Genomic DNA, 72,089 nt, shown 5'->3' with positions numbered 1-72,089 from the left:
GGAAAAATCAGAAAATGGCTAAAGGGGTAAGAAAAAGGAGAAAGAAACTAGAATAAAAAGAAGAAAACAAGAAACCGGAAGGAGGTGTGTGATGTCGGCAGCGTTTATGACTGAACTGTGGAGTGATACGTATTTTTATTCTTTATATATTATTATCTTTATAAATAATGCACACTATTATTATAAAAGTAAATAATGAATTCTAGACAGGATTGCTTACGACCCATTTACCAAATATAATGGGTGCTTTGTGTTTCATCCCTTGTCCTTTGGCATATGAATATTTAACTTTTACGTTATGAAAAAATTTAAAATAGAAATTTGCATTCTCCTTCCTTTTTATTTAGCGTGAAACATGACCTTTGTTTTCCCATAAGTTTCCTTTCTCTGTAGAAGGAACAGCTAAAAATAGCATCTCAAGGGTCTCTCACTTGTTTCCAATTATTTCCTTTTCACTTTGCCCTACAAAAGGAGCTACAGTAACATCCTTTACAGCTTTAGCTTCTCGTATCCTTCACACCTAATTTTACAGTGACTTGATATTATTTACTTAGAAATACCGATGACCATTATTTTTTAAAGAACACAGTGCGCGGATGTGCTAGAGCTGGGAAGAACGAGCTACGGAGAAGCTGGGAATAACGAAAATAAACTAGAGTTGATTAGTTGCCCATCTGCAAATGGTGCCATGGCAAATCCACGATCAGTCAACACCGAGACGGCGTAAACCCCAGAACAGACGGCGCCCAGGCAGGTGCAACAAAGACAGGTGGGGCCGGAGCCTGAGCAGAACGACAGAGCAGTGCAGGGGCGGCGCGCAGAGAGCCCAGCACCGAGCCTGGTGCTCGCGACACCCGGAGCGAACACGGTCTTCACGCTCGGGTGCACGTGCTGGGTAAAGGTGGAAAAATATTGCTCAGCTCTATCAACAAAGGTTCATGTGATCCACAGCATCATTTTAACTGCTCGTTTCACGTTCTGAAACACAGCAGAGAGAGAGAGAAACTGATGCTCTTATTTTCCTACTAAGGGCCACGTAATTGGTTCTTTCAGTTTCATGATTTTATTTATTACCAATTTTATTCTTACGATACTGGTGTTCTGATCACTATTCTTTACAACAAACAAGGCCACCGGGGTTAAACAACAGCTAATGAGCTACAGGCTTGAGCTTTAAAATTAGCTTTTAATTGCAACAACCAGTGCCTGGAAGCGCATGAAGTGAGACGCTTCCTCGGGCCCTGGGGAGGACAGGTCACAGCTCCCCAGGAAGGAAGCGCTTCCAGGAGCGTGACAAGGCTTCGCGTGTGCATCTCACAGCCTCTCTCAGCGCCCGAGGCTCATGACGGACATGCATGGGGCACGTTCATCCTTAAAGTGCCAGTAAAGCCTCCTCATTCCTGGAGGTGCGTCTCCACTCCCACCACTGAGATGGTGACAGGAAAGAGATTTTCACCATCAACAAGGGGCAATTTGTTCATAGAAGCCAGTAATCCTATACATAGGCAGAGCCGTGTGCACCTAAATTAGATCCAAACTCTTCTCCGAGGGCCAGGGTAGATAAGTTCTTGGGCCTCATGCAGTAGGAAGATTCGAGAACCCTCTTCCCTGAGTTATTTTTAAAAATTGCCAAAACATTGAGAAGAACTCGGTATTTAGATGAAAATAAATTGAATGCAGAAGATGGACAGAAGAGACCTGGCCCCCTCTCACGTTTCACAGGGAGGGAAGCACTCACACTTTCCAACACCATCAATCCCTAAAAGCCAGAAGCCTCGAGGTGCTCCAGGTACCCATCAAACCTCTCAAGCCCGGAACCGCGTCTTCCTCACAAAATACGGGAAGTCATGGTAGGAGCAGCTATAAACAGTGAGAGGCCAGTGGGACTCGAGGCCAGAGGCGTAAAGTCCAGGCCTCACTCAGAAGCACGGAAAGGCCTGTCCTGCCGCGGGCTCACAGCACACCAGGGTGTCCTTGGGGCGGCCGCTGACGCTGGACCCTCCAGCATCCATCATAGTCCCAGGGACCGCGGTGAACTAGACAGAGCTTGTCATTTACTGAATGTCGGATCCTCATAAAATGGCGCTGGAATAAACAAAACTAGCATTTTAGCACCGGGGTTCCTAAGAGTTTCACCATGATGCGCCCACAGTTAGAGGCAGCACAGGCATGGGGTGACGCCTTGCTCCTGTGTGGGCACACACTTTTCCCTTGAGAGAGGGGAGGCACAGACTTGTTTCTTTAAAATGAGAAATTAGGGCCTCTCTGTGATGACAGGGGTTGAATCTCAGCACGATGAAGCTATCCACAGCTGCTGCAGCACGAGTTCGATCCCCGGCCAGAAGGGTGACCCACATGGCGCAGCAGACCTGTCCTGACTCACCCGCTGCTCCCCTCAGCAGTGGATTTCAGTGGATCCTCCTGTTTTGCTCCCCACTCTGTTTCTAGTGAATCCTCTCACCACTCCCCTGCACCTCTGGCCTGTACCCCAGCTCTCGTATGCATAAATAAATCTTCATAAATAAATCTTTAAATAAAACTAACAATCATTCATACATATACACAAATTTTTAGTATGAATGACCCCTCAACAGAATACTTTTCTATACTAGGATAGATATGCAGGCTATGATGTTGGAGACTAACTCAGGTGGAGGGTTAGGATGCACAAAACATCTGGAGAAGGCTGCCAGCCGCTCATGTCAGGAGGAGAGCGGTGCCTCAGCCAAGGTCACGGGCATCACCAAGGGCTGGTGCTGGCAGGCACTGGCCTGCTGCCCAAGGCAAATTGACTCGGTTGGCCGTTGTGGTTGGCTGGCCCACAGCACTAATGTTTTACAGGGTGATGGAGTTAAAAGGATGAGGAAACTATTAAAGCTGTTAAACATGGACTTAATGTTTATATCCACTATTAGAGAGAGAAACACCTTAGGACCTGGAATCTTACATTAGCTTTAATCTTTGTTGTTACCTACCCCTGCGAGTATCTAATTGGAATCAGTTCATTCACAAATGAACTAAATTTATGCACATTCTTTAACAAGCTGAGACACAGTCACTAAGTTCTTCCAGATAATGCATATTCCTAGGTACAATGGGTGATGAAACAATGTGAGATAGAGCGATGAAGCACTGGTTACAGTGTCAGCAGCGCAGATGAGAAATGCTGGAAATACCACAATATAGAAACACGACATAAAAGGAAAAAACGTGCATACAAGTGACTTTTACTTTCCAAATCTATGTGGATTTAAATTCAGGTAGCAAGAATTCAGAAAACAAAATTAGTAAGAAAATATTCATAATAGTGAAATGTTAAAAGTGTTAACGGTATATTTAAAAATGTAAACATATTTCATAAACAGGGATTTCATTGCGTTCATATCCAGATATGAATGCTTGCACGTGTGCTAGTTAAATACTTTCAACAACAAGTGTGGAGAATTTCAGTACCAAGTGGCATGTGAGTGTGAGTGTGAGTGTGTGTGTGTGTGTGTGTGTGTGTTGTGGACAGAGAGAGAAAGAGAGAATTTTTTAGCATTGCTCGATCAAGAAACTAAATCAACGTCTCAAAACCAAATCCTAACCCTATTCCCTCCACCTCTAGATCCCTTTTCTCTCTGTTGGGCTCATCCTCGGGAAGACACGCTCCCCTCATATAGACAAGTTAGCAGGTGAATTAAAGAAGTCCAGATTGACATTTTCACAATTCCACTTCACGAATGACCGGAGCGACCCCGTGTGCGAGAGTCCTCTTCCACTCTTGCCTTAGATTTGCTCTGCTTGGGTCTTTCACCCACCGCTGGGGTGAGCGCCCGGAGCTGGGGAAGTAAGGTGCTTATGGCCAGACCGGAACCACGGAAGCCCTCGGGAACCGGAGCCACATGAGAATGAAGGTGCCCTCAGCTGACATTAAATTTTAGAGCCTTGAATGCCACAAAGAGGAGCCGTGAGTTTCACTGCATGTTTTTGTAACAGGGTGGTCCCCAGGAAAGGGGGAAGTTCCAGGTTCCCTGCCCCACCCAAGGGAGGGTGGAGCTGAGCAGGAAGAGGAGAAGCTGCAGAAGAGACTGAGGAAGGAAGCAGGATGGAGCCAGGAGACTTGGAGGAGGCCCACGGAGCCTAGAGACACGTGAAGAAACTGCGCTTGTCTTTTGGTCGTGGACGGGGTGACACAGATGTGGGTGAGACCCATGGGGAGGTGACAATGGCAGCTTTTATCTTGATGTTGATGTTGCTCTTTTCCTTCCGGGCTTGTCTGGTTGTTTCTGGCCCTTTTCTGTGGGTCCCCACTGGAAGATGCTTTAGACTTGTGGCAGGCTTTGGGGCCTTGCTCTGGGCCAATCCCATATGGATGGACTTTTACCCACGAGGGGACGGGTAACTTTGGGTGCTTCATTTAGAAACTAGACTCTTTGTCTTACCTGTATTGTTTCCTAGTTTTATTAAAGTTCCTTCCCATTAAAGTCTTATATGTTTTGTGTTGATGCGGCGGATGGCAGAACCCATTTAGAATAGGAAGGTTTGCGGGGCTTGGGCTGCCCCTCGCCCTGCCCTATAACATTTTATGGCTTTCAGGAAGAAAACCAGGATTAGATTAAACAGTGGGTGAAAAGAGTGAATCAAGTAGCAACTGCAGATGAACCACGGTGGAACTCTTGGGTGCTCTCTGGCGCTTTTTGCCCCCCCTCACAAATTGAAAAAATGGGAAATTATGGGGAATAGACTCTGCACAAAAGGACATCAATGACATATCACTCCTGAGCAGGCTAAGCCAAAGTTTATGCGATAAGTCAGTCTGGAATGAAAGAGTAAACCAGCTTTTCTTACTTGGCTTGATTTAAAGTCCGCCAGGAGAAATGATGTATCTTTTTCCCAGTGGCAATAAATCAAATAGTTTTAATGGGATAAAAGAGGGGAAGAGAGAAGATTCAGAAGAATCAAATAGTTACTTATCAAAATGTAAACTGAAGCAAAATGCCTGCAAATTCTCACTTCTTTCCCGGCCTTCATTCTGCGCTGTCAGCCTGAAAAGCAAGTGAACACACAGAGCCAATCCGTGGCATTAAAAATGGCCCCAGAACTGATGGGGAGGTGGAGTGACACAGTAAATCCCAAAGAAACCCAGAGCTTGTACACTTGGCGGAAAAGGCTTAGAGGCAAGTTGGGTGGAGCCTCCAGGCCGAAGGGGGCGGCTCTCCCTGAGGCGCTGATCACCTGGAGATCAGGAATATATTCAATGCCTGAGGTCAATGCAGGAGGAGAAGCTGCCCTCGGGCAAAGATTAACAGCTCGACTGCTTATTGCGGATTTCCAGCATCCTGTCAAGGGAACTTGAAGAATCCTTGTGCTTCCTCCCTGATTTGCTGAAAGCACCAGCACTTGTCCCGGCCCTGCCTGGCCTCTGTCCAGGCTGAGGCGCCCCGCACCCCACCCCCCAAACTGTCTTCTGCCTGGATGGGGCATCAGGCTTTTTATTCTGATGGGGAAAAGGCTTTTTATTCAAACTTCTGCTGCATGGGGATTTGGATCATAGACTCAAATATTTTGCTAATCATTCATGAAAATATTATTTATTTCTGCTACACTGTTGAGTCTAACTTCCAGACAACCGACTGACCATAATCACAACCGTGGAAGCCCAAAGAACATCACCGCAGCGACCATAAGAAAACCAGGAAACCCAAGAGCCAGCGCGGGTGCAGCGTCCCCCACAGGCAGCAGGTGGAGCGGGTCAGTGGAGTTTGGGGGCAAAAGACGAGGGGTGAATGGAAGTGAAGAACAGGCATGTTCATAGAAAATATGCTTTTAGGAGTTTGGTTTTAAATAAATTTTGAGCGGGAGAGGGACATGGATCCAGGACAACTCCGTTTGCTCCTAGTGCTGTTCTGTCATTAGTTTTCACCTGTCCTCCGGCAGGTGGGATAAGAGTCTTTTTGCATTCAGATGGGAATGAGACCGCAGAGAAAGGCAAGACTCAGAAGAGAGAGGTATGGGGAAGAAAGCCTTCAAGGTCTGCAGCAGGTGGTGGGGGAAAAAAGCAAACTCCAGAATAGGAAGCGTGGAGACCTTCTGGAGGAAAGATATGGAAGGGAATCCAGGATATCTCCCCCATTACATGAAAGGAAAGTTGATTATCTGAGTGTGAGTTGTGGGGATTAGGGGGAACAGGGAGTGGAAGACAAGCATCTTTAAAAGGCACAATCAACATAACTAAAATTAGACAGCCAAGGTTGTGCTGCTGTCCCTTAATGATGGAAAAATATAAACAAACAACAGGCATTAGAAATACAAAGATAGTTGAAGGACGTCACTGGAGTAGTTTTGTACAGTTCTTCACTGTTCTGTGTGCAGTCAGCTTCCTCCTGATTATCACCTCCTCTGAGAAGCCCACCCTGATTTTCTGAACTGGGTTAGATATTTCTGCTCTGGGCCACCTTAGGGCTCTCTCTTCATCTGCCGAAGTCCTAATAGATAAACTCAAATTCCACACCCACTTGTCTGTTCCTGTGACTTACACATCTTTTTTCTGTAGGACCAAGCCAGTATTTCTAAGGGAGAGTAATATGCTAATAATAGAGCAACAACAAATAAACAGATAAATAAAGGGAAGGAATGAGGAACTTTGAAGATCATGTCCCAATTTTTCCATATCACCTTGCAAAATCATATACAAGTCATAGATTTTCAATATACTGCTATAATAAGTTGTATATAGAGGGCCTCCACTGGTGGTTCAGCGGTTGAGCTCTGGGCTGTGAAGCTGCCTGCAGCCTCTGCAACTCCAATTCGATCCCCAGCCACCGGAGGAGGGTCCCACAAGGTGCCCAGACCTCTCCTGCCGCACCCGCTGCTCCCCTCAGCAGTGTACTTCGTCAGTCTGCCTGTTCTGCTCCCCACTCTGGCTCTGGTGAATTCTCTCACCCTCCCACGCTTCTTACTGTATCCAGTGCTTGTATAAATAAACAAATAAATATTTTTTTTAAAAATTATATATACATATTAAAATAGCAGTGGGACTCTAGCCCACATTATATTTTATACCTATGCATCATGTACTATTACTTTGCACATTGTATTCTAATCACAGTATGCATTTTAAAAATACCTTCTTATTTTACAAACTTTCTTCTTAAGTGTTTCCTAATTCTCACTGAAAACCAAAGTCAATTATGTGTAACTCATTTCATTAACTTGGCAATGAAAATGAAGTGAATAAACAGTCAGCAGAAAAAATAAATATGCTATAAAAGAGGATTTAAAGCATATATTTTGTACAAAGTAAATAAAATAAGCTGCATGAAAAGCAAGATATCTGCAAATTTCATTGATGCCTTAAGTTAAATTATGAGCTCATTATTCATAGCAAACAGATGGCACATATATATGTGTATATATATATAATGACATATAATCACAAGAGTCCAAACTGTGAAAATATTATAATTCTAGCTTAATGGCAGGGATTAATGACCATCACATATAAGGCTTTTAGCACAGTTAAGCATAAACAAATAGCCAAGGTAAGGGGAGCTTCCTTGGAGTTATTCAGTCAGTTATTCATTTGAAACGGGGATCCTATACTTCCAAAATATAAACGATGTAAAACAATGTTAACTTAATAAAAAATTGAAGAAAGTAAATTCATCTATATTCCCACATAAATTTATGAAAGACACATTTTCATGTTGATAGCTCTTTATTAAGTGACATTCAAAAGCCAAAATTGAAAACTCATACTATCTTTTCCTCCCAAAGGTAACTCTCGCTGACCATGAATGGTGGCTTCTTGGTACAGGAGTTACCATGATGTAAAAGGCACAACTTGTCAGACCAAATTGAATGGGACCCTCTGATGTCACTGGCAAAAACAAAAGCAGGTGGATTCATGCGGATGGAAAGAAAGCACCAAGAACAGACATCTGGGAGGTGATTCCACCATGGGGAACCCCAGGGAATCAAATAAAAATGAGCATCTGTGAAGGCAGGACTGATGTGAAGGGTCTCAGGTCAGTTCCCTGTGGAATCCTGCAGGTTGAGATAGACCATTCCCAGCCTACTCTCTGCAGCCCCCAGAACGTGCTCCCACTTGGTCACCCAGACAGAGTGCACACCAAGTAGCGTAAGCGGCGCCCTGGGAAGGACCCTCTGGGTGGGCAGTGGAGCTGTTGAGAGGAAAGGGAGCCTGGAGCACATCTTCCCGCACAGGCCCAGCCTCCAGAAACCAGGTCCTTCCAGGGGACAGTCTCCCGCTCACACCAGTAAGCAGACGACGCGCCTCTACTCCTCGTCCCAAGAAGTGGACATAAATGATGTTCACGATTAATGAGTATTTGAAGCATAGAATTAAAAGATACTGATGAACCAGAAGGACAATTAACAAGAAGAAACAGATACAACAGACAGAAAAGGGCTGAAAATTCTAATTAGATCTTCAGCAAGATCAAGACAGACTGTCCACCTAAAACAGAGCAGACCCTCGTGAGAATGAAAGAGTTCTGAGAAGTAGAAATAGGTGGTGAACTTTTGTTGGTGATCTCAACCTCTGACGTATATGGCCGATCTCAGCAGAAACTATCAGGAAAGTGATAGAAAAGACAGAAGTGATTCTTCCTGAAAGCACAGAGGAGCAGCTGAGGCAGCCAGGCCTTGAGGGGCCAGTACTGGAGAAAACTGAAGTGGAACCCGACTTTCTACAGAGCTTTGTTTGCCCTTGGGGACACGCTCCCCTTTGGAGGCAAGGCCAAGCAATGGGAAACCAGGAGCATCTAGGCGGCAAGAACCACTACAGCCACCAAATGCTGCCAAGCACTGAGGGGAGGAGACAAAAACTGGAGCTCAGAGATGTGGAGGTGACGGGGCTTGTCACAGAGGAGGGGATGCCCAGAAGCGACCCCGTCACTTGGCACACAGCCGCATCTGAGGCTTTTGCTTATTTTCAAACTGTACAGAGCGAGATGTTAAGAATTCATGCAGAACATGGCTGAAAATCACAGGGACTCTATGGCTGGCCCGTAGCACTGAACACAGAAACTGTCGTCCAGCCTCCAGCGCGGAGGAGAAGCTCGTGAGATCTCCACGCTCGCATCGGGAATGCCTAGAAGACGAGCCCCTCGGAGCAGAAGGAAGACTTGTAAAAACTGCCCAGGGACTTAGACCCTCCCCAGTTGCTGACTGGATTCTGGTAATTTATTGATCTGCTCCCTGCCAGTGGCAGAGTGAATCCTTTCTGGAGAAAGAGAAAGATCATCCACGGTGTCTATAATTTTTATAGCCAATAGCTGGCATTTAATGAAAAATGACCACTAACTCCCTGGGTGATGAATGCATACATGGATGAATGAATGAATGAATAAGGGCAGTGGGGAGAGAGAACATAATTAGAAACAAAAGCGATATAGATAGATGTTACAGTTATCAGACTTTAATTAAAATAGCTGTCATTGCTTCAAGTAAATAAATGCAAATTAAAGGAATTCGCTAAGAATCAGATCCTATATAAAAAGATACAATTGGAAACTGTAGAAATTAAAACCAAAATAACAGTAATTAAGTACTTAATAGATGAGTTTACCTGAAGATGGGATAAGAGAACTGAAAATAAGTCTTCAGGAAAGTTCCAGACTTGACATGAAAAGCAAACTAGATGGGTGATAGCTAAGAGAACGAGAGGTAGGGGATATGTTGAATACACTCATTCGAAGACATACATGCAATCTGAGTCTCGGAGGAGGCAGAGTAAAAAAAAAAAATGGCATCACTGTCAATCAAGACAACGGTGGTCGTGATTTTTTTTCAAAACTGATGAAATATATCAACCCAAAGATTGAAAAACTGGTAGGAGCCCAAGCAGAATAAACAGAAAGTAAGAAAATCAAGACAGACCAGACCATTATTTTAACAGTGATTAAAATTAAAGAAGCATTCTTGAATGAAACAAGGGAAAAACCCAATTAGTATCACTTCAGAAGCAACTGTAAAACAAAGAACTGGTGTTTTAAAATAAAAAAAAAGGAAGCCAGAAGACAAGGAAAGAGCATCTTTTTTTTTTTTTTTTAATAGAGCATTTATTATTTATTTATTTGTTTGTTTGTTTACACATGCACTGGGTACAGTCAGAAGCGCGGGAGGGTGAGAGGATTCACCAGAGCCAGAGCGGGGAGCAGAGCAGGCAGAAGACTGAAGGACACTGCTGAGGGGAGCAGCGGGCGGCAGGAGAGGTCTGCGCGCCATGTGGGACCCTCCTCCGGTGGCGGGAGCAGCCGGGGATCGAACCGGCGCCGCAGAGGCTGCGGGCAGCTTCGCAACCCAGCGCTCAACCGCTGCGCCACTGGGGAGGCCCAAGAAAGAGCATCTTTAACTGAAATGAAATACTCGTAAACCCAAAAAGTCATATTCGGTAAAACATTTCCTGGCAAACAAATACAACTGCAACTTTCCTTCATCAATCCTATTCTAAAGGACAAAAAGTATTTTGAACAAAAGAAAGTATTCCATACAAAAAAAAAAAAAAAAGGAAATGGAAGCATGAATAAATAGTGGTTGAAAAGATAATGTTATTGGGGTTATCTAAATGGAGATTGACTCACAAAATGCTACTAATTTCTACTGGGGTTTAAAATATCAGATAGAATTAAGATGCTCACAACAATGTCAGAAACAGCAGGAGGGTGATGAATGGATTCTCTTCGAAATGAGCACTAATTTGTAGTGAATGATGTTAATTCAAGAATGCATGTTTTACTAACTTGGAAGCTGCTGAAAGAAGAGCAAAAGAAGGCATAAGTAACAAGGTAATAGAGGAAAAAGAAGGGACACTTTGTATAAAAGAAGGTAAACAAAGAGAAAAAACGAACAGAAGAGAAATTACAGAGATTGCAATGGACTCGTTCGTGTCCGTCAATAGAATAAATACCTCACATAAAAGTCGAAATTCTCTTACTGGTAAAACAGTTAATGACAACCACAAAACAAGCTACATTTTTCTTTGAACAGATGCACTTGAAATCTGAAGGGCCGGAGATTCAGGGTAAAAGACTGTAAAGTGATATACTATGCAAATAAGCAGGAGAAACAATAAGCCGACTTTGCAATACTAAAGGAAAACCAGTTGACATTAAGGTCAAAAGCTTTGTGTGAGACCAAAAAAAAATAAAGCAGTTACGTTTATGACTGTGTAACAAACTAGTGCAGCACACAGCAGCTGAGGTGATACCCGTTATTTATGACAGGCTTCAGGGGGTCCTGCGTTTTCTGATGCCGCCAGGCTGCGCACGAGCTGCTGGTTGATTATATATTCACTTCCTCAGAGTGACTGATGAAGACAAACTACCTGTGATTCTCATTGTCTGGAAATGTTCTCTCACTGGATGTGGGCTTCCAGGTTGACAGGCATTTTCTTTCAAGTAAAGGTACCCGTATTAGTTAGGATTCTCCCCAGGAACAAAAACAGTAGGAGAGAGATCAGACAGGTGGGTTAGCAGGCAGGCAGATTAGATGAAGAGGTCTGTATCGGAATCTCCCTTGCCTTGAGAGACAGGCCCCCTGTAACGCTGTCTGCAAGCTAGACAGCCAGGAGGTCAGAGGGTAATTCCTTCTGAGTCTGCAGGTCTGAGAATTTGGGGGGTCGGGAACATTGATCTAAGTCCCTATTGGAATCTGAATGTCTAAAAACCAGAACCCTGACCTTCCAGGTAGAAGGAGGGCGCTGCCGTCAGAGAGAGACTTGCCTTTCTTCCTCCTGCTTGTCTAACCTGGTCCTCAAGGGGTCAGGTGATGCCCCCACACTGGTGAGCGTGATCTCCCATATTGAGTGCACTGATTCAAATGCTAATTGCACCCCCAGGTATCACCCCAGAGCGAGCCAGAAATAAGGATTTGTCATCTGTCCCAGCTTCCCTTACTCAGCTCAGCTGATGCGTGCAGTTCCCCATCTTCCCAATGCGCTGCCTCTTACGCCTAGGGGAGGGTCTGCTCATTCTGGCTGCGCACCAGATTCACTTTCTTATGAATGAGGGTTCAGATTTCTTTCTGGCTATTCACTAGAATTTTCCAGAAGGTCTCTTCCCTATGGCCATCCTCCTAGCCAGTTCACCAAATAGTCTGTGTTAGCTTCGGCTGGAAGAAAAAGGAAATCCTCTCCTCCCTAGAGAGCAAAAATTCAGTAAAATACACATAATAGGAATAACAAAGTGAACACTCTGTCCGAGACAAAAGGCTGATAAATAGTAATAGAATATGTGTTTTTAAACATGGATATAAATGTTAAATGTTAGTTTTTCCGGTTCATGAATATTTTGCAAATATAAACCCACTGTAAATACACAGTGCACTGTCAGTGTAGAGAGGAATTCACTTATACATCAAATACAAGATCATCATCCTCATCAAAACATGGCAGAAGAGTAAGAAGAAGGGAGGAGTTTAGATAAGGAAGGAGAGAAAAGAGGAGGAAAGATTTCCCCAAACACTTGAAAAGAACACAAATCGACATAACCAATGCATCACAGAAGAAAGGAAAACGGAAGAAAATGTTTTACACTGGACTCATATTGCATATGTCAATGCTTGTGTAATAGAGACCATCTTTTTAGAGGAATATTTATCACCTTAAATGCATGCGTTACGGAAGAAAGACTAAAAATCAATTCTACCCATTTCCATGTGAAGAAGTCATTCAAAGAACAGCCAATAAAAGCCCATGAAGTACACGGAAGGACACAGTGATGGTGAGAGCTGAGATCTATAAAGCAGAAATCATACACTTTACGATAGACAAGAAAAACTCCTTGTAAATTAATAACAAAATTCTTCGTCCCGTACTGGACAAAGCTAAGGGATGGCCGGGACCCCAAACTGGTGAGGGGAGAACCCGTGTTGCTCACCAGTGCGCAGAAAAGCCGAGCGATCCAACGCTGGTGTGCGGGCAGACCTTTAACTGGGGAGAGCTTCGCGGGAACAGAGGGGGCAAGAGGAGGGAAGAGATAATAAAATCTCCTGATCAGATTCTGAAATCAACTCTCCCCTCATGGGCAAATGACAAGACCCGCAGCTGAGAAGCCCAGGCCCAAGAGCAGAGCCAGGAAGGGGACGGCGGGAAGGCGCCGCTGGCAGGAAACACAAACGAGCTTGTGCAGGACCCACAGGGGCGGGAGAGAAGGAGAAAACCGTAGTTCAAGCCGAATCCCTTGCCAGGTCAAAACGGCAGCTGTCACGGGCTCTCAGGAGAACGGGCTCGGGCTGCCAGCCAACGCCCTGGTGCCCCACGAGACACGGGCACGCAGCGCTCAGTGTCTCTAGTCCGACCCGGCGGCCCAGCTCCACCCTCGCGCCCAGCAGCCCCGGTTCAAGAAGCTGGTGCACGGCGGGATGGGCATTGTGATGGGTGGCACCTGGCAGCGTGGGGTGCCAGTCTGGACCCAGCCTGACGCCGCCTCCTCTAGACCCCCGCAAGAATGACCAAGAGAAAAAGAAAAGTAAAATACGTGCACACACGAGTGTCCTCTGCTCTAAGCACGGTCCTCACGGGAGGGACCCCCGGCTGCCCCCGGCTGATGTATGGAGTTCGCAGGTTTGTCTCTCCCGCCCCGAGTGGCCGTTTGTAGGTGTGAGCTCCAGAGAAAAACTCACCGGGCCAGACAGTATTAGCCTTCACAGTTTCCCGTACGTGCGCCATGCTGTGCCATGCTGTGCCATGCTGTGCCATGCTGTGCCATGCTGCCATGCTGTGCCATGCTGTGCTGCGCTCCATGAGTGATTCTGGAAATAAAGTAACAAAATGCTAAATATAATGATAATTTAATTGGGATAGGTACATCTATAGTTATTCACTTATTTTCAGGTATCTTGATTGATAACTTAAACTTGAAAACAAATAAAAGGGAACCTTAGAAAAATATGACGTTCCCTACACGAGATAGAAAATATTTCAGGGCCTCCCCGGCGGTGCAGAGGTTGAGCGCTGAGCTGCGAAGCTGCCCGCAGCCTCTGCTGTGCCAGTTCGATCCCCGGCTGCTCCCCGGCCACCGGAGGAGGGTCCCACATGGCACGCAGACCTCTCCTGCCGCCCGCTGCTCCCCTCAGCAGTGTCCTTCGGTCCTTCTGCCTGCTCTGCTCCCCGCTCTGGCTCTGGTGAATTCTCTCACCCTCCCGCACTTCTGACTGTGCCCAGAGCTTGTATAAATAAATAAATAAATCTAAAAAAAAAAAAAAGAAGAAAATATTTCAAAAAATCAAAGGGGAGAAAGTAATTTATTTCCAGCCTGTCCACCTCACTCATGCAGACAAAGGTCATCAAGGCCATTTTTACAGCTAAATTTTAGTAAGTCCTCCCAATGCGGTCATTGTGTTAAAGCCTAGAAAAGAAAGGTCAAGTCCCTTCACACTCATTTCATGAGTCTGGCGACACTGAATATAAAACTGGATGACGAAAAGACTATATGGACCAAACTCACTTAGGAAATTTCATGCACAGATTTTAAATTTATGTGTGACAAAGGAAGTTTAACACCATCACACTGAGGAAAAGGCAAACTCCACATAAGCAAAATAAACTAATCTTTAAAAATGTCGTCACTAAAGACGTGGAATGCTGGGAAGAAGAACACATCCTGGCTGCGCAGGGAAAAGCTTCCAAATTCCTCATGGAGTGTCTGCGAGCATGTTAAGAAATATCATCAACCTAGAATCCAGGCTCAGACGCAGCGGTAAGCAGATGTGAAGGCACGATACAAACATATTCCAGGAATTCAGTGATTCAGAAAGCTTAACTTTTGAAAATAATAATCAAGCCCCCGGCGTGGGAGGAGCGCTAGGAGGAGCTGGGAGCGAGGAACACGCTCTGCGAGGCCTGCAGTTCCACCGCCAGGGTCGCCTGCAGCACAGCGAGCAACAGCCCTGCAGGGCCCTAGGGTGACCGCCCCACCCCACGCAGCTGCCGAGACGTGGGCCTTCTCGGCTCTTCCTGTGGGCACCGTCATATTTCTTGTGGGGCATAATTTTGAGAAAACATTCCTACTCCCAGTGCCGCCACCTCCATCCTTAGAATCAGCTTAGAACGAAGCATCAAACAAAAATAATTAGAGAGGAGAGGTGGGGGGTGTCTGATCTTGTTTCCCGTGTTGGGAAGTTTGACAGGAAAGGCTGAACTCTGCCTGCCCAAGAAGTACCTCGAAGCATGTTGTTCAAAGTCAAAACTAGAACACAACACAGCCGACACAAGTAACAGTCACGATAGAGCCGGGATCGGTGGTGCAGGAAAGGAAAACAGGTAAGAAATAAAGTGAATTCATTAACTCCCTGGGGGAACGCCAGGGATGGGAAACGTGGATAAGTCGCATGCCCAGAGGGGCTGTGTGTTTCTGTCGTCATGGTGACCGCTAGAGGAAACACACCTTTATTCCTCAGGACGAGGAATTCGGTATTGTTTACATCTCTTAATTTACTCTTCAAAAAGTAAAACCAAATCACTAAAACCTAAGTTTTTCTATTTCTTTTTTCCCACCTTCTTCTACATCCTAAGCTACTGGTGCCCGCACCCCACCGGCAGTGGCAGCTGAGGACGCCTGTCCTAAGGCGGGCACCCTCCCTGTCCCCCATCACTGGTGCCGACTGGCCTGTAGGTGCCCGTCTCTTCTCTAAGCACCTGAGGTGAACGCTAAGACCTCACGCTTTTGTTAAACAGTCTTTCTTCATTACCCTTGGGCTGTTCTATGTCCTTTGCTATGTTAATTCACTTAAACCTCCCAGGAAACTTGGGGAGAAGTTTCTGTTTCCCCGCATTTCACAGATGGCGCAGGGACACAAGTTTACACGACTTATTAATTAAAGCATCTCCAAGGGGAAGGCCAGGAGCAGAGCTGAGCGTGCTGGCTCCTGAGCCCCTGCTCTCCACCTGCCCCTGCTCCCCACCTGCCCCTGCTCTCCACCTGCCCCTGCTCCCCACCTGCCCCTGCTCCCCACCTGCCCCTGCTCCCCACCTGCCCCTGCTCTCCACCTGCCCCTGCTCTCCACCTGCCCCTGCTCTCCACCGCGCACCTGTCTTACTATAACCACGGCCCAAAGGACCAGGCTGCCTGGACAGGAGCAGGTACGATTCCCGGAGGTCCCGGGACCAGCGCTGGGCGCCACCCTCCTCACTCTCCACTGCTCGTCTCCACGGAGCCACACCCCACTCCTGACACCTCCTCTCGTCTTAATTACCGCGAACGCCACGGGTTAGTTTCTCCCACATTTTCCATTAAGTCTCGGGTGCGTCTCATGACATGCAAATTTCACTCCCTTGTGTGATCAGCTTTCCTTTACACATCTTCTCATTCTTTGCTGAGGAGGTGAAATACATAATGGCCAAGTGAGACAGAACTCCAGCAAATTGGTTAAGAGCTTTCGGCTCTCCAGTGAGAGGGAACGACCTTCTTCACGCCCGTGTCTGCTTCTCTCAGTTTCTTCGTCGGCCACACCTGCGCCCTTTCTCCTGCCTCTGCTGCAGCATCCTCAGGCAAACCCCTACTGGGGAAGCTGCTGGGCCACAATCTAATAGCACAGTCACTCATTGCATCTCTTTCTCCCGTGGCGCTCCGTGTGTCTCTGCGGATGCTGTGACTGCAGTGATAATGCCTCCGATACGCATTTCCCACTATTATTTCTAAATGAAAGGAAATTGATGTCACATCTGAGATGAAAAACCCAACCAGATCATCCATAACAGGCTGAGGAGCCACAGAAGATGTTCAGTGACTCTGCCCCAAATGAATGAAACCAGAAATACTTGGGTGATCCTAATTGCTTCTCTTTTCTCTTGCCCTTTCTTCTGTTTACCCAGATTTAGTAGCCAAGAGGGAGCTGCTTTCTGCTCCCAGGCTGGCTTTATTTTGAAGAGGTTCCGAAGGCCCAGGGGGCTTTCCTTCCTAAAGTTGCCAGCAATTATTTTCCCTGGACTGTTAAATAACAAAATCCAACCAAGTTTATTTCAATGATGTCATTCACGTTATTAAACAATTTATGACTTGCACAGCATCTCGTCTAGAAAGTAAACCAGTTCTTTGAAAATCTGGATAAAATTCAGAAAGAGCAAGATAAGGAAAGAGAATCATTTTAAACTCAGGCAGTCCACCCTGGGGAATGAGAAAGGTCTTACGGGAGATTACCTCGACCTCCTTTGGGGGTAGAAAAAGTTATTTCATTGGTTTTGACCAGAAAATTCCATACGGCTGGTTAGGATTACTTTCCTGGGAGGGGCTGAAATGGCAGGGGGTTGGGGTTGAACCTGCCTTTTGGTTAGGTATTAAGTCTTTGTGGGTTTGCATAAGCAATGCCCTTTTGGGTCTGCCGTCTTTTTTTTTAACAAAAGGGACCATGAAGGACTCTCCAGTTAACTCTTCAGTTTATGGCAGGGAAAGCTGAGACCTTCGTCAGCATGTGACATTCCCAGGAAGTTCCTGTAAATGGCCTGTTTCCCTCCCGCCCCTCCCGCCCCCTGTTTCACCTGTACTACAGCCCGCCAGCACTTGGGTTAGTAAGGTTAACTCAAAAGTGGAACAACTTGGAGAGTTTTGTCTGTTTTGCAACAAAGATAACAGAAGAAATACTTTACAATTTTACAATTTGAATATAAATTCATGGTTCTGCTCTTTTTTTTTTTTTTTTTGACTCACCCTTCAGAGAAGTTGACAAATGCCCTAGAATCCTTCCTCCACAGAGAACCTCCAAACACATTTACATCTTATTCTGCTTCAATTTGAGGGTGTTTTTGCAATCCTGCTAGCCCACCTGTGGACCTTGGTTTAAAAACTCATGACCTGCGGCCCTCCTTGGTGGCACAGGTGGTTGAGCGCTGCGTTGTGAAGCTGTCCGCAGCTTCTGCAGTGGTGGTTGGATCCCAGCCGGCCGGTGAGAATCCCACATGGGGAGCCAGACTCTCCTGTCACGCCCGCTGCTCCCCTCAGCAGTGTATTTCGGTCGTCTGCCTGTTCTGCTCCCTGCTCTGTCTCTGGTGAATCCTCTCACCCTCCAGCGCATCTGGCCTGTACCCCGGTTCTTGTGTAAATGAATAAATAAATCTTAAAAAAAAAAAATGACCTGCAACAATTGTGAGAGTGAATGCTTGTATTGCTTTTACTGTATTTTAGATAAAAACATCTAGTGCAGACCATTACTCTGTATTAAAGAATCTTTCTCTTGAATTGTACAAGGAGCTTTATAATATTTGGTTAATGGACGGTGACCTCTGGTCTGCTGGAGCTAAGGGAAAAGCACATTAGAAATACACTGGTTGGTGTGAATGGCCTTGTAGATTGCAAGTGATGAAGGAAAAAGGTGGACACCCAATTTTTAGTTTACCATCACGTTTGCCAAGTTTGCGGTCTCTGCCTCATTCATCAGCAGGCTTGAAAACATCCATATGGTGCCCAGGATGGCCTGTCAATCACCATGAAATAACTTATTTAAAACATTAGAGAAATGTCAGTGATTTAGAAATGATACTCAGCTTTCTTCCCTACCATCTCAATTTTGGAAAATTAAAGCCGCCTTGCCAGTGCTGTTGATATCATCTGTCAGGTGTTATTGTCACTGTTATTGCTTGGTTGGTTTTAGAAAAGCAAGGAAAACATTAATGTATCCACAACATTTGGAGAAAGTGTGACATGCAGTGGACTGCTGTGCTTTCTGCCGAGGGAGCTCAGTCAGACTGATGGGAAGGGGAGGGGCTTCCTATATTTCTTGATGGGAAGACTCTCCTCTCTGTGTTAGAGTTGCCAGAATACCCCGGCACCTTCCATATTAAATACCCCATATCAAATACTTCCATATCAAGCCACTTCCATTCCACATGTCTAAGAGACAAGTCATAAAAAAAACATAAGCAGCCAAGCTTCTACTATTGCATTGTGTACATTTATATGGAAATTAGACTCTCAAGTAAAAATCTGGCAAGATGAGAGGGTGTGGTCAGTCTAGCAGGACATCAACTCAGGGGGAAGCTGAGCAAGTCCTTACAAAGTAGAACACAGCACTTTCTCCACTGGAGAGTCAAGGCAAGGTCACCTACTCACACTCTGATAGTGACGATCCCCATCTCTCCAAGAAAGAACCACACCCCGAAACACACTTCAGGTGAAATAAAGTTAACAACCCTCTGGGCTAACAGTATGGAGCCCACAAGGAAGAGGAGACCATAGTTCAAGAGGTGGAGGGACCTCCTGGAAAGAAAAGCAGAGAAAGGACCCCAGGCCTTCAGTGATGCTGAAGTGAACCTTCTAAAGAGTCTCCCCGTGCTCTTGGGGGAGCAGCACACGGACCCCAACCCTGGAGCTGACTCCCTTGTGAAAATCGCATGAGTTCTCACTTGGTATTTGGCATTGCCTGCAGGATTAGCGTCTCCACCTGGGCCAGAAGCCAGACGTGGCCCAACAATTCCCATCTGTTTACCATCTAGCCAACCAGCAGTGCCTTCATCAGCTTCACTCAGCATTTCTTCGTCTCCCCTTGGACAATGATGGTCAAATCCATAATAAAACACCTTGCGTTTTCCTAAGTGTTTTTAATTTTGTGGTCCTATTCAATGTTCTTATCAGTCCTCTAGGGTTAGCAGTATAATTTGTGCTTGTTTGTTTGTTTTGGTAGAAATAGATAAGGTATCCTCTGGCTGTGCTGAATTGTCTCGAGTCATTACCTTATGATTCTGCCATAGTAAATAAAATTATCATAAATTATTGGATACCCTTGCTCCCCCCACTACCACCAAAAAAAAAAAAAGAAAAGACACCAAAACTGCTGCACTTAAAAGGAAAACTTGAAATAAAGTTGGGGGAAATTTATTTTTAGGGAAAAGCAAATGCTTGGTAAATTAAATACAGAACTAGATGTTATAGTAAACATAAGGAGAGATTTCTTATTATAAAGATTAAAAAACTAACAATTTATGTTAGTCTTATTTCAAAGAAATAGAAACGTAAGCGCTTTTCTAAGTAAATGAGTCAGTCTTCCTAACAAAACTGTCCCGCATAACCAGGACAGGCACGTCAGACACTCAGAGCGGACGCTGAAGCTGTGGCTCCTGCGTCCACACCCGCCACGCCTGCTGCTCAGCTCTGATTCAGCTCCACAGTTCTTTGCCACCAAGGGTTTCAGTGGATGAGAGTTTTCAAGCAAGAGGAACCCATGTGGTTATCCTAACTAGTGCAACTTCACAGGCTCACGCTGTGTGATTATTTGTCCATATTTTTTAACATCCACCCCCGTGCTGGGAGAAGTCCAAATTCAGAGATGACATAAACATGGATTTTGTGAACGCTGACATTATGATGGACGGTCACTTGACTAATGGACTAGAGCGGAAGGAATCCTAGGAGCATTTCTCTGCAGATGGTGTCTTCTAGCTAGAGCCCAGCTGGATGCCAGGGCAGGACCTGGGCAGAGGAGACACGCTCACAGGCCACCGAGTGCCCAGCACACTGGGGGAGTGCCCCGCGCACCACACAGCATCCACGCATGCTGGCACCCAGCGGGCCAAAGAGACAGAGCTGGCCTTTCAGACCAAATTGGAGGGCTGCACAAGCATGCTATGAAAATGCCGTGAGAAATAAAGACAGAATGGCTGAAGGCGGACAGATGATTTAGTCATGCCTTAAAGTTTTCATCTTAGGAACCAGAACTGCCAACCCCAAATGTGATGCCACTTCCTGTGGCGACAGAACCAAACAGCAACTCAGGGCCGTCACCACAGGAAGCGGATCAAACACTGTCCCCTCCAGCCACGTTAGTGAAAGGTTAGGAGTGATCTGGCCATAAAAAATATCAAAAAAAAATTGATGCTCAGTAGTGGTTTTAAGCACACTTGGGGGCCATCTGTAAAGATAAACAACACGGTGCACTACCTTGCTTTATTAAATTGAACGCGGAAGTGCATCAAAAAAAGCAATCTTTGGATTGCTTTATGTGTTCTACACTCTGTCCTCACAGCATTCTACCCCAATGCCGGAAAAGTCCCTTAATTCATGGGTTAAACTAGACTCTGGACAAGGCAGTCAGCATCAAAAAGGAGAAGACACTATGCTATTCCCTTTACAACTTCCAGAACTTTGAGCAGTTCGGACATATAATCAAATGTTAAAAAAAAATCATGAAAGATGAAAAGACAGGTTTCGTGACAAGCTAGAAGCAGGCAGGCATTGCTGCTGTCTTAATTTTTCTGGAGAAGGCAGAGTGCTTACCCCAGAGAGAGAACCCAAGAAAACTTGGAACGCTGATCAGAAGCGCGGTCCAGAGACTCATTAGGGAAGAGCCTGCACGCGGCCCGCAAGCGAATGGTCTGGGTTGGATTAGGACTTTCTCTCCCACGGACTCCAGGGCCGTATTTTCTTGGGTTATCATTAAAATATAAGACGTCGCCGCTCTCTGTCACAGCAAGATGGGTGCCGGCGGGATCACTCGTCGCCTGTGAAATGACCTGCAGCTCCGGAGCGCCGATGCTGAAAGCGGCCTCGCCCTCAGTGTGGGGTGTGATGACGGCTGCTGGAGGGTTAGTGGTTGGTCCCGAAAGTGCCCATCCATAATTCGGAGTGCACACATACACGTGTGCACGCGCACAGGGACAATGTGAGCAAGGAAGGGGTGATGAGAGAGAGCAAACGCAGGAAGTGGGCCGGCTAGATGAGCGTTGAAAAACTGTGAGCCATCTAAAGTTTAGTTAAAGCAAAATTAAAGAACATTAAAAAAAAGCACGATGAAGGCCTCTCTGGTGGTGCAGGGGTTAAAGTCTCAGCACCATGAAGCTATCGCCAGCCACTGCGGCCTGAGATCCATCCCCTGGCCAGGGAGCTCCCCACAGGGCGCAGCAGACCTCTCCTGTCTCCCCGCTGCTCCCCTCAGCAGTGGATTTCAGTGGATCTGCCTGTTCTGCTCCCCGCTCTGTCTCTGGTGAATCCTCTCGCCCCCCGCATCTCTGGCCTGCACCCCAGCTCTTGTATGCATAAATAAATAAATCTTTAAAAGGAAAGAAAGAAATGCCGAGTCCATTCACAACTGCTGGTCTTGTCACGGGAGGCAGCTAGGATCAAGTCAAATAAAATCTAAGTAAAATACTTGCCATGCACAGGTTGCCAAGCACGAGCTCTGGGACTGTGGCGCAGCAGCCGTAATGTGACTTTGCGGGCAACCGTCACCCTCGTCCCCCAATTTCACCAGATACCGCAAATGAAGCCACTCACGGGATGGCTGTGCCTTGACCCCCTCATCAGCCGTCTCCACGAGGACTGAAGCGCGTGCGAACCCTGGTTTAACAAGGCGCCACGGCACACGGGGCAGTGTCTGCTGTCATGAGGATCCAGTGCACGCCAGCTTTATTCTTGTTGCTCCAGGCTGCTGAAAGCAGAAATGAAGGTGATTACACTTTGTGTCGGTGCAGAGATCCAGTCATCTCTGTGGTCAACAATGAGGAGTCTGACGATCAGCTCTCAAAAGGGCGCTCTTGGAAAACCCACTTGACTCTCGGGCTGGTGGGGGGAGGGAGGCCCCTGCGGAAGGGGCTGGGGCACCTGGGCGGCCGTCCGAGGCCCCGGGCGGCTTCTGTTCGGTTTCGCGTGATGTCTGGTTCTCCTGACTCAGGTTTGACTGCCCTGCGCTGTTCTCTTTCTCCCTGGTCAAAGGACTATCTACCTGGGAAACATCTGACGAGAGTGACTGCTCGGACTCAGACGCTGCCGAGGAATCCCTACTACAGAGTCGCCGGGGGAGTCTGATGGCCTCTCTGGCCGGGGTCCAACCTGGGGAGAGACGCCTGTGTGTGGCTGGTGCTCAGCACGGGCCACAGGCCCCCCACTGCAGACGACCGGTCCCTTGCATCTCCCTTAAGAAGCGTGGCTCCATGTCCCGGCAGCTGCAAGAAGGTGCAGCGGCCTTGATGCCTCAGGGAGGGCGGAACAGCACAGAAGGGCGGGTCACTGTGCCCGGGGCTCGACGGCCACCAGCTGGCGATGATGCAACTGACTTTAGGTTTCCACGTAGTGACCCACTGAGCCTGGAAGTCAGAGTCAGCTCTGCTCTCCACAGTGATGGGCGCATGCACACTCACACACACACACACACACACACACACACTCCCGCACACACACTCCCACACTTGCCGTGCGCCTGTATACCAACTCTGGCAACTGAACGCGCCGCCGTGTGAGCCTGGAGCTGCTTCAGCAATAACCTAGCTCCACCCCGAAGACGTGGCTCACTCACACGAGACAAGAGCCCAGTTTATTCCTTGCTGTCCCGACACCTTGCGTAGAGCTGCAAACCACAAGACCTTAGTTCCAAGGAACCGGGAGTGTGTTGGCACCTTTTCCATGAGTTCTCACTAGCCCTGCGTCGAAGGCTGACGCGCCCTCCTTTCTGCTTCTTCAGCTCTCGTCCCCGTGGCCCTGACCAGCCCCCGGAGCTGCAGAATGCTGAGGGGAAGGAAAATAAAACCCTTTCTCGAGGGAATGGCACGCCACGAGGAGAGTCACGCGGCCTCAGAGAAGCCACTGTGGTTTAGGGAATAAAGCAACACGATGGATTTTTAAAAAAATCAAGCGCCAAGTAATTTGTTAAAGTTTCCATTTCCCTGTGCCCTATCATCGGGAGCGGTGAGCTGAGGGACGCTCTGACCAGACTCCCGGCCAGCGGCGCGGCCTCCGCCATAGCAGCCGAGGAGTCAGAGCTTTCTTGCTGCAGGGTCCATGTCTTGATAGAAAAAAACAAGGTCTTGCATTTGTAGTTAAGTGTTTTGAAGGAAGAGTCACGATAACCGCTCCTCAGCTGCAAGTCCTGTGAGTCCCTGAGGTAACCCCGCCTGGTCGTGCTGTCCTCGCTCACGCCCTCCTGCTCTCCCCCCTCCCCTCCCGCTTTCTCTTGCAGCAAACTCAGGACACGGTGGGGCACGCGAGAAGGTGACGGGCGTCTCATCCCCGCGGCCAGCCGGCCCTGGGTTAACATCAGCGTGACACACACCGGCCGTGGGGCTTTGGACAAGCTCCGTGAACTCCCCAAGCCGTGCGTCCCCGTTCACCAGACGGCACCACTGCGGGGTCTGGAAACACCTGACGGACCCGAGCTGTCACCCCTCAGCACACGCCCAGTCCGGGGAGCCGCACGACACGGCGGCTTCTGTGCTCCCTCGATCCAGAGGGTTACAGGGCCGGCGTGGGACGGGGCCGCGTTCACTCTGGTGCCTGCAGCCGAGCAGACGGGAGGGGAACAGCCCAGACGGGCTCCAGGGTGGAAGACACAGCCATCCAAGGGAAAAGGCAGTTTTGAGAAAGTCTTCATTTGAAATTGTGCTTTGCATTTAGAGAACAACATAGGAACTTCACGAGTTAGAAAGCAAAACAGAGTCAAAATGTGGCAGGTGGTCGAGCCCCTTCTAGCATCCCAAGAGAAACCTTCCTCACGGAGTCCTGGACCTCGCTGGCCCCAGCCCGGGACTCTGCGGAGCCTCCCGGGATGCAGCCGTCTGCAGAGTCCGCGGCACAGTTGTGTGTCATGTGGAGAGATGTCGCGGGAATGGTGAGATTGGGCCCAACTGTAGAAACAGGAGGATGAGAAGGTTCCGGAAAGCTGGGCAGGACCTCCGCTTGTGACAGCTGGCGGCACTGGGAGAGAATCCACACACTCGCTCCCGGCTCCCCTCGGGGGCACAGGAGCTGGGGCTGGCTCGCCCCCCTCCCCCTTCGTGCGCGGTGAAGGCTGTTCTCCTAGGGTGCATGGCCCCCCCCTTCTCCGTGCTATGAAGACCACCTACTCCCCTGCAGGGAGTCAGCCACTCATCCGTGTCCCAGAGGACCCTGCATCAACTTCTGTTGGCCATGTCCAAGACCTGCAGAAGAGCAAGAGGACTGTCTCTCCCCGATTCTTAGTTCCCTCGCGCTTGACCCGCTGCCGTGCAGGGAGCACAGACTGCGAAGGAAGGGAGAGAGCAGCGAGACGGGCGCAGAGCACACTGGCCTGCAGTCACATCCAGGCTGCCTCTGCCCCGTGGGCCCCGGCGCTGCTCCTATGGCCCCTTCGTGCAGGTGGGGTGAGGGCGATGGCAGGACCCCTAACAATTTTCAGATTTTCAAGGCATCTCATTAACATTTCCCTCAAGAAGAAGCTGCTGGCCCACACGGGGCCTGTGCAAACAGAACGTCTCCAGAAACACAGACGTTGGCTCTTACTAGAGACTTGATAGTGTAAAGACTCGTGATGATTTTAAGAAAGCGCAAGAACACGGCGCCCATAAATGTTCGACGATGGTCCTTCACGCAAAACTCTACAATAATTCCATTGAAATGTTACAGATTCTGAGGCCATATTTTTGTAAATTGTCCTGTAACCGTCTCGTTAATAAGCATGAAGTATTTATCAGGCCGAACGATTGCTTTACACGGCCATCGTGTTCCTCAAGAAACCCTCACGTAGAAAACTAAATGAACTAAAACATCATTGTCTTCACACTTGACATCAAAGTAATAAACAAAATGACTCGATTCGGAACATAAAAATGCTGGGGCGATAGTAAGAGTTGGATTCTTCACTCTTCGCTCTCAGTTATTTTTCTAGATCCCTGAATTCCGTGCGTAGTCAGCCCAAGTCCCCTTGCTCTGAAAAGCAACAACAGATAAAATGCAAAAGACAGTGGAGACTTGTGATTTTTAAATATAGCCTTTTAAGCCTTGCGGTTACCCAACACTTCTCTGTATTTATGGCGTGAAACAGGGGCCCCCCGTTTGCTTGTGGGGAGCCCTGTGTGTGCCTGAGCACTGCGTCAAGTGAACGGTGAAGGCATCTGACTTCTCATTAGCAATCATCACCTCCTTCTCCAGGCTGTTAACTGAAACCCAGCGCTTCCTAACTCCTGGAAGAACCGGATCCACAGGGGCCCGCATTTTCTGAAGGGAAGGGAATGCCGCTCCGAGGCGCTGCCACTTTTCTGATGAGGTGGAATCTAAGCTCCTTCTGTCAGCTCATCCTCTCTTCTCCCTTGCGGCTTCTCTTTCCAGAGCCATAAATTAGCATGCTCTTAGCTCTATGGTGCCCTGGGTTGCTCGTTTCTCATCTCTGAAGTTTTTGTAGATCCAAAGCGTTTGGCCATTAAGTTCTACACACTGGCTTCTAGAGCGCTCCTCCTGGGTTAAGCTGGTGTTCCGCATACAAATGGGCGCCAAGGGCAGCAGCCGATTCATCTCCTCAAATATAAATTCAGTATCTAAGTGTCCTTTTGCCCTAGTTTCTCTACATAAATAATTCTGCCTTTGCATGTCTCCATTGAAAATTAGAGTAGGTTTCCCTGATTCGGTTTCATTTTTTGGATTCAAGGTTATTAAACGTGCCATTAAGTTCAAATCTATTTTTTTCCTCATTAGTGTGCCATTGAAAGCCTGATTGAGTGATTCACTTAACAAACTACTGTTGATATTTAAATAATGGTTTGGGGATTTTAAGCCAGCTTTTGAAAGGAATCTCTCCCTCCATTTACATATATCACCTGGCTAAGAATTTTATTTTCTTATTCTAATTTTTCTTACATCTAAATTGATTTCAGCAAATTCTCTGTAAAATGGCTTCAGTCTCATTTTCTGTAGTCAGTTCAAAACTGAGCTAGTGAAATGCATCATGTTCAAAATAAGACACAGGTTGCGTCGCTGGCACAGTCCGGAGACGAAATCGGGACAGGGGCTTCAGCCTCGGTCAATCATTTCCTGGGTTGGATTCTCACTGAAAGGTGTTCATTTCAAAGAAGAAAATGCTGGACCTGAGGTTTGCTGCAGCTCCTGGTAAGAACCCTCGACACTTGCTGCAGACACGGAGCAATGGCGGTGAGTAGACATGAGTTCTGACAGTGGGTTTCCATCCTTCGCGTGTATGTTTTTTCTGTAAATATTGATCATCGCTTAATGAAGTTGGGGGCCAGGGATTATGGCACCTGTCTGCCCTCAGCACACTTTTTGATTTGAGGCAAAGATTTTTTTCTTTGAATCTCAACTTCCTCTTAAGTCATAAGAATGTTGACGTCAAAGACTCTAAGACCAATTCCAGTTGTCAAGTGCTAAAGAAATGATTGTTTCTAGTCAACATGCATTTTGAGAGTGGCTATCTCTAGATTCTCCCTCAACCTCCATGTCGCACACACATCTAGCAACATGAATGTCTTTGCTGTGATTTACTCTTCAATTACTGTTTATTGATCCCATATTTAATTCATATAATTAAGATGAAATTTCTAGCTCAATATCCAAGAAATCATTTTAAAATTTAATTCAGTAAAAAGGTCGTAATCTTGTCACCAAAGAAGAAAAAAGTCATAGTCATTCAGAAAATAGCGACTTGTTTGTGATTCTCAGCTGTTTGTGTCAGCTCAGCCCTTCCACATGCACCAGTGACGTCTCTCCATGTAAAACAAGCTCAGGTAGTTAAAAGAAAGACAAACATGGTATGATGACAGGAATGAGTCCACCAGAAGGATGATGGGAAAGTCTTCCACGTACTCAATGCTCATTTTAATATGGTCTTGCAAACCTTTATCCACCATAACAGCTGTTGCAACATTTACAACAGCTGGCATAGAAATCTGATCTCTCAGCGAGGATGCAGGGGTGAGAGGCGCACCTGTGACGGCCAGGCCAGCAGCTGACCGTGGACGAGGCCTGGGCCTCCTGAGGCCAAATCTTATGCTCTCCCTGGGAGCCATTTTGCTGCCAAATATCAAACAACTGGTGCACAGTCTACGTCTGAAATCAGCCAGTCGAGACCTGCGGAGGACTCAGTGCTAACATGTAACGGCCCTTAGAAGGTGGCCACTTGCTGAAGGACTTCGCAGCACTGATTCTTAATGGACCTGATTTATATTTATTCTCTGATGAACTACTCATCTCTGAAAGTTTGAAGTAGAGTCATTTATTCTGGGTATCATGGGAATGAAAGATAAAACATTTGGAATTACACGTGCGCTGTTATTCCTCGGTCTTCTCTGGTGTCAACTTTTTCAAAAACACGCCGATGCTGGTCCAGGTGGCAGAACGCAGCGGAGCTCATGAGCTGGCATGAGCTCCCTTAGCCCAAGTCTTGTCAAAAACACTTGGGAGATGCTGAATTTCATCGCGCCACTGAGTATGCCCTGACCGCATGCATGGCTTCATTTACAACTCCTGCTTCCTGGCAGTGGGGCTATAGGCTTGGCATGGCTTGGCCCGTGCCCACTCTTCTCACTCTCTCCCCCTCGCTGCTCAGGCTGCTTACTTTTGGCCCAAACACCAAAGGGCCAGACCATCCACACCCTGAAGTGAGCTGGGCCTCCTGTGTGGCCTACCCCAGGCCAGCACCGCTGGCCTGACCCTCAGCTTCCAGCCATGGGTCAGACCCCCCACCCGAGGGGAGACAGACGCCCTCGTACAAAAGGACAGCTGGAGCCCCCGCTCCCTCCTGCTCCCAGGTGAGCGAGAAGAGGCGGGTGCTTCCCAAGCGTCCAAAGACGGATTAAACCTGCACGGGCCACGCTGTGGAGCGGCAGGGGAGCCCAGGAAATGCTCGAGCAGGGGGCCAGGCCACCCCCAGGCTCCTGGCGGATAAAGTCTTTGACTTAACCTTGACATTCTGACATTCTCACTGGAGTCCAGGGTTCAGCGACTGGAAGGGGCCCCTTGTGTAACTCAGAGGGACGCGACACTCCCAAACCTGCCTGAGATGTCACACAGGGGCAGCAAAAGGGTGTCGTTGGGACACCACGTCCGGAGGACTGGAGAAAAGGAAATCTGTTGATTTGTGCTTCCTAACTAGGCTCCAGCTTGTCCAGCAAGACGGCGCGCTGTGGAAAGGGGCCGCCGTCGGGGCGGGTGTGTCCCCAGAGAAGGCCAGGCCCCAGTGCTCGAATTCCGGGGCTGGAGCTGCTGTCGGCCTCAGGGCGGACGCTCACCTCCCCCTGCACCAGTGGACTCAGGGCCCACCCCGGCCTTCCCGTCTCTGCCTTCCTGCAGTCCTCGGGGAGGGCTTCCTGGCCCTCCTTTCACAATCTGCACCAGGCTGTCTGGTGTTCACTCTCTCTCTGCTCCACGCGCTTCCTTCCTAACATCCATCCGTGTGGATCGCTCCGTCAAGTGTTCTCAGCGGGTCTCACATTCCTGGACACGGGCGCCAGGGAGTAGGAGCCCTGCAAGCAGCAAGGCCGTGAGCAGCTCGTCACCAGGGAATGCACGGGAGCCCACGCTGGCTCCGCGGTCAACAGCTCAGGCGCAGTGTTCATCGGTAAATGTGCGTGACCCACGGGAAGACTGGGGGCCGCGGAGCCAGCGTGGGCACGCGTGGACAGTTGCCCGTGCGAACGCAGGAGTTCAAGCCACAAGCGTAGACGTTCAGACAGGGCCCCGGGGAGCGACCTGGCCCAATTTCTCCCCTTTCCTCTCCCCGAGGCGGCTGAAGTGAACCGCACAAGGCACAGACCTCGACGTCTCTCTCTGGCTGAAACACTCGCCCGCTGCCCACAGCCCTCGAGAGCCCCCCAAGACGGCAAACACCCGCAAGATGGGCCCCTGCGCCCCTTTCCCGTACTTGTCACTCCACACAGGTCTGTAGAAGCGACGCAGGGGCGTCCCCTGGACAGCGATGCCCACCCGGGGAACCACAGTGGTTTCTAGACTGTCACAGTTTCCTCTCACACCTCAACTTCTGCTCAGCGGCTCACTGCTCACTAGAAACTTAAAAAAAATTTTTTTGGCTTCCCAGAGGATCTGCCTTCCCCATCTGGGGAACAGTGATGAACGTGGAGAGAACTCACCAGAGAGAAGCGGACCCTCCTGGCTGTGCGCGCAGGACCCAGGCGGCAGCGATCTTCAGCGCATACCTCTGTCCTCCGTGGTGTTTCTGGCCTGGAACAATGGATTTGCCCAACATGCACACCCTCTGTTGGAACCCTGAGGTCGGGGCCATTTAAGCTGATTGGCAAAGACAAAGTTCCGGACTTTATCCCCGGCTTCATCACTCTCTCGGGAAATCGGATTTGGACTCTGATACGATAGCATCGCCCGCCTCCAATAAATCCAGTCTCCAAAGGAAGGAGGCTGATCAAATCCTAAAAAGAGATACTGCCTTTCCCAGGCCTGTTTGGCTTTGAGGACAAAGATAAAACTCAGACTTTTAGTGTAAACCCTTTTCTTAATCCTGTCCCCTGGTTTGATTTGAAAACAGACTAATTGGTCTGGTACAGAGTCACCCCCGACAGCACACAACATTAGTAAACTGGTGGCAATTAACGAAGTGACATCCTGTTTAGGTTCCTAAATTATGCCCGGCGAGGCTGGCTTACATTTACATGCAATTATGCAAACTGATAGCTAATTCTGCAGCAGGAAATCAGAAAAAATGGCTAAAATTTATGTTTCGTAATTCATTACGAACATGAGTTCAGGAGGATTTTGGACTCTGTCCGTGTTCCTTGTCGATGGCTGTGAGTGAGAATCTGATTATTCCAAGACAGGGGTTCTCCGCCTTAGCACGACCGGCACTTCAGGTGAGGAAAGTCTTGGTTGTGTGGAGGATACTGGGGTGAATGGCAGGACCCCAGCCCCACGCACAGACACCAGGAGCTCCCCCCTCACTGTGATAATGAAATGTCTCCAGTCATTGATTAATGTCCCCTGGGGCAAAACCACCCTAGTTGGGAACCATAGTCCGATAGGGGTGTGTGGGGGCCCTTAGTGGGTCTGTGCACCCCAGAGAGGGCATCGTGTGTGGTCAGGCCCGGGACAGCACTGGTGCCAGGCTCGGGAGAGGCGCCCCCGTGATGGAGCAGCCAGTCCCGGCATGAAGTGGATGAAAGGATGCGGCGTCTGCACGGTGATCTACCGGGCAGGAGAGTGGATTCCGCTGGAGGTAGCACTTGGCACCTCATGTTCGCAGGCGCCAGTGTCCAGCACTGAAGGAGGATGCACAGAAGAGAGGAAGAAGATCCTCTTCCAGGCGCACCTACCGCGGCACCAAGGTGCACACACGCATTTCCATTTCAAGGCGGACCGTGGAAAGCCCTCCGAGATGGCCCATCGAAGTGCCAAGAGGGTTCAAAGGTAGAAACACTGACGCCTTCTCAGGGGAAAGCAGAAAATGATCCCCACCACAAGGGAAGCCCTTCAGGCACTCACACGCACGGGTGGGGGTGATCAGCCACCCGGCCTCATTCGGCGTAAGACCGTCCACATCACACAGACGCCAGGGAACGTGCCTGCCCTGGAGGTTATATTTAGGTCGTTTCTAACTGAAAACAATGTATTTAAGACTATTTCAAAACATGAAATAGGCTCACTTGAAATAGTTGCATGATTTCACCTTTTTTTTTTGTACTGGAGAAAAACTGACAAAGTAAAGTAGGTATAGGCCACGTTCTCCGGGGAGATCATTTCCCCGGCTTTACCCCACACCCCTCTGGGCTCACCTTTCCCTCACTCCACCCATGTGGCTTACAGGGAGTTACTCTTACTCCTGGGTTCAGGGTCAGATGTGAGATCCCAGCCTGGCCATCAGACCAGTCCACCCCCCGGACCTTGCAGTAAGCTCAGGGATGTGTAAGCCCAAGAAAGACGTAACCCGAGTTGACCGTGACAACTGCGAGAAATTTGGGGGCGGGGGGCAGAATACTCCACTTTTTCTAGGGGCTGGAATATGTCTAGAGAGTTTTTTTCTGGGAATAAAGTCATGGAAAGCAGAGGCAAGAGGGAGAGAGCAACAGCGGGCCTCCCTGGTGGCGCAGGGGTTAAGTCTCAGCACTATGATGCTATTGCCAGCCACTGCAGCACAAGTTCGATCCCCGCTCAGGGAGCTGCCCACAGGGCGCAGCAGACCTCTCCTGTCTCCCTGCTGCTCCCGTCAGCAGTGGATTTCAGTAGATCCGCCTGTTCTGCTCCTCACTCTGTCTCTGGGGAATCCTCTTACCAATCCCCCGCACCTCTGGCCTGCACCCCAGCTCTTGTATGCATAAATAAATAAATCTTTAAAAAAAAAAGAGAGAGAGAGCAACAGCCTCTGGACGATACACGGTAGATACAGACCCTAGATTCGCACTGCCCAGGTGCCAGGTGCCCCTCACCTGTCCAGCAGTAGGTGCCCGTGCTGCCGTGAGACTGGTCTCGGTATTCTGGAATGGAGAGCATCCCAGGGAATAAACAGCCTAACTACACTGACCATCTAGGGATTACTTTGTAATATAACGTGATCTCATAATTTTGATGTGACTCTAAAATTTAACAAAATTAGAGTAAATAGCCTCTGTGACACTCAGCACGTCTCTGCTGAATGAGAGAACCAACCCCATCGCAGATGAAAGGTGAAAGTCAAATCAGCCACGCGCAGGCTTCTGGAAGGTCGCGGGTCATCACTTCCAGGACTCCTGAGTCCACGGCCCCAGCACCACCCACAGAAACAACGGTCCCCCTTCTGCTCCTTGGGGTGCCCAGGCCTGTGCACACATTTACATGGCATTTTCCACACGCCACCGGGATGACGTGATGCCGGCACTGGACAGGAACGGCCACCCTGGTTTTTTCCCCACTTCTCTCATTTGAGATTCTTCACAGGAAAAACAACCTCTGGATTTTTAGGAGCTGATCTATCATCCTTCCGCCCCTGCCAACAGGTCACCCTTGCTGAGAAGGTCTTCCGATCCTTCCTTGCACTTGAATCCAAGTGGAGTCAAATGGCTCCTGCTGAGAGGCTGCACACAGTGGGGCTACAGATCTCGGTCACAGACCACATGGTCAGTGTTCTGGACACAGCTCTGAATCCACATGCCAGCATTACAAGGTTTCTTCCTCTCCTTGCCTTTCAAACACCCTCCCATCTACTTCGAGACTCACTGCGTCTATGAAGCCAGATACCTGGGCTGTGCCAGGTGCCGGACACCGGAGTGGGAATGAGCCCAGGAGCTTCCATTTAAGGAGCAAACATTTGGAGAAACAACAAGAGGCAACTAATTGGGCCACAGAGTGTCACAAGTTACATTAAAAGGACCCAAAGGACCCTGTTACCGTCAAAGAGGGGGCACCAGTTCCACAAAAGATGGGCAGGAGAGGAGGGACCGCCTGAAAAAATTGGTCGGGTCTGGAAGCCCTGAAAAGTGCTCCGTGCGCGCCGTCAGCGTGGTCCACGGCCTGCCGGGTGGAGACAGCGTCAAGCCCGCAGAGACCCACATGGGGCCATTCCACAGGCCACAGAAAAGGCTGGGAGGATGGGCCCCCAGGGCAGCATGCCTCGCGCCGGCCGGCATGTGAGCTGTGGCGTGCAGGGGCACACAGTGTGGCGCGTCTTTGATGATGGCGCTCTCCAGGCCGCGGGAGCTGAGACCATCCAGAAGCAGCAGACAGGCCCGCGCTCGCTGTACACAGATCACGTCGGCCTCGCCCGAAGGAGAGAAGACAGGGAAGGAGCCGGCAGGGAGGACCGGTCTGCCGCTGGCTCCAGGTCAGACCGACAGGAGCCTGGACCCGCGTGGTCAGGACAGAGAGAGGCCATTCGGGGGGCACGGTGAGGGGGCGCACTCAGGCGAGTGAACCCCGCAGGGACGGCGGCTCCAAGGTGGGGGCTGTCAGCGGGTAGAGATGACCGCAATCCCGGGAGAGGGAGCACCACGAGGGGCGCCTCGGGCAGGAAGGAGACCTCCAGAGGGGGTGCCCGCTGGCGGGATGAGCATGAAGGGGCTCCGGGCTGCTCGCCCTGTTTCATTTGGAATCTCAGCACTTTGCCGCTAACTGCCTTGGTCTTCACTCATCTGTGATAGCTTCTGCTTCTGCACCCCCCGCCGTGGCCCCACGACCTGCTTTCAGACAACCCCCCGCTCATCTCAAGCTCAAAATCACTTAAGTGCTTCAGAGTAGATTTCAGGGTCCACCCTCCTCCAGGCCCTGGCCCCAGGCCTGCGCCCTGCCTCCCCTGCTCTTCCTCCACCCCGGACATCGAGCCAAGAACGCAGGGGGCACTGAGAACCCGCTGGTTCCCAGAGCATCACCTGCTCTTCCAGATGTTCGCTAGGAATGTCCCCAGCTGCTCATCCAGCGCTTCCTCTGCGTGGCTGCGGCTCTCCAGACAGGGGCTGCGGCAGAAGCTTTTCTTCCTCCAGTAGCTCGTGAGCGAAACAGGAGGGGACGGCGCCGCTCAGGGCAGCCAGGGGCAGCTTCACCCCGAGAATGATAAGCTCCGTTTCTTAAAGAGCCTCATAAAGTTTTATGGGGCATTAAGGAGATGGATGGGTCAGAGCCTCAGTCTAGTTTTAACCGCTTCAGGTTACAGGTCAAACTTGGACATTTTTACATTTTCAAAGAGCACCATTTTAACTGTTCACTTTTTCTATTTCGTATGTGGTTTTACTACACGCATGGGCCCATCCGTGGTGCGGTGGGCGCCCGGGGCCTGAGGTGGCGGGAGCACCCATCAGCTCCCTTTAACATCTACGGAAAGTGAGCGCCCTGCACCTGGGGCCACGGGGCCAGAGTGGCAGCCGACGGCCACGTCTGTACATGGACATTCATGAAAAGGAATAAAGTTTCAGATTGAGTTCCTCAGCCACACGGGCCCCATTCCAAATGGGGCGGCCATATATGACATGAGGACAGAAGACAATTCTGTCACCTCAAAACTCCAGAGGGCCTGGGCCAGGGCCTTGAAGTCTCTGTGGGGGCTTTTGGGTGTCAGCTGACGCTGTCACCGTCGGTAATATCAGAGCTGACACACCCTGAACACCGACCTATCGAGCAGGGTTCTCAGCAGTTTGTTTATTAGCTCTTTTAATTGAGGCAGGAAAATCCCTGTTCCTATTTCAGAGAGGAGGTAACTGAGGCATAGAAAGCTCAGGTTACTTGGAACAGTGTTATTGTGGCCATGAAATGTATTCATGTCAGGAGGATGGGATGACACAACATTTCAGAACATCACAAAGGTCCTGCAGTTGTTCCAAATGCTCAGAGAAACTGGGCTGGCTTGGACGGGCCTGGGCAGCTGATTCCCACTATTCCATATCGTCTCCTAAATTTTTGCTTAAATCCTGGTTTCTAGAGTCCCTTAAAATATTTAAAAACATTTCTCATGAAAGGGGTTCCAGATAGTTAAGTTTGTGAAACACCAAATTAAAGTAACCCAGAGACCTGCAGGGCTTCCCAGAGCCCGCCTAGAATAGGCTAATGAGCATGTGGGGTTTCTAAGACCGGGGTGGGTTACGATGATTCCCTACGCTTCTTTGACCCGAGATTCTCTTTTTAATGAGAACACTTGCTGAACGCACATCTTGCCCGTTATTCTGGAATATCTAGCTGGGACCTGGAAGGCTGCTCAGGTGACACTGTCCTAAAAACCCTCATGGTAACTGCAAGTTACTTTTATTTTGTGTCCTGCCAAGTGTGACTTTTACGAGCACAGGGTTTTGTTTTTTTCCCTGTGATCACAGAGTTGCACATTCCTTATTTAATCATGAGTGTCCTGAGGAATCAGCCTGCACAAAATAACCTGCTGTTCTGAAGGAGAGGGGTCCTAGCGGGCTCCTCAAGCATCCGCAGACAGGCCAATCACCCGGTAAAACGTCGGCTGCAGAACGGGCGAGTTAAGAGGCCTCCAGGCTGACAATTCTGGGTGTTCATGGACCCCACGCACACCTGCAGTGGGAGGCGTCAGAACAGAGGTGAGCACACGCCGTGGCCCCCTCCCAAGCTGCCCGTCACCGGTGTGTACGGCCACGGGTCTTGGATGTAGATTTTCAGTTACAAAAAGCTAAAAAATAATGATCCCATACAGCTGCACCTATTGCCTGTGGATGCCATAAAAGCAGAGAAAAGTAGTGACCAAGAGACCCTACAGCCCCAAAGCCTACATACCCATTTCCTGCGCTCTACCCAAGCGCAGGCCCCGCTCCACCTTGCGACCACGGCCTCGCCACACCTCAAGTTCTTCCAAAACAGGAATCTCCTGGGCCTATCTCATGACGTTGCATACGTTTATATGAGCCACTGAGGACACACACAAATGCCACCACTAAGCGCTTATACTATTTCAAGTACTGTTACCTGAATTTACACACACACACATGCATATACACGTACATATGTGCATGTGTATATGCAAACGTACATTTACCGCATGCATTACAGATTTATTATATAGTCACGTTGTTTCATGTGTTCTAATATATTAGGTATATATTAGATACCCTTCACACAGAACATTACCTGAAGCATCAAGAAAACTCGATGTTAAAATATTAGCAATGAAATTCAATTATTCGTAGGGTCAGTTTGGACTGATAACATGTTAGGACTATGCCAGTGTTGAAGGGGATGTGCTGCCGGGGTTACAGCACTGGATCCTCTCCCCACCCCATTGCAGAAGCCGAGTCACTGCCTCATTCAAGTGAGATGATGCCCAGAAGCCCACTGCTTCGCCCTCTGGCCCTTTGCTTCTAATAGTCTGATTTCTTTTTTTTTTTAATTATTATTTTTTTATTTATGCCTACAAGAGCTGGGGTACAGGCCAGAGGTGCGGGGGTGAGAGGATTCACCAGAGACAGGGTGGGGAGCAGAACAGGCAGATCCACTGAAGGAAGCAGCAGGGAGACAGGAGAGGTCTGCTGCACCGTGTGGGTAGCTCCCTGGCAGGGATTGAACTTGTGCTGCAGTGGCTGCCAATAGCTTGACAGTGCTGAGACTTAACCCCTGCGCTGCCAGGGAGGCCTGCTGATAGGCCTTCTGGTCTCTGTCTCTCAATTGTTGAGCTCCTGGAAGACTGGTGGCTGGCAGTACCTCGCCATTTTTTTCATGGAGAGCAGCTCGTCTTAAACTTGAAAAAGTCACCCCAAGTAAGAGAAATGATACTTTCCACAAACTATTTCATAACCCACAGTCCGACTACATTTTCCATAACAGACAAAACGCATATTCTTCCCTGCCCCCCACATCCTCAACAAGATTCGAGACCATCTAATACCAGCTGTGTTTATAGCAACCTGCAGAAGAATGTGGAGCCCACCCTGAGACAGGCCCCGGGGAGATGCATCCAGGACTTAAGTGAGCGGGGATCATGCTTGAGGCCAAAAATACCTACGTGGTTTAGCCAGTGAACCACAGAAAGGCTTGCACAGCATGGAAAACCATTCCAGAGTGTGAGTTTTCATCGGTGCTCATCTAATCCCAAAGTGAGAAGCAATTTGCTGGCATATTCAGAGTGATACAGAGAAGACAGATTTTTATAAGGTGGACATAATATCACACAACACAGACGTGCGTAACACATTGTGCTTTTAAGTGTCAAAATATAAATTATCCTAGGAGACAAGCAACCCTGGATTTTATGCCTCTTTCATTACACTTTTTCACTGTTCTATAAAACATTCGATATTGCATCTTCAGTCAGAAACACAACTCCCAGTACTAATACTACTGTCTCTTTGGCAGTGAGATGATGTTTTATGTTGCCCAGGTCCTCATTATAGGAAACCAAGAGAATTTCTACCCTGGAAAAAAATTTAAGTTGTTAAGAGAACAATATGGTTCTCCATAGACAAATGTCCCAACGCAGCTGGCTGGCCACAGAGACACATCAGGAACACAGACTCTGCTGGAAAGAACAGCGCACTCGACCCACCTGGCTTTATATCCAGTTGAATAATTAGAGTGGAGCAAGGTTCCAAAACGTCCATAGAGTCAAAGTATTTACTTGAAATATAGAGAACATAAACATAATGTATAGAACATAAACTAGAAAAAAAGTAAAAGACTATATTGGGGGGCCTCCCTCGTGGTGCAAGGGTTAAAGTCTCAGCACTGTGAAGCTGCCTGCAGCCATTGCAGCATGAGTTCCATCCCCGGCCAGGGAGCTACCCACATGGTGCGGCAGACCTCTCCTGTCTCCCCGCTGCTCCCCTCAGCAGTGTGTTTCAGTGGATCCACCTGTTCTGCTCCCCGTTCTGTCTCTAGGGAGTCCTCTCACCCCCACACCTCTGGCCTGCACCCCAGCTCTTGTATGCATAAATAAAAATTTTTTTTTTTAAAAAGAATATTTTGGGGGTCTGCCCTTAGCTACAGGTGCTAAAAAGGGATCATTATCCTTCGTGACGAGAGTCATCACTCACATGCTGGGGCCTCTGCTGAGTCGGGAAGGGCTGTTCGCAGTCACGCAGTCTCTATGAAGGCCCAGGGTGCCGAGCAGCCTGGGCCCTCCATCGTGCTTCCTGACACACCAGTTGTAGCGCCTGGCTCTGCGCGGGCACGGGAGGCGGGTCAGCAGATGGACCGAGCCTCTGTCCTGCGCTCTGCTGGCTGCTGTTCAGGGAATGGCAGGATGCTAACCAAGTGCTCAGAGGACTTCTGCCTCCATCTGTTCTTAATAAAAATAAATGAGGCTCCGAAACCAGCACCTGCTTAGACTCTTGCCTGGACCCTTCCACCGCACGTGAGGGAGTGGCTGGCCGAGGGGAGACCATGGCTGGAAGGTGGTAACGGCCCGGGTTGGGGAGCCCTGCGCCCCCCAGTTCCCCGAGTGGGCTCCCTTTCCCCTGGCTGTTTAGAATGAGAAACGATCATGCTCGGAAGCTTAATGGCCTTTTAGCCCCATGTTCCATGGCAAGTAATGAAATTAGATTAGTGCTGCTCCGTTTAGTGAGCGGGGACTTGATGATTCTCTTATGTTTGGGGAAATAAACGTTTATGAAGCTGCTCTTACAGGCCACAAGTGTGCAGCAAATGCATAAAGAGAGCTCGTCTTGCGCCTCTGTTGGGGGGTTTGATGGCAGCGGTGCTGCCCTGTCCCCCACCGTGGCAGCCTCCAGACACAGGGCAGAGGACAGAACGGGCGATTCCCTACTATACCAGGTCAAAAAATTTAGGGCAGATACACATTTCCTTCCTCAGAGGAAAGTCGCAAATTACCATGGTATGTGGCGAGTCGCATTAAATTTTATCCAGTGAGAAGGGGAATGAAAGTGGGCCAGAAAGCATTTCTCCAAAATCAGATGATGAAAGTCTCGGCGGTAGAGTATTCTGGGCAATTTCTGTTTCCGAGTCGCTGCTGTTAAACGATCTATCTCCCAGGGATCATCCTTGGAGGTTAATGAAGAGTTGCAAAGATGCTTTGATAGGCTGCAGAGGTAAAAACTTGTGCTATTCAGTGGGAATAATAGTCCTTCAATTAGCATTTATCTCTTTCAACTAAGGAGGAAAGTGCTGAATGAGTATAAAAGCAGAAGGAGCGGGTGGAAGTCACAGGGAGAGAGTTTTGATTCAGATTTTCTCAAAGCACCATAAGCTGTGTCTTCATCAGGCGTGACCCAGCTCACGGGGAGGGATGCACAAGGTGTCACGTCTTCAGCAGCCTCGCAAGACCAGACTGGTAGAACTTAGTGCTAAGTATATAGGCCCCCCCCATCTCCTTTTGCCCCTAACACACACACACACACACACACACACACACACACGCAGCAGTGGCAGATTGACGAGCTAATTGGAACGTGGTGAAGACAAACCTGTATCATCAGGGTCAAGTATGTTTCTATAAATTGGCAAAGCTTTGCCAAGTTAGGACTTGGGCTTCACCCAGAGCACAGGCGAGAACACGCAGGGCCTCCAGGCTTACAAGTGATGGCCTGGCTGGTGTGCGGCTGACTGCTCCATGCAGTAAGACCACAGTGAGGTCCTCTATGTACGATCCAGGGCAACAGGTGTGCTGCGTGGATAAACAGGTGTAAACGGCATATGGGTCTACCGCTATCACCTCTCTACTGACGTCTGTGTGTGTGTGATTTGCTCTGACTGTCTATGGTCTAATTATATCTATCACCACAGTCCCTACAGCGACGCACACCCGTGTCCTTGCAGCCAGAGTGCAGAATCGGAGCGAGGACGCACACACGGAGGCTGACGTCACTGCTCCTGGCCGTCACCCTGTCACCTGGGGGAAGTCACGTGAAGTGGAAGCTAATTCAGGAAAGAGAACAGCGCTGGGGAGATCACAGAGGAGGGGCACGCGCTCCCTGGGGCCCCGCACAGAGCTTTCTCTTGCTCGGCACACGCGGGACGGGCTGCGGTGTTCATGTCTACACCGCTGTAAGCGGTGCCTTTGGTGAGAGCTGAGCAAGTCCTAACGGACGAGGCTGGAAAAGCACAGCGTGGTCTGGTGCTGAGCTCCGGAGCTGAGCGCGGGGAGAAGGGACGGTGAGGACAGAGCAGGAGCACGAAGCGGTGTCCTTGCGATCTGATGTATTTCAGGAAGCCCCTTTTGGAGACAGGAGGGAGGGAATTAAGAAAGAAATTCTAGGCAAGCAAGTGGGGAGCTGCAGCGTTTCAGTACACAGCAGGGACTGGGGAGAAATTTAGTAAAATTTAAAAAGCGACGTTGCCCCGAGTTACTAAGAGGTTGTTGTATTGTACACCTGGCCTTTTCCTGTTGCAGTTGTCCTATGTAAGAAGACACAAGAGAAGACGAGGTAGAAAAGCAGGGCGTGCAGGAGCAACAGTGGGAACTGTCAGGTTCAGACGGGAACCCCTGCAGGCCCTGGACTCCGCACTTCCGGCCCAGCCCGCGGTCCCCTGGTCACTGGAAAATGACTCATCAAGGGCCCAAATCCCAGGACTCTTATACACTGTGGGGAGAGCCCATCCCAGATGCTGGGGGGGGGGTGTTGCCATGCAGGGGTCGCGTCTACACACGGACGCAACCCCCGTGCACGCCCAGACACACAGGACCTTCTTGTACGGAGATGAGAAAACACTTGGTTTCAGTATAAACCAGTCAAACTACTTCATGCTTTGCATCCTTAACAAAAAGTTGCTTCAGTTTCAGCTACTTTGGGGCTGCACATGCTGTCAAGTCACTCTACTGGCATGTATGTGCCCTGGTGCCACACGCTGAGACAGGGACATGGACACGCACACACACCCCTATCTTATCAGATTACAACTCAGCTGCGTGTGTTTTATCTCACCCTTATGATGCTTTCAAATACAAAATGTTTTTCTGCAAGGAACGTATCAGCGATCTACTGTATCATATAAAAGTATTTAAAAAGTGGAAAAGTATTGATTTCCAACTCTTCCATGTCTCAGATACAAGATCAGGAGGTCACAGAATTGAGCAGTATTTGAGATTCTACAGTCAAAAAACAGGGATGATAGTAACTCCAGCCAGAAACAAAGAAGTAACAACCAGCAATAACAGAACTCTGAAGCAGTTGTTGCAAATGCATACTGTAGTACTTAGAAGCTTGGGTTTGAATGTTCCTTTTTTTTTTTTTTTAAAGATTTATTTATTTATGCATACAAGAGCTGAGGTACAGGCCAGCGGCACGGGGGTGGGGGGTGTGAGAGGATTCACCAGGGACAGAGTGGGGAGCAGAACAGGTGGATCTACTGAAATACACTGCTGAGGGGAGCAGCGGGGAGACAGGAGAGGTCTGCTGCGCCATGTGGGTTGCTCCCGGGCCAGCCGGGGGATGGAACTCGTGCTGCAGTGGCTGCGGACAGCTTCACAGGTTGCGTCTTAACCTTTGCGCCACCAGGGAGGCCCTAAAAGCTTGGGTTTGAAGGCAGACAAAACACGGTAAGGTGGAATAACCGGTAGTTTATTTAGCAGCATTAGCTAAGTTTCTTGCCACTGAAAGGAGGTCGATAGAACCTCCCATGTGAAATGACTGTAAGGACTCAGAGACGCTACCACGAAGCACACTTAGCGTAGTGCCAGCTTGTCATAAAAGCCTGATGAACGGCCACAATCACAATGGGACTCGCTCAGGGACGCTCTGTCATTGATTCCAGTTAACTCTGATAATGCCTAAACAAAAGGTTGGAAATGCTTGGAAAAATCACTCCCCAGAACACTTAGAATAACACATTTCCTACAGCTTGGATATATGTAGTTTGAAACAGCTGAGATAGCAAAGCATGGAAATTGAAAATAAATTCTTGGCAAGCTTGGCGTTAGGACCTAATTATAAATTCTCAGTATGGCACCCAGGCCTGGAAGGAAATGAGGAAAAGGAAGCTTTGATTATGCTTGGTAGCAGACTCCTGCCCTGCGATCCCTCAGCCATACCAAAGCTGGTGTTTATGTGTCAACAGTTAACTAGGAGGCTAGAGGAAATGTGTAACCCTGTCACGTCTGGTATTTCAGAAATCATGCAGCTGTGGAAAATCCCACCACGGTGACATATTGATTATTTCCCCATTATGCATGCCACCAAATAAATAACGAAGTCTGTCACTTACTGGACAATTTCTGGGTTGAAGACGGCTTGGTTTCCCTTTGCTGAGGGGCAGTGATGAGTTGAACATGAGGTTCTCCACCTGAGGTCATGGAATGATCTGGAACACCAGATCATAGTGCACATTCAGACACCTCCACCCATCGTGTTCCCTGGCACAGGCTTCCTCAGGGCAGTCCTGACTGAATGCTGAGTGAATTGGAGCGGATTACATTGATGAAGATGGCTCAGGAAATACAGTTCTCGCTCATCCAATATGGCTGGTAGGATTTATAGCTCAATATTTAAGGATATTGGCCTGGGATGGTAAAAGCCATAAGCCCAGAGGCCCTTTCTCTTGTGCTCGCTGAGTCAAGCTAGGCAAGTTACTTAATCTCTGGATCGCCACATTCTCACCTACAAAACAAGGATGAAAAGGGTTCTTGTGAATACCAAGCCAAGTGACAGAAGCCATGTGCTCAGTGTGGCACTGCCATAAGGAATCCAATTAATAAATGATGATCATCATCCATCTACCTCTGGCCAAAGGTAACCGGTCGCTCTCAGGCTGGGTGTTGTTTTTTTCGTAACTGGGAATATTAAAACATCCAGGACTGTAAGATCGTTTTCTGCTTCACTCTTTCACGGTGCGTTCTATGATGTGCCTGGTGACCACCTGGGAAAATCTGGAGGTGACGCTCTCGCACTCTCTGCCTTTAGGCTGGAGCAAAGTGAATGGAAAAAGCTAGGAAATTAAGCGCCCCAGAGGGTGTGACTAGATGGGGAGAGCGAGTATGGGAGGGGAGCACAGGCAGAGCGGGCTGATCCACTTCACACACTGATGATCGGGCTCTCCTGGGGTCGGGAGGGCCTGGGGTGGGGGCTTGTGGATCCCAATCACACACCTGCTGCAGGGCGGAGGGCATCTCCTTTGTTCTAGCTGAGGAGATGGTGCCTCTCCGAAACCAGAAAGGCCATTTACCCACCATGGGGCAACGGCCAGGGCAGGCACAGATAACACTGATTTCTAGAGCTCCTGACTGGTGGAGGGAGATGTCCTACCTAGCAACGGTGACTCTGGACAAGTTAATACACAGTAAATAAAGAAAATCTGTCTGAAGATTATGGAAGAGTCCAGCCCAAGATACAGCCCGGGCGACAGAATGAGACATTCCGGACACAGCGCAAGAGCCCACAGGAAGGAGTGGGCCCTTTTGTGAGGAGTGTGGGCGCCGCACCCCGGGAGCAGGTCACTGAGAGGTGACGGCGGCAGGCCTGCCACGTCCGTGCGGACCTTGGCCAACTCAGTTCAGGCAATAAAATGATGACACGTGTACTTGGAAATACAGATTTTGGGTCACCGTGACCCACAGCTTGGAGAGGGCGACTTAACAGCCCTCCACACTCAAACTCTCTGGGTTGTCTGCGGAGGTTGTGCGCACTGAGGGGGAGCTGTGCAAAGCAGAGATGTCTGTGTGTCTCCGTCTCGAGTGCTCAGGCTCCTATAATAACTGGATATTGTTCTCTAGATTGACGCCACTTCAAGTCCAGGTGTGCCCATCACTTGTGATTGGTCTTTGACAAAAAAGAAGGTCCACGGAGAAGATAAATTGCCTTCCCCACTGAGCACCCTGCTTAGCTCAATTCATGTTTTTCCCAGTGATGGAAGAAGAGGAGAGGCTCATAATTTGAGTCTTTATCTGGTAGTGACGCCCTGTCAGTCTGGCCCAGCACTGGGCAGTTCAGGCAGAAGTCACAGAAGAGAGGGGAGTAGGCTGAGGGGACGTGGTTCACTTAGTAATGAATGGGCATTTCAGAAATGACATAAATCAAATCTTAGGGGACAAATCTCACCACCAATCTCTTTATTTTCTAGAAAGCAATGCAAGGAGAAGCTGCAGGCACGCTCAGGAGTTAAACTCTGACCAGCCACCTTGATCCGGGGATTATGGCTTCGCTTGTTTCGGGAATAAATCCACGAGCCTCCAAAGGCATCAGCCATCCTGGGAATGCACTTTAGGAAAGGCAGGCCGGCACACTATGCTTGGATACTCATCGACTAATTTCGCCCCCAAAATATGAAGCACATCACCCACCCCCTCTTCTCTGATCTGCCTCCTTCCTACTCAAACATGCAAACTCCATGGCAGTCCTTTGTTCACTCACCAGAAGATTTCCGGCGCAATGACTGTCCAGCCAGCTCATGTCTGCCGAGCTGCATATGTAAGAACAACTATTTACCGCTGCTCTCCGTGCACTTGAGAGAGTAGGCCACCCACGCCAGGTGTGAAAGGCAAGCTTGAAAATTTGTCTCTCTAGAAGTGGAATGGCCCTTCAGCCGGGAGAGCTTGCTGAAGGCACCTTCACAACCCACTCCCGCGTTAGACAAACCTACCTAAGTCAAACATACGTAAGCAAGAAGGAAATGCAATGGTTCATGCGGGCCCCTGGCCAGACTAAGAGGGACAGCATGTGTTCACAGCAACTAGTCGGCTAGATAACTAGTCAGCTAGTCAGCTAGTTAGTCAGCTAGTGAACAAGTCAGTCAGCTAGTTAAAGCGCTTGTCAGTTAGCTAGTTAACTAGTTTGTCAACCAGGTAACCAGTCAGTCAACTAGGTAGACTTGGCATATAATCACGTCCCCAGACCTCGTCTCAGCATGTGGACAAAGGGGGACTGTGACAGGGTGGGGGCCCGAATTTTGTTTCTATTCCTCCAGTGTCAGAGTGTGAGGGGCCGCTGGGGCTGGATAGAGTAGGAACTCTAACCAGTGGTCCTTGAAGGACCGTGACCTTGTGCCCGAGTCCTCAGAGGACATGAAAAGAGTGACCCGGACAACACAGATTTCACGTAATCTTGCTTTTTAGCTTCACAAACTAGCAGACGGCCATTGCCTGTGAAAGTGTAGAGCTATGCGCTTTTGCGCATCTTATTTGTTGCAAAATGTTTGTTGACACTTATTAACACTTACAAGCATAACTTGCTGTATTTATTACCATCTGAGCAAATGAGTGTGAGGTGGCCCGTGAACCCAGTGCTCTCCTTCCATGAGGCGTCAAAGGAGCAGCCACATTTCTATCACTTTGAAGGCATGTTTCAGACCAGCCGTGCTTCAGAGATTCCCCACGCCCATCCCCCGTGCCACGACAGGGCAGGTGCCCCATGCTACACTAACGGCACAAGCTAGAGTAGCGCGTCTTACACTCCCTGGTATCTGCTGAGGTGAAATTCACTGTCCTGCCCAGGTCCGGCATAGGCACAGCTGAAGGAGGAGGGACACGGTGGTGCCTCTGCCACCCATAGGGGTGGGCGGGCCTCTGAGACACGCTTCTTGCCAGAAGCCAGGATTGTGCTCACGCTGATGCCCACAGGGTGTCACCCCGCAAGGCCTCCCACCTCTGCCTGAGGCCTACGGGTGCAGGTTGGTTTCTTGTTCTTTGTTCTTTGAGATTTTATGGGAGGTGAATGACCAGAAAAAAAAAAATAAACCAGAACATGCCTAACTGACTCCTGAGTGTCTGCGGGAACCGCCGGCGTGGGCAACTGCCTCGTGTTCCTCTGGCTTGTTCCCTTTGGAACCAGCACATTCTTCCGGGAAGATGATTAACTACTTAAACCTGATGCCGCTGTGTTTCGTTCTGTTGACTGTCAGTATAATCTTTTGTACCTTTTGACAAGTTTTCAAGAGTGCCTCGATCTGGGTGTTCCACGTCCAAATGGCTGCAATCAATATCTAAGCCGCTGGAGTGACAAGCGAGCACAGAAACTTGTTTGTGAATAAACATGATAATTAATGACAATCAATGGGACAGTGCAGGCAAGCAAATCTTAGGAGTAGGGCTGCTACTAATAAGTATTTGTCAAATCGCATTGCTCAGCAAACCAGCTTGCTTTAGGGAGTTATTAACAACCCAGTTTTAACAAAACCATTGTCAAAAGAGAGCAAACATAAACTACAGCTTCCCAGGAACACAGGGACTGTTGCCGTTCTGGAGCCTCGTGACAGAATTACCGAAGGGACTGTTAGGGGGCAAAGGCTGTCCTAAAGCTCATTCCATACAGGCTTCGTGGACTCCACCCCCACCCCAGGCCAAAGCCAAAGACACTGGGAACTCCACATCCCATCCCCACCCAAGGGAAGGGGGCTGGGACCTGAGGGTGGGGTTCAGCAGCCAGGTTGGTATAAAGCCAGACACGTGGGCTTGGCGGGGGGGGGGGGTCCCCCATTTTGGCTCCCCACCAGCTCGCAGCGTCCGGCCAGCTCTGAGAGTGCCTTTGGGTTTCCAGGTCGTCGGATCGGGTAGGACGCATGAAAGACTTTATTTCCCTATTTTCTCCCTGAGTTGTCCATTTTCCTTATTTCCTTTTCCCTTGTCAATAAACCTTTTATGAACCTTCTGTGTGTGCCTGCAGTGGAGTATTCATAAGTCCCTTGTAAGCGCGCGGGTGAGGACCCACAGCCAGGAACCCGTTCAATATCGGGGCTGTCCTATAACAGGACCAGCAGCTCATGTCTGGCCCTCGCGGGGAGCACTCACTAGCTCCTAGGAGGAAGAATCCTCCTTCCTTCTACCCAAAACAATCTAAATGCCAGCCTTGCAGTTCTCACAACATGCATCTTTTGTAGCCTGCAGAGTATAGACTCATGAATGTAAACAGGCTTTGGAATAAAGATGCAGAGACCACAAGGATGAGCTCTAATTGGATTTAATTAGAAACCAGGAACACACTGAAGTGAAATTATCCATGAATTATTTAAATGTTTTCCATACTAAGAGACATTTAAATTCTTTTAAAGTCAGCTATTTTGTTTCTAATGAATGCTCACTATTAGCATCCATTCCAGCTATTTGAGCAAAGTTTGTCAGATTTGTGAGCCCTTTTTCCAGTTGGTACTGGAAGGAGCAAGTTGTTCACAGGCTTAGTGTGAGCACAGGGCTTTAAACTTGAACCTGTGATTTATAAAAGGCAGCTGGGCTGATAGCAGATGCTGGGGAAGAATTGAGTCCAAACGTACTTTTGAGATTTCTCACAATGTCAAAGCAACGACTGACAGTTACTATCCTAATTATTCAAAAAGCAGTAAAGGTTTTTATTTTAGTTCCACTTTTATCTTTCAGGGAGCTGGCTTTTGTCACGCAAAATGGCCACTTGGTTATTATGTTTATGCAACCCTATATATACATTTAACTATCCTTTTGAGGCTACAACTTGGGACTTGAATTGACCAAGAGCTAGACTTTGGCTGGGGGGGGGGGGGCGCGACAGTTTATATCCAAAATATCTTTGTTGTCAAGCACTCTCCCATGGAGGTTAATGATGTTATCCATTTACAATAAAGCTCATGGAAAAGAAATAACTCATTAAAACCACCAAAAGTAAGAATCTTTTCTACCATTTCTTATAGTTCATCATAAGGTTCAAAAGAGATTAACAGTCTTCCTTACCCAGTGTAGGGTAAAGGAAATATCAGGCTTTTCTGCCCTTCCGCCATCAGGATAGATGATAGATCCTTGTCCTGAATGCATGCCTGATGGCGGGCACCTGGAGCAGGGTGTGGGCATAGGTAGATGGGATTCAGCTGAGCTGAGACTGTGCTTTTAAGGGCGGCGTCACGGGGACACCAGCAGCAGCAGCAGTAGTAGCAGCAGCAGAAGCCGAAGCGGAAGCCGAGAAGCAGCAGAAAGAACGCCAGAGAGCCCAGATAGAGTGAAGACTTGCTGGGGGCTGGGGGGCCTACCAGCCAGCACCCTTGCCTGCCATATGCCTGGTGAACCCCAAATAAAAAACCTGCAAAACTACTGAGGACTCTGACTCCTCCTTTACCCGGTCTGCATGGGATCAGAGAACCTGCACTGTGCCCAGTTCCTGCCTCTACACCCAGGTTCTAAATCCTTCTAGAAATAAGAGAAAGGAATCCAAAATAGCATTTATCAATACCAATTGAGAAAAAAGATTGTCGGAGATGCTGGTCTATTTCTATAACCAAACAGCCTCCCAGCTCTGGGGGGGGGGTGTTTTTTTAGGGGGGCACAGCAAAGCAGGAGCTTTATGTCAATGGGGGCTGTCACAGGAGGCAAAGTAGGGGAGTGAGAAGAAGCATCCTGGGGAAGGTTCTAAGCTTTTACCCTCTCACCAAAGCAGCGTGAGGCTCTCCTGATAGCTCAATGATGGACGAGAAATGCAGCTTAGAGTGGTGAAGCAAGGTCCCCAAGTCTTACAGCTAGAATTTTAGTATATGTGCTGCCGAAGCGAGCACTCAAGTCTTACAGCTAGAAAACAACAGAACTGGACAAGCAATACTTTGGACAGTGTCCCAAGTACCCAAAGTCTGCGAATTTACGGAATTTAAGGGAAAACAGGAGCCGGCATCCTTCCGCATCTCATTCGGGGCACGCGCAATCCCTGCCAGAGAGTCCATGGAGATGGATGGAAGTCAAGACTCTCCCACTCAGTTCCTGCCACGTGGGGCCAGCATTAGAGTGAGGACCCCCCCCCCCAGCCCAGCACCGCGTCACGCGCACTGCCCCAAAGAGAAACAGCAAAACAGCAGACGCTCTGGCCAGTTCCTCAGTGGCCCTGCCTGTGAGCTGCAGGCCATTGAAAGGCTGCATGGAGCAGAAGGAACACGGATTCAGACCCACTGCTAATGAGGAGGCTTTTAACTAAGATTTTGTTTGCAGCACAACACGCAGATTCAGCCATCTGGGGAAGGGACAGCTGCCTGCCCGTCTGGGCACCTGGGAGCAGAGCCCGCCAGGCCCCTCAGAGTGTTCTCGGGGTTCTATGCAAAGGATGCTCATCCTCTGAAACAGAGACTCAAAGTTGTAGATCAACAGGTGAAACCAGCTGTTTTCTGAGACAAACGGAAATGACGCTCTCGGAGACTTCCCAAGGGCCAGTTTCGGGGTGTGTCTCCCAGGGGTCCAGGCAACGCTGTCTCTGTCTTTGTGAGCTCGGTGGGCGCCCTGCGCTTCTCTGGTAAAGCAGCGTTGGTCTCTGAAATCCCCGTATGAACTAGCTCTTACCAGTTCTCTTATTATTGAGTTAGACATAAGTTTAGCAGGTTTCCAGAGTATCGCTGTGTTAGAAGCCTGTGTTTTGACTTTGAGAATGATACATTGACATATCTACTCTGAATGTCAGTTTTCTCATTCATAAATCAGGAATCGTAGTAACTTCCTCCACCTCGATAAACGATAAATGAGAGAAGAGCCGGATCCAGTGGTCCGTGTTAAGTGTTTTAAAACCACACAAATGATACTATTATCAGCACAATTACGATCATGCTTACAGTTACTGGAGCTGTTGCTTTTCCAGTAGGAATCATGTGCATCAAAAATGTGAATACACATGGTACGAACGTATAATTATTTGCTGAACATTAGTTGAGTAAAGAAGAAGAGGTTGAATTCAAGTTCGCTGACAGTTAAGGCAGGTGTAGGGTAAAGAAAATGTCAGGCTTTTCTGCCCTTCCGCCATCAGGATAGATGATGGATCCTTGTCCTGAATGCATGCCTGATGGCGGGCACCTGGAGCAGGGTGTGGGCATAGGTAGATGGGATTCAGCTGAGCTAAGACTGTGCTTTTAAGGGCGGCGTAACGGGGACGCCAGCAGCAGCAGGAGCAGCAGCAGCAGCAGTAGAAGAAGCCGAAGCTGAAGCAGAAGCTGAGAAGCAGCAGAACGAACGCTAGAGAGCCCAGATAGAGTGAAGACTTGCTGGGGGCTGGGGGGCCTACCAGCCAGCACCCTTGCCTGCCATATGCCTGGTGAACCCCAAATAAAAAACCTGCAAAACTACTGAGGACTCTGACTCCTCCTTTACCCGGTCTGCATGGGATCAGAGAACCTGCACTGTGGCCAGTCCTGCCTCTACAGCAGGGCATCTGGAATGCTCTGTCGTGAAAGATGTTTTCAAAAATGACTCCATCATCTTTGTGGATTTTGAATAATGTGCTAAAAATAAAAACGTGGAAAATAACATAAACACAAGCGCGCTCCTCTTTGTAACTGACGTTCAGGAGACAGGAAGCCAGAGCTCTGGCCCTTCGCGCTGCATACACGTGGACTTCTGCGGCCCGGTAGCGAGCAGCTTGTGGCCAGCACGGGTCTCTGCAGAAGTCCTGCAGGGCTCCCTGGGGGACCATGAAGCCTGCTTTAAAGGCAAGCGCCCAGCTACAGCACAGCCTCTGTCTGCTGCACACACCACCCCGACATGCTAGAGTCATTCTGTCCTTTCTGAATTTCCACCCTGCCCAGCGGCCGCTTCGGAAGTCTATGGTGAGCAGACATTAGCTCAGGTAGCAGCTGCGACATGTTCTTTAGTTAGAAACTACAAAGACAGAGGGAAAAGGAAGCTGGTTTACAAATGTGAAAGCAAAGATAAATGAGTGGCTTTGCCCTATAGAGTCCTGCCTGGCAGCATGCCAAGCCCACCTTTCTCCCTGGGAGGATTAAGTCAAGAGCCCAGAGATTCCTGCAAGAAAAGGTTCTACAATTTCCCTGTTTTCTAGTCTCCTTTAAACTTTGAATCTCAAGAGGAGATTAATCTGGAGCCAATTCTGTTTGCATTTCTTTCTTTGTCATGCAAATGTGCAGCTGGCCTACTTTACCTTTTCTTAATTAGGGGTAGGAGAGCACATTTTTCATCCATTCTAATGCTACCAGCTTGTCAGCTTTATTTATTTATTTTTTCTCTTTCTTTCATTAGGAGATTTTACTCCTTTGGGCAATGTTTTTAGTTAATATGTTAATAGTCACCAGCCTTTAAATAAGCTGTATGAAGGCTGCTCTCCCAGGCCAAGAAGTGAACTTGGTTACAATCCTCACAGCAAGTCTTTGGCCAAGGCCATAAGCCAGGAGGCCACTGGGCCCCTCTTGAGAAAAAGAGATGGAACACAAAACGCTGGCGTTTTGTGAATTAGGTGACACTCATCTTTCTATTGACTTCATTTCTAGAAACCAGACAGAAGACCGAGACCTTTCAGTGCCGAGAGACTGGAAGCAAAGGGTCCTAAGTAACCGCCAAGGCCATTTTTACAGTAGAATAGCAGGGTGCAGACGGTCCTTTGCCCTCTCCTTGGAAAGTACTCACAGGTGAAACACAACAGCACTACAAACAAGCACACGGCCCTTGCATTGAGTAAAGTGGATTCTGCGCCACAATTAGCAGAAACAACCCACCTTTGGAAGCCGGTCCTCTGTGATGGAGCTTTCTCAGTGCGGCAGCCTTTTCTCCGGATCCCTCTGTGAGTAACAGAAGTGGGAGCCGACACAGTCCCGACAGGCCTGTGGGAAAGACGGAGCCGCAACGTGAGTGAAGACAGGGCAAGCCTCGGCGCGGGCGCCACAGTCTGTCCCTCTGGAGACACAGCTGAAGTGTCCCAGGGATGTTCGCTTCTTACAAACAAGCGACATGCAGGTCGCAGCTGTTTTCAAACACCTGAACGTTGACTTCAGAACAGGCTTGCGCTCAGTGACAAGTTTTGGTTTTTGAACAATATCTAAACAGTTGGATTCCAATCACAGAGGTCACCTAGCCCCTCCAATCTGCAGGGTGTCTGAAACACAGACTGTCGCTGAGGCCTTCTGAAGTCTCAGATAGGCTGACCAGGCCGACGCTGAAGACAGCTGGCCACGTTCACTGGGGGACTCTGGCCTTGAACCCATGATTTTACTTGTGTATCGGGGCATTCGGGAACTTACCAAGCACCGACTTGTATTTCCACTTTGCTGGAAATCTCCAACCTCGTTCCACAAGATGATGAAGGATTTAGGTGAGAGATTTTTATGAGCCGGGGGGAGGCACTGCCACGATTTGCTCCTCTATCTTCATCATCAGTTCCTTCTCATCCAAGTCCATGCTCGCTTTTCCCAGGTGACACTCTTCTGAGCATAAAACCTATCGAACAAGCCTGCTTTCACTTCTAAGTTATCTGTCCCGAGCGGGAAGATTTCTTCTAGTCTTCTCAGCGCCTCTTGCTTTAGATCACAGTTAGCCCCGCGTCCTGAGACACATTCCATTCGCCACGCCTGCACTTTTCTGTCCAGCAAACCACCTTATCTCCAGGTTAATCTTGAGAGGTCGGCAATAGTTTTATAAAAACAGCCTGTTTTATGGAAGACAGGATCAGAGCATCCCTGGCCCCCACCCATTCCCCCCGGGCATCTATGCAGGTGCAGCTTCCCCCCACCTGCCCAGGTAAGCGCCCTGCCTGGATTTGCACCTGCCCTGCAGCAGGCAGCCACCAGGTCTCAGGATCCTCCCTCCCTCTCCCGCTGGTCTCTTCACCTGCCCCTCCCTTCTCTCCTCCTCCTCTTAATTCACTGTTTTTTGGTTCTGTTTCTTAGAGAACCTGACTGCTGCTTGGTTCTCCTCAAACAGCTGTGAAGAGAGAGCGGATGCCCGGAGGTTAGGAGAACCACACGGTGACACAGGGCTTCTGGGAGGGAGCCAAAAGCTGTAGCCTGGGCTCCTCCTGGCCAGCAGCCTCCAGGCTCTGAGTCTGCACCTTCGTGAAGCCCCAGCCACAAGGCGGACTCGTCACACATGGCAGCTCAAGGACTGTCAGACGCAGCCGGCACGCAGGAAAGCGCCAGCGGCGCCAGGACCAAGGGCTCAGATGTCTCCGAGCGGCTAAAGTGGGAGTGTGGCCTGTCTCAGAGCAGCGACCCCCAGGAGACACGTCCACCCTGAGTGGCAGGCGGATGGGGGTTCCCAAGGGGAAGTGCACGCTGCGCTCTGGATAGTTTCCAAATCTCAGTGAGAAATGCTGACCTGGCTCTAGGATTTCAGATCCTCGTGAATTTCCTAGGAGACTTCCCTTGCAGACCTTCAACTCCTAAAACCCAAATGAGCTTCAGACAACCTCGCTCTGCTGCCAACCGCCTGCAGCTGTGCTTCCTAGAAGGGGCTGCCCAGCCTGGTCCCTGGGCACACTTTAAATCTGTTGACACCTTTGTCACATAAAAGTCACTGAAATCAGGATGTCAGGGGCTGGTAGCCACGCATCTCTTTTGCTTGACAATTATGGGTGATTACCATGTTCAACAAGCTTCGATGCCAGCCTATATTTAAATGAAATGTTTCACTGGGCATTCCGGGGGCTCAGCTTGGCAGCTTTCACTTATTTTGAGGACTTATCCTTGTGCCAGGTGAACTGAACCACTCACCCCCCTTGACAGCCTCTGTGCCTCTGTGCTCCGTTGTGAACTAACAGCTGAAATATGAAACAACTTTACCTTCCAGAGTCAATGAAACTATCCCAGGATCTCTCTGGGAATAAAGATTTTACCTGCTGAGCCAACATACCATCATCCACCTAAAATCTGCTTTAAAATATAATCTACATGCACAGTTTATTAAGTCACTTAGCAGTGATCAGGGATGTGCTGTCGTGTATACTCCTGGGAACGGTGATACAACAGCGACAAGGATAGTTATTCATTCATTCATTCATGCGTTCCTTTTCTCAGGTAATATTCGCGGAGTTCTCGCTAGGTCGCGCATGCTGCTCTGAGCACAGCGGTGACGCGAGGGGAGAAACAGACACACACATTCGCCCCCAGGAGACACCATCAATGGCATTTTGGGGACCAGACCACCAGCAATTTTTTCTCTGATTACAACCAACTAGAAGGTGAGCTAACACTATTAAATTTAAATGTCCAAGTCTCTCTGGATTATAATTCTAGATCTGGAGCCCACCTAGATGATGGTCTGCGGAGAAGAACTCTGGGGCAACTCCATGGACCACTCATCATCCTGCCCTCTCCAATACGCCAAGTTCCTCCCGGGCACAAGGAGTGTCCCCCATGGAGCGCGCTGACCCCCTTCAGGCAGAAACAATCTGTGTGCTCGTCCCTCATCTGTCAAGTCAGGGCCAGAAAATGCTGTCCAGAGAGCCCGGCCCGGCTGGGCTGGGTGTGTGGGAGGATCTTTCGCCATGGAAAGGCGGTGGTTTCTGTAGCGACTCCAGGGTTTTGCATCTCGGGTATTACTGCTCCTTCCCCATGAGCAAAGCATGATCCTTTACACTTTCAGCCAAAAGTAAGAGAAGACTGGGCTAGAAACCTCTTAATAAATGAGAAAAGTTGGTATTTCAGATGAGAGATCACAGGCGGGGATCAGGGTTGGTGAATTCAGCAAGTCAGCCAGAAAACTGGTTCCCTCCCGCCTGCTGGCCTGCTGGCCAGAGCCCCACGCCCCCCACAGGGCGGCCTTGCCCCGGCTTATGACCCAGGTGTGGGGGGCTCCAGGGCCCCATGGGCACACTGAGAGGCTGGAAGAGACAGTGAGGGTCCCCTCCCGCCACCCGCCTCAGGGGTGAAGGACACTTTCCTCGCCACCCAGACCCTGCCCGGTCATTTGGCCAGAAGGACACCACGAAGCCACTTACGGGCAGAGGGCTGGCACCGCTAGGCCAGGCTCAGAATGTGAGTGAGCCCCAGTCCCTGGGGCTCTGGCTCCCAGAACACAGACATTAGGAAGTTTTCTGGGTTCTAGGGAGGAACTGGGCAGACTGGCTGCTGCGTGGACAACCCTGTCTCCAAGCAAGTCCCATGTTCTTAGAAAGTAGCGGGGGGCTCCCTGGGGGGCACAAGGGGTTAAGATGCAGCCTATGAAGCTGTCCACAGCCTCTGCAGCACGAGTTCCATCCCTGCCCAGGGAGCTGCCCACATGGCGCGCAGACCTCTCCTGCCTCGCCCGCTGCTCCCCTCAGCAGTGTGTTTCAGTCCGTCTGCCTGTTCTGCACCCCGCTCTGTCTCTGGTGAATCCCCTCACCCCCCACATCTCTGGCCTGCACCCCAGTTCTTGTAAAGATAAATAAATCTTAAAAAAAAAGTAGGAGAGGGAGGAGGGGAGCAGAGGGAAGGGGAGGGGAGAGGAGGGCAGAGATGTTTACTTGTATAACTGACATTTGATTTACAGAATAACACCCCTCTGAAATTATGATTCACTCTTAAAGCGACAGGCTCATTTCCTTTTCAAAAAGGGAGGCTGCTGGATTGGGGAAGCATCCAGGAAATTAATGGAAAAACATGTGCCTTTTGTTTCGTGGAAACTACACTCTCACCTCAAGCTAAGCCACTTGCTCAGCTGGCAGACCAAGCTGGTTTACAGCCCCAGCTGATCTCCCCACCAAGCCCCCCTGGTCGTGCCCTCACCCCCTGACTGCCCGTTCCTGAGCCGTGAACTCCGGGGCCTTATGGAATTCCAGCACAGTGTGTGCCTCCATTCGCCCACCAGGTGAGAGCTATAAAAGAAATAATGTGTACAGTATACTCATATCATCTAATCTTCAGTGTAACTCCCAAAAATTTACTTTCAAAATGAATCATTATAATAAAAAAGGTATCCATGAGATGATTGGAAGTTTAAATGTGGTCTGGGGCATTAAAGTCTCCAAGCTTGGAAGGTTTAATACCATCAGCCCCACGAGCGCCTGCCCTCACTGACTTCTAGTGCACGAGAACCCGGCAAGAACGATCGTCTACATTGTTAAATAATTTGTGCTCTGCATTTCTCCCTCAAATAACTGCATTTTCCACCTACATTTTTCCTTTAACTTTTTCTATTTTTTTTGAAGATTTATTTATTTATGCATACAAGAGCTGGGGTACAGGCCAGAGGTGTGGGGGGTGAGAGGATTCACCAGAGACAGAGTGGGGAGCAGAACAGGCAGATTGACCGGAATACACTGCTGAGGGGAGCAGAGGGGAGACAGGAGGTCTGCTGCATTGTGTGGGTAGCCCCCTCGCCGGCCGGGATTTGTACCTGTGCAGCAGAGGCTGCAAACAGCTTCATAGGTTCATCTTAACCCCTTGTGCCCCCAGGGAGGCCCCTTTACCCTTTTCAACAAAGATTAGAACCCCTCCTTCAAAGGCGCCTCAGGAGCATGGCACGCCCCAGGACCCCCGTGGCATGAAGTTTTAATGACATGGCCTCAGAGATGCTGACACGTTGCAATGCCCTAAGCGCATCTTTCAAAGCATTTTTCACTCCTATAGCTTTTAATCATGAAAACTTGACAATGTTCATATGATATTTGCATTAGTTACAGATCAGAAATCTGTATTTGTGCCTTTAAAATTTTATTGGGCATTCATCATTTTACAGTATTGCTCATATTTTTTTCAGACTTCCTAAATTTATTATGCTCTAAGTACATAGAAAGCCATTTTTTTCTTGACATGTTTGTCAAAAGATTTTGTAAAAGCTGTATAATAGCACTTTTACTGAAGCAAAAATTAATGCTTATCTCAAACACCACCACAAACGAAATTTCTTTTAAAAATTAGACATGAAAATGACCAGAAGCGCGTAGATTTCACGGGAATACTTGATAGCAGCAACAGCCCTAATTGTAAATGCCACTCAGGGAGTAATTGCTGAGCCACCACTGTTACTCAGCCCCAAACACTCCGCTAATTACTCTGGAGTCGGCACCTCATCTAATCCTCTGAGCGTGGTGTGGTTACAGCACAGCCCCACGAGGGGTCATTTTATTTCTCAACTGGACTAGACGATGGTGCCCAGATGTGGATCAAACACAGCCCAGGTGGCGCCGCCAAGGTGTAATTTCGCTGGAGGAACATTGAAGTCAGGACGTGGGAGTGAAGCTGCCGGCCGCCGGCGTGGGGGCCCAGCCACGGGCAGGCCCTCAAGAAGAAAGGCTGCAGTTCCCTGAGAGCGAGCGGGGGTTTCTCTCTGGACAGTCTTGGGACCTGAGGGGCAATGTCAGCCCTTCCCTGGTCTCCCCTCTAGTGGCTTCCTTGCAAATACAACCCCCACACAGAAGTGGAAGTGCTGTGTGTGTGTATGTACTCACACACAGTACACACATACACAGTATACACACACATACATGCACAGTATACACACATTAGACACACATGCACACAATACATATGCAGGGTACACACACACAGTATACATACATTAGACACACATGCACACAGTACACATACAGTATACACACACAATATTCATACATTATACACACATGCACACCGTACACACACAGTATACACACAGTATACACACGTACACAGTATACACACAGTATACATGCATTATACACACATGTACATAGTATACACACAGTATGCACACATACACACAGTATACACACAGTATACAATCATTATACACACATACACACAGTATAGACACATACACAGTATACACACACATACATAGTATACACATACACAGTATACACACATACACAGTATACACACAGTATACATGCATTATACACACATGCACACAGTATACACACAGTATACACTCATTATACACACACATGCACACAGTATACGCATATACACAGTAGACACACACAACCTTTACAGATCACAGATGTTACTGAGCACCAGTTCCTGGGTAGGGTGACAAATAATGTATTTTGAGTCAATTCATTGGAAAAAATTATAAAACATTAAAAAGTATGTTTTTCTTTGTCACCGCAGTAAATAAGTTCATAAAAAATAATACTTTTTCTTGTCAAAGAGGAAGGGTTTATAGCATGAATACAAGGAAGGTTATTGACTTTATAAAGCATTTGCTCTACTAACCTTCAAATAATCAGATGGGTGTATTTTTTATGAAATAACTTGTTAATAAATTATTCGATCAACAATTGTATTTATGTTGCAAATAATCCTTCTTGGTATAGGAGTATACACTGTCCTAATGATGGAGTCTTCACTGTAAAATGAATGGTTTCTAAAATACGAAAGCAGTAAAAGGAAAGAGCAAAGTTCAGACACACTGAAAAGTAGCTAAATCGGATTATTTGGAAAGCTCTATTGTCACTTAATAAATTATACATTTTTCATATCTCCCAAGGCACTACTGGATATAAAGATATTTGACATATTTTAGGTCCAGAAAAATAAGAAAGATGATTTATGAATAACACAGAGTTGCTTCCTCACTGTTTTTATTAGAAGAGAAGGGGAAAAAAATCTTTCATCTTCCAGACTTTTCCCCCAAGTCCATATGGAGAAAATATTTTAATAAAAAATACTTTTTACATAGGCTCTTCATGGCAATAGTGCTGGCGGTGTTCATTTTTTTAGTATATAAGCAAATGTAAAAATGTAATACACAAAACTGATTTTGAATAAATAATTCTTTGTACTGATACTACAAAGTAATTGCTACAAGAAAATTTCATAGAAAGTGTCAGTTTGCGTGTCAGACATGGAAGCTATTTTCTCATTTTATTTAATTATCCAGGAAAACGTTTTTCTTCAGAGTAAGCAAGCAATGATATTTTCTTATTTTATCTGCATTTGTCACTTTCTGGATTTAAAAATGCATTAAAGCAAAAGCACATTTTTAAAGATTTATTTTGATTTTTTTATGCATATAAGAGCTGAGGTACAGGCCAGAGGTGTGTGGGTGAGAGGATTCACCAGAGACAGAGTGGGTAGCTGAACAGGCAGACTGACTGAAACACACTGCTGAGGGGAGCAGCGGGGAGACAGGAGAGGTCTGCTGCGCCATGTGGGTAGCTCCCTGGCCCGGATCGAACTCATGCCACAGCGGCTGGCGATAGCTTGATAGTGCTGAGACTTAACCCTTTGTGCCACCAGGGAGGCCCTGAAAAAGCACATGTTTTTCAGATCTGTTAATATTCTATCACTACCACCACTTTTAATAGCAGTAACATTCAGCACAAGTTAACTCTTATTGAGTGTAAGCTCTAGAAACTATTCTGTAGGCTACGCATATATTAATTCTCCTAATTACTATTTTCTTAGGACAGTGTTAGATTTCCACAAAAATTGCACAGACGGTACAGGTGTTCCCATAGTCCTCTTTTCCTATTATTAACAGTCTGTGTCAGGGCGTGACATGGTCACGAGTAAGGGACGGCTTTGACATCTGACCAACCATAGCGCAGTTTCCATAACTCACTCTTTGTGTCCTAAGCTGGGTTTCGACAAATGCGGAATGCTACACGTGCATCATTACAGAACCCTGCAGATCTGTTTTGTTGACTGAGGAATTCCTGTGCTTTACCCTTTCATACCCCCTCACCCAACTCCTGGCCACCAAGGGCCCTTTTACTGCATCCATTGCTGGCCCCTCCCAACGATGAAGTTAACATTGTCGCAACCACAGATTATGAGTCTTTTTTTACTAACTTCTTTTACTTAACAATAGGCATTTCAGGTTCCTCAGTGTATTTTTGACACTTGGTTTTTATTTATATTCATATACCCATGTTATGAATATAACACAATTTCTATTATAGGACATCTTATTTACTTCCAGCTTTTGGCAATTTTGAATATAACTGGTAAAAATATTTATGCTCAGGTTTTGTGTAGATATAATGTCACTTCAACTGTGTAAACACTGGGGTTGTGACTACTGGATTGATGCAACTTTACCTGTCTAAGAAACTGACAAATTGCCTTCCGAAGTGTCTGCAGCATTCTGTCTTCTGACCATGACGAAGGACAATTCCAGTTGTTCTGCCTTCTTGCCAGCACTTGGGAATGTCAGGGTCTGTCTTGTTTCTTTCTTGACGCATTGTTTGGTCGTTGTAATGTGTGTGCAGTGAGAGCAGAAGCTGATTGTTCTGATTTGCAACGCCCTAATAACCTAAGAACGGAGCATGTCTTCCTGCCCTTTTTGGATACAGGTCCTTTATCAGATATGTGTTTTGAAAATATTTTCTCCCAATCTAGGACCAACTTTTTCATTCTCTTGATATTTTCTTTCACAGAGCAGAAACTTTTAATATCAGTATAGTTTAATGCATGAATTGTTTCCTTTCACTGTTGTATCTAAAAATTCATATTCACCCAATGTCATCCAGATTTTTGCCTGTTATTTTCTACACATTTTAGAACAGAGATTCTTCTGTCTCCAATATGTTGATAATTTTTAATCATGAATGGAGGTTGATTTGGTCAAATTCTTCTCCATATTCAATCAATAAGATTTTCCTTCTTTGGTCTTTCAATGTGATGGATTAATGATTTTCAAATACTGAAGCAGCTTGGCAGTTCAGGAATAAACTTTCTTCATGGTGGTGCATGATTATTTTTATGCATCATTGATTTAAATTCGCTAATAATTTGGGGGGATATTTTATTTCTTTGTACATGAGTGGGATTAATGTGTAGTCTTCCTTTCTTGTATTTATTTTTTGTTTGTTTTGATGTTAGGGTAATATTGACTCATAGAATGAACTAGAAAGCGTTCCCTCTGGACTCTGCAAGAGAATGTAGAAAGTTGGTATCATCCGGACCAAGGTTTCCTCTGTTTTGGGTGGGGGAGTTAACAGTTATTCAGTCAATTGTTTGATACAGGTCTGTTTAGAATCACTCCTCTTCTCTCCCTCCCTGCTTTCCTTCCTCTCTCTCCTTCCCGCCCGCCCGTGCTCCCTCCTTCATTGGCCTGGATAGACTTTTATCAATTATATTGATCCATTAAAAAAACAGCTTTGGGTTTCATTAATTTTCTCTATTGATTTCCTGTTTTGTAATTTTAATGACTTCTGCTCCAACTTCTATTATTTACTTATTTTCTGCTTGCATTAGGCTTCGATGTGCTCTTCTTCCTCTCGTTTTCTAATGTGGAAGTCTAGGTGATTGATTTGAAATTTTTCTTCTTCCCTAACCTATGCGTTCAGTCCTCTAAGTCACCCTCAAAGCACTACTTTTGCTGCATCCCACAAATTTGACAAATTATATTTTCATTTTCTTCTGGTTCAAATTGTTTTTAGTTTCTCTTGAGATTTCCCGACCCAGGCATCATTTGAAATAAGACTGTTTAAACTTCAAATACTGATATTTTCCATTTAGCATGATTCCACTGAGGTATAAACTCCTATGGACTTCATGGTTCAACTTGTTGTCTGTCTTGTCGAAAATCCATGTGACCTAGTGTTGAAAGCTGGGTGTGACGTATCGAGTAGCAGAACTGAGACTCAGGCGCTGTGAAGCTGGTCGCTTCAAGTTTGCTGGAGTTGTAGGTGCCAGAGGCTCATTCTCCTCACGTGTCCTTATTTTCTTCTTTGCTGCTGCGTTTGAGTGTCCTATGAACTCCTTAAATAACACCTACGCCGTAATCCTCTGTCACTGAGCTGATGGCCAACAACACGCTGATTGTAAGTGTTGGGAGTGGAAGTGGTTTATAATCCTCTGATTAAGTTTCACTCCTTTGGTACAGCTGAGTTTTTGACCCAGGGTTTGCAGAAGCATTTCCTTTGTACTTAAATGAAACAGGAGGGATCCAGGGGCTGGCGCTATCCAGCAGCTCTTCCCCCTGGTGGCCAGTGTTCCCTGGAGCACAGGCTGTTAGAGGGTCACCCGAGGCATTTCAAGTGGCTACTTTCCCTCACCCTCTGTTCAAAACAAGAGGGGGCTTCCTCCAGCTGTCACTGGGAGAAGCTGGTGCCGTTCCACAAGTGTGTCTGCACCCAGCACTGGGGCCCAGTAGTGACATCCGTCACTGTAGCCTACGCTCGGGTCTCACAGCCGTCAGCGACCTGGGCGTTCCCACCAGTTCCTCCTCCCGGCGACTTTCTCCTCAGGTAACCTTATCTTGGCTGTGATTTTCTGTATTCGCTTGTCTCTTCAGACAATGGGGTGGCAGTCTGCTCTGTGACTTCAATTCTCAGATCAAGAAAAGTAACTGATTTTCAATTTTTTAGCTTTTTGCTTTTCCTATGAGGATGGGGTGAGCTCTTCCAAACAACTAAACATCTTGGCGCTAAAAATGCAAGTTTTGCTTGATTTTCCTTTCGCCCCTGATTTTTAGGTAAGGAAACTGAGAAACAGAAGGAGTCAAGCTTCCCCGAAGGATTTTTTGTGAAGTCCCATTCAAAAGGCCACTTTCTTCTGCCACATGCCACATGGCTGGCGCGCATTCCTCGGGTCAGCGAGCACTGGTGGGTACGCTGGGCGGGGGTGCCAGCCTGGTCACACTGGGGGCTGCATTTCCTGCAATTTCCTGAAATCACCGAGGATGAGGCTGCCCAGATTACTCCACTCCAAGGTTGTGGCTGGCTAGGGGGTGGGCGAGACAGGTGCGGAACTGTGGGCAGTCTCCCCCCTTCTCCATGTAACGCCCCTTTTGTGGGTCCCCCTGGAGAGACTGCAGCCCTGTGGATCCGCAGGCTCTTGTGGGCTGCTAAGCCACCCCCTCGTGGTCCTTCTCAGTGGGCCGATGTGCATCTCTTTCAGGCTTCTCTGCAGAGTCCAGTTGGCTCAGGTGCTTCAGGGCAGGTAAGCGATGACTTCTGATGCTTAACTCCTGCGAGTGGGTCTTTGATCCTCTTGATCAAAGACGTAAGATCAAATTTCTAATACATTCCTTCTTCTACATCTCGCGTTACCATTTTGCATTTTTAATGGAAAAGTGACGAATTAACGCATTGGTACAAAATACTGTTCTCTGGCCTACAGCGCTAGAGGATGGAAAGCTGGAATCATCTGACTGATCTGATTACAGATTGAAAGGCGTGACTCGGTCGCCCCATTACTAACAGAACAGGAGAAACTGGCAGGCCATGGAGTAAAGTGACAATTTAATTCTTTAAATAATCATCAAGTCCACTGCTTTGAGAAAGCTAACCACTTGCTGACAGACTGCATTAGTGAAAATAAGGATTAGAGTGGGGTGGCTGGCACGCGCCTGTGCATTTCACAAGCTTGAAAAATAAAATGTGCTTGGAAGTTTCTATGCCCCACTCAGGGGTCTGTGCAGGATCAAAAACCATCATAATTATCCTGAACATAATACTTATTTACTGTAGCTTTGGGGGGAAAATTCTGAAAGCAAAAGCAAAGTCTGATCCTGCAGAGAGTTCAATTACAGGGTACCTTGAATTCCCAAATGAGAATAATGAGCAGACAGAGGGGGCCCTTGACAACCAGGATGAAGAGTCTGATGGGGCAGAGGACCCTGAACTCCTAAGTTTCATTATTTCCCTTTGGCCAGCAGAAGTTGCTCTTCCCCACTAACTGTGGAGGTTCCTCTCGTGTTTAGATAACATGTCATGGTCTCCCCGGGGCACTGCGCAAGATAACGGATCCTTTCCAAGTTTGGCTTCCCCCACCCCAAGCCCCACCCCTCCCTTAATCAACTACTAAAGGCTCCCAGAGAGTTAGCAGCAAAGCATGTCCTTTAAGTAGACACCACATTTTCCGAATTGCAAGACTTTGCCAACTCATAACCACATGGCCCTGGGAGAGAGCACGGGAATGACACCTAAGGATGCTATGGCCAGAAGGGCAGGGCTGACGTTTGACTGGGCTTAATTTTATGCTGACACTCCTGCCTCCTTCCCCCAATAGTTGAGGACTCAGCAGGGAGGAGGTGACACTCCCAGGAACTCTTCTCCGTGACACTGGCCTTTCTTGGACCCTCAGGGTCACGCGGAGGTTGCGACGCCTTTACAAGATCAGATTTTCCGCCAAGGGTTAAGTCAACATGACATGTGCTTCTGTAACCACCAACTCCCCCTTCTGTGAAGTGCTAAGAACTTTATAATCTCAACTCATGAACTTAATCCCAATCCCACTCCTTAACATGGTTTTATAAAACATATTCGTCTATGCATGTTAAACAACCCACAGTGCGCCCGGGGTGACTCGGGTCCACCCGCGCTTCTGGGGGGAACTTCTAACAATGAGTCTCAATCTTGCATCACGGGCACCCAGCGCCCCTTGACTGGAGCTGCGCTGCACGGCCCGTACTGCAACTTAGGGTGCAGCAGACAGAAACCACAATTCAAATGAATGAAAACCACAAATACACATGTCACAATTGGCTGAACACACATTTGACACCAGATTAATAATAAATAACCTCGTACCTGATGACAACGCCATTTTCTTTGTACAAATAATTAAGAGCTGCAAACCTACAGAGTACTGGGGAGAAAAACAAGTTTTTGCTGGAAATACTCCTTGCAAGCTCCCGTGTAGCTGGCACCCAGAGCAGCTGTCACATACTGTGAGCTCTTTACATTGCGCAGGCCTTCTTGTCTGCCATTTACTTACTAAAACATAATTTGCTAACATTTCCACATGTAAAAAAATGACTTTTTAGTAAAATGGTCAAAAGTTTAGATCACTGTAATAGACAGGATCACTGTAATAGACGTGTAGGTAACGTGCCTCATGACCAACGCAAATGGTCACAACCAAGAAAATGAATGTTTCCTAATTTGCCAGAGAAAATGGATAAAGAGGTCACATTTCCATGAAAATGTTAACAATGTTAAATGCCAGTGGAAGCTGCCCCCCAATTACAAATATTTCACATTATTGTACACAGGAAAATACAGCACTATCACCATGCAAGCTTCTTTCCTGAACCATTATATGTGAGTTAAAAAAAAAATCAAACTTTGCTTATTATGTTTGAGAGGGAGTCAGCAAGTTAATGCTGAGGAAAATACTTTACGGAGAAAAGGGACGAGAGACATGGAAGGAGAGAAATGAGTCGGTAGGTATTTTGGCTAAATACAGAGAGAAAAGCTAACAGAGCCAGCACGGCTTCCAGCCCCTGCAGTCGGCCACAACACACGTTTCCAAGTAAGACACTAAAATAATCACACACCTGAAAATGAACTCCAAAATCTGGGAAACTACACTCCCCTTTTTGACAGTAGTGACTTTTGAGATTTATACAGTCTTACGTGTGAAATAATCCAAGAGAATATGTCATGTTTTCCCTAGGTACCCTGAAAACAGGAGTTTTTAATTTCTCAGTGAGAACACCCTGAGGCCAATCCGCCAGAGTTCCACCCAGCACTTAGTATGGCATCATTTATATAGTCATCTGAAACGAATGGGCACGCGCCCACTCTGCCAGATACTGAATGCAAAGAATGAAAGACAAACAGTTTCAACTCTATAACACTAGAGAAAGATACACTCCAAAGGGAAGCATAAAAACATACAGTTATTGGGCCTCCCCGGTGGTGCAGCAGTTGAGCACTGGGTTGTGAAGCTGCCCGCGGCCTCTGCAGCACCGGTTCGATCCCCGGCTGCTCCCCGGCCACCGGAGGAGGGTCCCACATGGCGCGCAGACCTCTCCTGCCGCCCGCTGCTCCCCTCAGCAGTGTCCTTCGGTCCTTCGGTCCTTCTGCCTGCTCTGCTCCCCGCTCTGGCTCTGGTGAATTCTCTCACCCTCCCGCGCTTCTGACTGTACCCAGTGCTTGTATAAATAAATAAATAAATCTTTAAAAAAAAAGATACAGTTATTTGCCTATTTGTTCTTTCTAATTGAATCAGTTTATACTGCCAAGATTTCTTTTTTCTTTGTTTTTAAACATCTTTGTTTACTTTTTCACAGTATAGGATTTCCTCCCCAGGTGTGGTCACTAGCCTTTCCTCCACGAAAGTACCCACAGCTCACCACCCCCACCGTGTTCTCCACTAACCTTCTCTACTCTCCTCTCCCCTTTCCCCCGAGGGTCTCAGATCTACAGTCTACTTTCTTTCTTTTCTTTTTTTTTTTTTTTTTTTAAGATTTATCTATGCATACAAGAGCCGGGGTACAGGCCAGAGATGTAGGGGCTGAGAGGATCCACCAGAGACAGAGCGGGGAACAGAACAGGCAGATTGACTAAAATACTTTGCTGAGGGGAGCAGCGGGGAGTCAGGAGAGGTCTTCTGTGCCATGTGGGTAGCTCCCTGGCCAGCTGGGGATCGAACTCATGCTGCAGAGGCTGCGGATTGCTTCATAGTGCTGCGTCTTAACCCCTTGCGCCACCAGGGAGGCCCTCCCAGTCTACTTTCAAGGGTCAGTCTTACAGTTTGTCTTTGATTCTTTCTTTGGTTTCTCTAGATTCCACAAATAAATGAAACCATCCAGCATTTCTCTTTCTCCTCTGGCTTACTTCACTTGGAATAATCCCTTCCAGCTCCACCCGCGTTTCAGCAAATGGCATGAGTTTATCTTTTTTGATTGCTGAGTAGCATTCCACTGTATCTCTACAATACACTACATTTTCTTGACACATTCACTCATCTGTTCTGGGGCATTTAGGTTGTTTCCATATCTTGGCTATTAATTTCAAAGGAGGTGTGTTTAGCTCAATCCAAATACCTCAATGAATATACTTTAAATATATGAAAAATAAAAGATTTCTCCAGAAGATAACAAATTTTACCTGGCAAAAGGATACCTAGAATATTTTTATAAGTTCATCTGCTATATTCAATTTTTTTACAGTATCATAAAAATGGTGTTTGAAATTTTGCCTTCCAATTGTTACTAGAATATATAAAGTGGAATTTTTATTGACTTGGCAGTATATCATCTTGTCAGTTCACTTGGTACTTCTAAGAGCTTTTTGCAGATAACTAAGATTTTTTTAAAAGATTTATTTATTTATGCATACAAGAAGTCGGGTACAGGCCAGAGATGCAGTGGGTGAGAGGATTCACCAGAGACAGAGTGGGGAAGAGAACAGGTGGATCCATTGAGATCCACTGCTGAGGGGAGCAGCGGGGTGACAGGAGAGGTCTGCTGTGCCGTGTGGGTAGCTCCCTGGCCAGGGATCGACCTTGTGCTGCAGAGGCTACGGATAGTTTCATAGATTGTGACTTAACCCTTTGCACCACCAGGGAGGCCCTAGCTAAGATTTTCATTGTACATGGTTATTCCTAATAAATACAGTTATGTTCAGTAATTTCCAACACACACACACACACACACACACACACAAATATATTTAATTGTTATTGCCTGTTGCTGTGGCAGGGACTCCAGCATAACAAGACACAAAGTTACAAAGGCAGATATGCTGGTCCCCGCCCCAGACATTGAAAAAAGGTCTTTAGTCTTTTTAAAATTAAGTATTGGTTGACTTTCCATTTTATATGGATGCATTTTACCTGGTTGATAAAATCCACACCTATTCCTCTCTCGTTGCGAGTTTTATTTTTGTTTTTATTATTGCCATGAATGAGGTAAATTTTGTCAAATGCTTTTTCTGAATGTATTGATATGATCATTCAATTTTTTTCTTTTGTTCCTGTTAAGGTGCTAAATTACATTAATTGATTTTTGGATGCCGGACCTTCCTTTCACGAAAGCTTAAGAAACATATCAATTGCTCAAAACGTATAATCTTTTATATATTTTGGGATGTAACTTCAACTTTAATATGTACAACTGGATAAGTATTGACATATGTCTAGACCAGTGAACTCGCTGAAATCAAGATTACAAATGTATCCACATCATGCAGAAGATGTCCTTAAGCCCCATAATAAATCCTCCTTCCAGATGCCCTGCTATTTCCTCCCCAGACGACACTGACTCACTGCACACATCAATACTTAATTCATTTTTATTGCTGAGTAATATTCTACCTCATTTTTTTTTTTAAATCCATGCACCTGTTCATGGACATTTGGGATGTTTCCAGTTTCACCATCACAAAATTTCTTTTCTGTAAAAATCAATTTACTTCAAAGAAAAGGACTCTTTTTAGGAGAGACTTCTAGAGCAATGTTCACTTTAGAACTGTCTTTTTCAAGGACATCTTTGGTTTACAGAAATATGCACAAAGTCGAGTTACCATGTGTCCTCTCTCCATCCCCACACTTCTGTTATTCTACTAATACGCAGAATAGTTTCGCTACACTAAAAATGCACTATAGCCCACTCTTAAATTAGGACTACAGCTGGGGAGGGGGAAGCAAACATTGTTGAAAAATGATGTGAAATATACACAAATAAAAAAAATAAATAAAAAATAAAACATAATTGTTATATATATGAGAGGTACCATAGTGTAATCCCACGGTTCTCCTCCTGGCCTTCTAGTTATTATTCTCATGTTTTACTTCTGTTACAACTCCACAAGACAGTGTTACTATTTTTGCTTTAAAGAGTCAATTCTAAGGAAACTTGCATAGAAAGAGAAAAACTTTCCCACTGAAACCAGTTCGGGTGCGCTATCATTTTCTTTCTGCCTAAAGGATTTCTTTACATTTTCTTAGAGTGCAGGCGTCCTGGTGATGAACCTTTTCCACTTTGTGAATTCTGAAAAAGTGTATTTCACTTTTGTTTCTGAAAGTTATCTTGCTGGATATAGAATTTAGATTTTTTTTTCAAGTTACTGAAAATGCTGCCCTACTGTCTTCTGGCTTCTTTCGTGTGCCAGGGGAAACCTACTACCACCGGAGACACAGTCTCCTACGCATGGCACACCTTCTTTGCAATGACTGCTTTAAGGCTTTTCTCTTTACCACCAATTTTACATAATTTGATGATGTGAACCTTGGTGTTATTCCTTCACATTTCTTCCACTTGGAGTCCACTGAACATCTTGGAAACTTGGCCTAGGATCTTCATCAGATTTACACATTTTTCAGCTCCTATTTCCTCAAGTTTTTTTCCTTACCTCTTTCCCTTCTGCACTCAAAGACTCCAATTGCTCACATATAGAGGTGCCTGGAGATGTTCCGCAGATGCTGCTTGTCTTATTTCTAGTCTTTTCTCTTGACATTTCCTTTTAAATAGAATAGTTTTCTTGCTGTCTTCAAGATCACTAATCTTTTCTCTGAAACACATGATTTCTCTTTAACCTCTTTCAAAGGTATTTTTTTAATCTAATACATTGCAGTTTTCATCTTCAGAAGTTTAATGTATGCTTGTATACCTTTTATATCTTTCTATAACTTGTTAATCTTCTCCAATTTTTTGAACACATGGATACAATTTCATTAACTATTTAAGCACCTACTAATTATATCATTTGTGATGTCTTGGGTTGGGTTTGATGTTTTAATATTTCTTTTCATTATGGGTTATCTATTTCCCTGCTTTTATTGTACACATGATATTTATTGGATTTTAAAAATGTAAATTTTATTTTGGGGGCTCTGGATATTTTTCTATGCCTATAAATATTTTTGGATTTTATCCTGAGGAATCTTCAAGTTGCTTGGAAATAAATTGATGCTGGTGTTAAAACAGTAACATCTGGACTCAAGTTATTTTTTTTTCTTCTACTGAGGCAAAATCCTTCTGAGCAATTTACCATTTTCTTATGATTTACATTTCCTAGTCTGACTGGTGGAAACAGGAACTATTTTCAGCCTCTTGCACTTTAAAGCTTGTTTCCTCTAATCCTTCCTGGCAGTGTCTCAGCTGCAGAGGCCAGAGCAGAGCCCTGTGCCCATCTTGGAATCCTCCTGTGTCTCCCCCATTCTTCTCTGCAAATTCTCGCCACTCTGGCCTCTGAAGACACCCAGATCTGTCTTTGCCACTCAGGGAGGTGGCAAAGCTCTGCCTGGATCCCTCTTCCTTGCACAGAAGTCTATAAATTCTTTCTCTGCAGTAAGTTAGGACCATTGCAGGCTCCCCGCCTTCATTTCCCATCACCTGGGAGTCTCTGACCATCGCTGCATGATATCCAAGTTTCAGGAATGACTATGTAATGCATGTAGTTCTTTTTTACTGGTTGCAGGTGAAGGATGACTCCTGTATTATTCCATCTGGATCAGAAGCAGAAGTCCCCTTTGTCTGTGTTTCTCCTCAAGTGCATTTTGTTATCTATCTAAAATATTAGCCTTTTCATCTTAGTTTTCTGTCTTACAAGCAGCAAGTTGTACATGATAACCAATGAGGATTTTTGCTAAATTTATTCCATAATCACAGATGTATTGCAATCTTCCTTAATGATATTAAATGATTGAATTTGTATAAATATTCTCTGTATATTAGAGGAAAATATTTAAGTTTTCATATGCAGGGATCGATGGATCTATCATTAGAGTACTAACCATGGTAGGCTATCGCGGCTGGTGAATCTTTGTTAATAATATCCCCAATTTCATAATTAACCATCGTATTTGAAACTTATATAACATAAAATATGTATTTTCTGGTTGGTCAAACTAGAACTATCCTGAGGTGTCTTTTGCACCCTACTTATAATAATATTATATACAAAACAACTGTACACACATATTTTGCACCGTGGCATTATGCCATTATGTCCAAGATTTTAATTTTCTTTAGGAATATTTTCTCACATATTATTAAGAAATACATGCTTTTGATCTGATCAATTGTTCACGTTTCATATCCTAGATGCTCTACTGGTACCCATTAGAGTATGTGCAATGTCTCTTTAGCCCATGTCAACTTGACTTCTGTCTCCAATTATACCTTTGAAACTTTGAAACTACTCTTGTCAAAATCACAAATAAATGGGGTGCTGCCCAGCCCACTGGCATCTCCCCTCTTATCTCATTTAATCATTTAGTAACATTTGCTACATTTAATTACTGATTTCTTCATGCAACACCTCTTTACCTTCTATGACATTTCTTTTCTATTACAAATTCTGGCTTCTTTCATTCTGTTACTATTAGTAGTAATATAAATAGGCTTTATTTTTTAGACCAGCTCTAGGGACAGTTCGTGTGCAGAAAGCCCATAGATACAGTCCCCCCAACACACACACACAAAGTTTCCCCTGTCATTATCACTTTGCATTACTGTGGTGTATTGGTTACAGTCATTGACCGATGTGTTACCATCTATCACTGACATGCCGGTCCCGCTACCTAGTGTGCAGGTGTAGATACGGGTTTTGACAAATGTGCAATGTCACGTAGCTACCACTCAAGTTTAGTACAGAATGGATTCACTGTGCTAACCCCCCGCACTCTACCTATTCATTCAGCCCTTCCACGGTCCCTCTGGCAGCCACTGATCTTTTTATTGTCTCCAAAGTTTTGCCTTTTCCAGAATGTCCTATAATTGAAATCATATGACATGTGCCTTTTCAGACTGATGCCCACCAAAACACTAGTTAGAGAAACCTGGACATCCTATTAGGCTATCTCTCTCCCTCTCTACCCACCTGAAATGCATTGTGAGTTCTACTTACCTAGGATACCTCCAGAATATTTATCAGGTCTCTCTACTTAGGCCATTTTCTGCCAAACCCCCGGCTCATCACACTCACACTAATCCAACACCGTTGCAGAGTCTTCAAAGTCCCCCTAACTTACACTTGACTGCCTCTCTAGCATATTCTCCACTGAGTATCCAGGACAATCTTTCAAAAATCAAAAACATGTTTTGTCCTTTCTCTGCTCAAAATATTTATATGCCCCCCCTGCCCCACTTGCACACTAAATAAATGTGAGATCTACCCCGTGCTCTGCCAGCTGACAGAGCCCCTCACACCCTCCTCAGTGTCACCACGTCTGTCCCTCGGGGCCACGTCTCTCCCTCTGCTCTCCTTTCTTCCAAGGTCAGTCTTCTTCCTGATCGGGGCCTTAGCTGATTGCTCTGGCTGGAATTTCTTCCCCATTCCCACCCCTCTCAGAGATTACTCCTTTGGAGAAGACTCATTAATTTTTCCCCTGCTATTTCCTGTAATAGAATTATGTACTATTCCTTGATAGCACTTACCACATTTTTCAAAAGTTTAATTAGTTGATTCTAGGACTACAGGCGCCTGGCACATTTAAATATTTCTGATGGAAGTAGCTTCTCCCAAAGCCATCTTTCAGCTCTGTCTCCCTCGCCCCATTTACCTTCCACGGAGACAAGCTGTTGCGCGGTACTGCCCATGAAAGGAGGTTCCATGTTGCCGCCTGCCTGGTGAAGGGTGGAGCTGAGCGGTAGGGAGGATGAGAAGACTTACCGAAGACCCAGAGGAGGCACATGGGGCAGAGAGACCTGTGAAGAAGGGCCTGCTGCTTTTCAGCTTTGGACTCGCACTGGGAATTTGGGGGGCATGGAAGGAGACACATGGAGCTGAGGTATGCAGGGACACGGAATGGACAGGGGTGAGAGACCTGTGGGGAGGCTGACAGTGGCAGCCAGTACCTTGATTTGTACCTGATTTAGCTCCTTTCATCCCAGACTAGCCTGGC

At 47.4% G+C, this 72,089-nt stretch overlaps 1 long non-coding RNA gene across 1 annotated transcript; it reads right to left on the bottom strand.

Moving 5' to 3' along the window:
- Nucleotides 1-29,782: 29,782 nt before the first annotated feature.
- LOC129146502 (uncharacterized) lies at nucleotides 29,783-51,971 on the bottom strand. The gene is made up of 4 exons (XR_008553320.1): nucleotides 51,900-51,971; nucleotides 51,378-51,482; nucleotides 42,219-42,610; nucleotides 29,783-29,864 (listed from the first exon to the last, which is right to left on the bottom strand). It is a non-coding gene; the product is annotated as an uncharacterized LOC129146502 (long non-coding RNA).
- Nucleotides 51,972-72,089: the final 20,118 nt, after the last annotated feature.

The sequence above is a fragment of the Talpa occidentalis genome, unplaced genomic scaffold (assembly GCF_014898055.3).
Source record: "Talpa occidentalis isolate TD23 unplaced genomic scaffold, MPIMG_talOcc4v2.1 talOcc4.10, whole genome shotgun sequence".
NCBI lineage: Eukaryota > Metazoa > Chordata > Mammalia > Eulipotyphla > Talpidae > Talpa > Talpa occidentalis.
Note: the sequence above shows the minus strand (reverse complement) of the source record. Positions and strands in the feature narration are given on the sequence as shown.